Source organism: Prionailurus viverrinus, chromosome D1 (genome assembly GCF_022837055.1).
Source record: "Prionailurus viverrinus isolate Anna chromosome D1, UM_Priviv_1.0, whole genome shotgun sequence".
NCBI lineage: Eukaryota > Metazoa > Chordata > Mammalia > Carnivora > Felidae > Prionailurus > Prionailurus viverrinus.
In genome coordinates this window covers 63,448,764-63,510,817 of record NC_062570.1, presented here as the reverse complement: position 1 = coordinate 63,510,817, position 62,054 = coordinate 63,448,764, and the positions used below count along the sequence as shown (strand labels likewise).

The 62,054-nt window shown below is 48.1% G+C and overlaps 2 protein-coding genes across 6 annotated transcripts; one reads left to right on the top strand and one right to left on the bottom strand.

Moving 5' to 3' along the window:
* The first annotated feature begins 1,893 nt into the window (after positions 1-1,893).
* On the top strand, positions 1,894-24,569 carry APBB1 (amyloid beta precursor protein binding family B member 1). 5 transcript variants are annotated; one of them, XM_047878772.1, is made up of 15 exons: positions 1,897-2,004; positions 9,392-10,126; positions 14,229-14,342; positions 15,871-16,046; positions 16,139-16,195; positions 16,275-16,360; positions 16,475-16,538; positions 16,986-17,135; positions 17,489-17,616; positions 18,024-18,138; positions 18,288-18,372; positions 18,653-18,736; positions 23,473-23,588; positions 23,736-23,912; positions 23,997-24,569. In XM_047878772.1, the coding sequence occupies exons 2-15, from the start codon at positions 9,406-9,408 to the stop codon at positions 24,162-24,164; spliced, it is 2,241 nt and encodes a 746-aa protein (XP_047734728.1). In that variant the 5' UTR covers positions 1,897-2,004; positions 9,392-9,405; the 3' UTR covers positions 24,165-24,569. The 5 variants fall into 5 exon arrangements, 4 of the variants coding, with proteins under 4 accessions (XP_047734728.1, XP_047734724.1, XP_047734726.1 ...); XR_007156417.1 differs by lacking the exons at positions 14,229-14,342; positions 23,997-24,569 and adding an exon at positions 22,126-22,444 and having other exon boundaries at positions 1,894-2,004; positions 23,736-23,753; XM_047878768.1 differs by lacking the exon at positions 14,229-14,342 and having other exon boundaries at positions 1,900-2,004.
* Positions 24,570-24,701: 132 nt separating this feature from the next.
* Positions 24,702-29,355, bottom strand: SMPD1 (sphingomyelin phosphodiesterase 1). Its single transcript, XM_047878773.1, has 6 exons — positions 28,878-29,355; positions 27,190-27,962; positions 26,474-26,645; positions 25,979-26,055; positions 25,629-25,774; positions 24,702-25,486 (listed from the first exon to the last, which is right to left on the bottom strand). The coding sequence occupies exons 1-6, from the start codon at positions 29,157-29,159 to the stop codon at positions 25,077-25,079; spliced, it is 1,860 nt and encodes a 619-aa protein (XP_047734729.1). The 5' UTR covers positions 29,160-29,355; the 3' UTR covers positions 24,702-25,076.
* Positions 29,356-62,054: the final 32,699 nt, after the last annotated feature.

Sequence of the window (62,054 nt, the reverse complement as noted above, 5' to 3'; positions counted from 1 at the left end):
ATAAATCAAATGATCACTATTTTTGTGAATTCTACCTACTGAATTTTTGTTAAACCTATTCAACTTTCTCTATCCCTACTCCCACCACTATAATTATTTGCTACCTAGACTACATCAATTGCCTCCTAACTGGTCCCCACACTGCCAATTTTGCCCTCCTCCTATCTATTCTCCACTTAGCAGCTGAAGTGATCTTCTAAAATACAAGGGGGAACATTCTACTCCCCTGCCTCAAACCCTCTGATGATTATTTATTCCCCTTAAAATAATGTCCAGAATGCTTAGCCTAATATACAAGGCCCTTTTTGATTTGGTACCTATCCACCTTTCTAGCTCATCTAATAAGATGAGAATACTTCTCCATTCTCACATCCATATTGGCCTTTTTGTACTTCTCCTTGGCTTTGGAGTGATTTCCTCTTCTTCTGGATGACCTCCATCTCCTTTACCCCTTCCCCTCTCATAAGTGCCACTGCCTTATAAAAGCCTTCCCAAACCTCCCAGGCCAAATTTAGTCTGCTCCTAGCATCCTGTCCATCTCCTTCAAGATAGTCATGACATTTCTAACCACATGTTAATGTCTCTTTCCCCTGTTATTCAAGCTTTATGAATGTGGGGACAATGCCATGTATTCTTGTTTCTTTACATGTTCCTAGCACCAAGGACAGTGCCTCACAATTATTTGTTGAAAGAAAGAATGAATGAATGAGGAGGACACCCTTCCTCTCTTGGATAATTCTTACTCATCTTTCAAGAACCAAGGTCAGATATTATATCTTCAGATTGGGTTACAGTAAAATCTGACTCATCTTTGGATCCTTAGGTTGTAGGTTGGGACCTGGTACATGGTTCATATATCATAAATGTTTGTCAAATCATAATAAACTCTTGGCCAGGAATTAATAATGATTGAAACTGAATGATGGGTATATGAGGGTTCGTTATACTGTTAAGTCTCCTTTTGTATATATTTGAAATTTTCCATAGTAAACAAATTTAAAACATTCATATTCACCTCAAGTCAAGTGAAAGTGTAGTCAAGGATGATCTTGAGGCTTCTGGCTTGGACAATCAAGTAGATGGTGGTGCCATTCACTGGGAAGGGCGAAGTAGAACTGTATCCAGGCTACTGTGTATGTGTGTGTCTGTGTATGCGTGTGTTGGGGAGAGTTCTTTTTCACCACAGTGAAACTTCTTAGAAGGCCAATAAAAGGATGAGGTAATGAATTTAGATTCGGACATCTTTAGTTTGAAGTACCTTGAGGGCTTCTCCAGTCAGTTGTTCAATGGTTAGCATTTCCAATAAATTGAAACCTCTGCCTTAGAAGAATGAACCAGGCGAAGATTTCTGGATGGTAACATTCCCCCTCATATCCTTGATGGCCTCCTGGCCGCTGAGAACTATCCCACCATCCAAGGAGTAGTCTGTGCAGCATGGAGCCCCTCCGTACCTTCCTTCCCTCTTTTCACCTACATTCTCCCTTTTTCCTTCCCTCTCATGAATTTCTACCAGGGAGTGATTTATTCCAGACATTCTAAAGCCCTTGGGTGTCGCAGCTTTACCTTCAGCAGCAGGGGTAGAGTGTTAAGAGACATCTGGGTTTCAGTCTGATTTCACCACTTACTTGTGACTGCGGGCAAGTCGCTTTACCTTTCTTAATCTCAGCATCTGTCTCTGAAAAATAAGGATAATAGTGGCGACCTCACAGGGCTGGTGTGAGGATGCATGCCTGTAAAAGGTTTAAACACAGAGCCTGGCACAGTGTAAGCGATCAATAAATACGATCTATTATTATTATTATTATTATTGTTACCAACCCTGTGTCCTCATTGCCTCTCCACCAGGACGTCAGGGACTGTTGCCGCAAGAGTGGAGCAGGCTGTCTCCTCGGGGCCCCTCCCCGCGCCGCCGCGGCCCGGCCACCGCCACAGCCGCTCCCGCTCCAGCCTCGTCGGTGCGGCGCGCGCGGGAGTGCGGGCCCTGGGCCCTGCGGGGCGCGCTCGGTGAGTCCGGCGCCTCGCCACAGAGGGCGGTGCCGGGCTAGACAGGGGTCTGTGGAGGCAGGGGCAGAGCTCTGGGACCCGGGGACCCGGGCGCAGGGCTGGCGGCTGACCAGGGCGGCTGGGCCGCGGGGCGCCCTGAGATCCGAGCGTCCCGCAGGGCGCGGCCCTCGGCTAAGCTGCGGCAAGTGTCGCCCGCGACGGGCTCGCGCGCCCGTTCCCGCGCGCGGCCCAAGATGGCGCCCCTCCGTCCAACCACCCCCCTCCCCCCCGCCCCGCGCGCGCCTCCGCCGCTCGGGGCGCGGCCCCGCGGCCCGCGCGCTCCAGGGCGGGGGATGTTGTGATGGAGAAGCCGCCGCGGAGCCGGAGCCCCGCAGCCTGAGCCACCTCCGCCACCTGGGCCTGGGGCCTCCCCGCGCAGGTAGGAGCTGCCCCTGCCCGGTCCCAGCCCCGGAGGCCGGATCCCGACCTCCCCAGCGGCCGGCGGACCCCGCAGCCCCTTCCCCACGCGGCCTGGGTCTCCCCCGGCCAGGCCCCATCCTTGCGGGCGGTCCTCCCGCCGCGCACATTCCGACCATCCCCCTTTCTCCCCCTTGTAGGCTCCACCTTGGTCCTCACAATGCCCCCTCCCCGACCTTTACCTGGTGCCCCTCCGGGCTGGAGAGGGGCGAGTATGGGGGACCCGAAACGAGAGCAGGTGGGGGATGGGGGTTGGGGGAGGGGAGGTCAAGGGCTGGGAATGGGACGTGGGGTGAGGTGGACAGAACCCTGGCGGATTTCTCCAGGGTCCCAGGCCTGGAATCTGTCAAGCCGCATTCTGTTGCCCTCGGCGACTAAGGGGTGTGCCTTGGGGCCGGCCGGCTGTGTCCCCAGCTCGGCGAGGAGGCCTAGCACTCGCTGAAGCTCTCGTCCAGGGCAGCTTTCCCACCGCCAATTCGGAGGTTATTCGGAACGTATTTTGCAACTGCCTGTGCATTTCTTGCATTCCCAGCCCCTCGAGACTAGTCCCAGCTCTCTCTACTCTTTCAAAGCCGAAACCTTGCCTACACTTGCTGTCTTCATTTCCTCACTTCCATTCATTCTTAAAACCTCTTCATTTGGTCTCTGTCGCGGACACCCACTGAAACTGCTGGAGCCAAGGTCACCGGAGACCTCCAGGTGGCCAACTCCGAAGGACACTTTTCTGTTATCCCCCTTTACCTTTCAGTAGTATTCAGTGGTGTGTGGTAACTGTCCTGGAAGCATTTTCCTGGTTTCTCTTGTCCAGCATTGTCTGCTCCTTCGTGGTCTCATTTGTTACCTCCTTCCCCCCCACTTTAGATGTTGGTAAAGCTTTTAGTTCTGTCCTGAGCTATCTTCTCTCATTATGTACTTTCTCCTTGGGTATTTTATTCACTACCAAGCCTTCAAATTTCATATATATATATTCTGATGATTCTCAGATGTTTATATCTGGCCCAGACCTCTTTTCTGAACTCCAGATCCAGCTGCCATCATGACATCCTCATTGAAGTTCAACAGAAATTCCAGACCTACAGATCCGAAGCTGAATTATCTTCCCTGTGTTCCCTCTCTACCCTTCTTCCAAATCTGTTCTCCCTTCAGCTTTCAGAAATGGCTACTTTCCAGTCAGTTATCCAAGCTGGAATACTGGGCAACATTCTAGATTAACCTCTCTCACCTTCTGTATCCCTCACCCTCTGTATCTAATGTCACCAAATTCTGTCACATCCACTACCTAATTTTCAGATATTTTCCATTCATTTCACTCTGTTCTCACTGATACTGAATTTAATCTAGGCCAAAACTCTTTTTTTTTCCCTTCATTGCTCTAATAGCATACCCTCTTGCCTACCTCCCCTTAAATACTCTGAACACAGTGTGATCCTTTAAAATGGCATCTATCTGATCAATTATTCATTCAACAAATATACTTTGAGCACTTTTTATATATCTGGTACTGTGTTAGGCACTGAAGATATAATTATGAGCAAAATAGACTGGGATCTTGTCCCCACAGAGCTGATAATCCAGGAGGGAATCAGAGAAGAGTAAAATCACAAGTGTAATAAATACTGTGAAGGAAAGGTGGATGGTGCCTTGAGAATACATAAAAGCACAAGCTAAACTGGTCTGGGAGATAGAGAGAGGGCCAAGGAAGGCTTCTCTGAGAACATGACATTTGAACTAAGATGTAAAGGATGAGTATCAGTTAGTTAGGCTGAGTGAGGGTTAGCAGAAGGAGGTTCCAGGCAGCAAGGAAAAATCACATGCAAACACCTTGTGAAAGGAGAGAGCATCATGTCTTCGAGGAATCAAAAGAAGGCCAGTGAGGCTGGAGAGCAGAGTGCTGATACTGGAGAGGAAGGCAGAGGCCCCACTAAGCAGGACAATTTAGGCCTTGTTAATAATTATGATCTTAAGGTCTTTGTCCTTGGTACAGATTGTGATGGTAGTGGATGTGGAGAGTAGATGAAATCCAGAAATTTTCCTCAGAGAGAAAATTATCAGTATCTGGGGATGGATGGAATGTGGGGAGTGAGGGAGAAGTTAGTGTCAAGGATGGTACCCCTGCTGCACAACCGGAAGGGTGGTTATATCACTCCATGAGCCAGGATCCTAAAGGAAGACTAGTTAAGGTGTGGGAGAGAGAAGCTTAAGCAGGCATGTTTGTCTGAGAGGCCTTTGAGACATCAGATGGAGATGTTGAGTAGGAAGTTGAATGTACATGTTGTGGAGCTCAGATGAAGGGTCTGAAATGGAGATGTAAATTTGGAAATGAGCAGTGTATAGGTGGCATCTGAAGCTATGGGCATGAATAAATACATTGAATATTTGGTGAGAAAGAGTAAAGGGCATAAGAACAAGCCATGAGAAACCCTAGTGTGTGACAGTTGGTAAAGGAAGATGAGCCAGCATAGGGGGCTAAGGAGCCACAGGACAGGAACTAGAGTGTAGGAAGAAAACCAGGAGATGTAGTGTGGGGAAGCCATGGAGGAGAGCCATGGATGAAAGTTGGATGAGGGGCAGGGTGTTGAGTGGTGTTGAGAGTACAACCAAGAGGCTGTGTGGGTTGAATTAGATGACACAGGGTCCTGTTGACCTTGGCAGGTGTTACCGAGGTGTGCTGGGAATGCAGGCAGGGTTGGAGACGGCTGAGCAGTGAGTGTAAGGTGAGGAAATGGCAACAGTGAGTAAAGACAGCTCTTTCAAGAAGTTTGCTTAAGCTGGGGAGAGAGAGCAGCTAGTGGTGCTGGAGGAGCATCTGTCAAGAAACATTCTGTTTTTAAGTTGGGAGATAGTGGATCCCATTGAGAAGGAGAGGTTGATTATATAGAAGAAAAAATGGATAAACAGTGGTAGAAAATTCCTGGAAAGGCATGAAAGGAAGGAGCCAAGTAACAGATGAAGCAGTTGGTCTTAGGAAGAAGGAGAAAGGGGTAGGTGCTGAAGTCAGCAAATTTGTGTTTCTGGACATTCTCCAACTGCTGGCTTCCATTTCCTTTGTGAAGGAGGAGTGGGAGGTCTTCCGCTGGCAGGGAGGGGTGGTACTGGGGGTGGTCCAAGGAGAGTTGTGTTTTTGTCTCAACTTAAAGGTCCCTTCCTTGGAGCGCCTGGGTGGCTAAGTCAGTTAAGCATTTGACTCTTGATCTCAGCTCAGGTCTTGATTTCAGGGTCGAGTTCAAGCCCTGCATTGGGTTCCATGCTGGGTGTGAAGTTTACTTAAAAAAAAAAAAGTCCCTTCACCAAGTTGGTCTTTGCCGATGTCTAGACTGGAATAAGCCTCAGACTCCTGTAGTGCCCTGTTCCTCCCCCATCACAATACACCATCATTTATTCAACAAATAGGGAGTGCTTATTGGTGCCAGGGACTGTTCTAGACACTGGCACTACACTGCTAGATTGTGTACATCACTGGGGAGAAACCATTTCTTTATAATTCATCACTCTTCCCCATGCCTCCTACAGTGCCTCACAAATAGTAAGCTGGCAGGCTAGAGGACTCTTGACCTTGAATAGGACTCACCCCTACCCCTGTGGTCTGATATCAGCTCCTTCAGGCTTAGTGGCCACTCTTTTAGCTCCTTGCCTTGAGCCAGAATCCATGTGGATCTTTCCATCCTTTGAGAGGGATCAGGGACTCCCAAGGAGAAGGGAGAAGCTGGCATGTGCCCCTTCTTAAAGATACTAGTCATCCTTTGACCTCAAAAAGTTAGGTGATGGTACCACACAGTGTCTTGAACCAGGTGCTCAGGCTTCAGTATTTGTTGGCAACAGAGCTGCCTCATTTCTCCCCCAGTACTTTCTGCCCTGGTGACCGGAGGGACAGGGATGCCCTGGAGTCGAGCTGGCTCTTCACCGTCTCAGCCTCACAGTATATGTGCCCATCCCAGATCACACCTCCAAGTGCTAAGGAGATTGGTCCCATCCTGACCTCTTAGAAACCTGGAACCATATACTGCTGCTTCAGAGAAGGGCTCATCATCTCCATCATCCTCTGAGTTTGCCAGAGTCATGGGGTCTTCTACATCCTGGAACTCATGGAGATCCGACTATTGAACAGACTCAAGCCAGGATGTTGGTTTATGCTAACTCCATCCCTCCCTTTTTCCCTAGATCTCGGTCCTTGTTGCTCTGGGATTCCTGCCTTCATCATTCTCCAGCACCTTACCTAACACTCCTATTGCCCATCCCCAGCCCACAGGACCACACAAGCCTGTCTCAATGTCTGTTGCCACTAGTTCTGGGCCTCCTAATTCCTTTCTTCCCATATCTGTCTCCTCCATCTTTCTCTTCCATCCACACCAAGGGCCCACTCTGTCATAGACGCACAGCACACACTCTTTGGTAATGGGAATGTGAAGTTGAATAAGACTTCACTGGGGCACTGGGTGTCTTGAGACAGAGGAGGGAACAGTCTCCTGAGCATGAGGAGAGAGGACTGAACCAGAAAGGCTCACTGCTTAGGGGCCTTGACTGCTGAGCCAACTTTTGAAACATGAGCAGAGATTCTCACATGGGGACGTAGGATTCCAAGCTGGGGGAGCACTATAAACAAAGAGCCAGGGTTGTGAGGGTACGACCAATTCCGGAATCTGCCATACTTCGTGAGGGTGGAGTGTAAGGTGTGAAATAAGGAGGGAAGGGGGAGGAGGTCTGAGAGGTCATAGGGATTGGCTCAGGTAGGCTCTTGGTGTCCTGCTAATGAGCACAGACTTTATCCTGAAGGCAGCAGTGAGCCATCTAAGTTTTCCAACTGAGGAGTGACACAATCTGGTTTCCATTTTTGGAAGATTACTGTGGTTCTAGGTAGCAGCAGAGCCATTTATTTTTCTCATTTATACCAGTGACCGTGAGTTTGCTTATTGCCCAAGTGGAGCCACACCAAGCAGCCAGCAGTTACATGTGAGGCAGATACACAGACAACATGTTTTCATCTATGTCACAGACGTATACACAGCATTGTCCTAGGGGCGGAGGAGCTGGGCAGGATGGAAGGGTGGACTATGGCTCCTGCCTCAGGACCGCGCACTGCGCCTGAGAGACAGCAGAATGTTGCTCAGGCAGCCAAAAGCACCTCACCAGCAGCCTTGGCTCAGGGCTCAGAGCTGCACTGAGGTGCAGAGAGACCCGGGGCCAGAGGTTCTGGGGGAAAGAACTCCCCAGTGGGGCCAGGGGGAGAGAGAACTCTCAGGTGAGAAATCAGGGAGAAAGAGCCATATGGTAGGAGTCAGAGAGAGAGGTGTGTGTTGAGGGGCAGTAAGTGAGGGAGAGCTGTGCTGGGAGAAGGGTCAAGTAGGAAGAGAGGACTCCAAGAGAGGGTATCAGGGAGGGGGAAGGGTGACACAGTAGGAGCTAAGAGGGCCAGGATGAGAGAGAATTGGGTAGTAGTTGGTCAGGGAGAATGACCTGTGAGGTGGTGGCAGGGAGGCTCCAGGGAGTAAGTGCTTTATAGTGGGGGGGTCAGTGAAGGAGAGCAGCAGAGCAATGGAAGGTCAGGGAGATGCGGAGGGGAGGGTGAGGCCTTGATGGTGGGATTGTTGGGCTATGTGGCTGGAAGGATAGGTAGGCAGAGAAGGTGGTCCACAAAGGGCTTGTAAGGAGATGGGGTCCAAGGGGATAGGAAGTGGGTGCTGTCACTGTGGAACAGGAGATCCCCTCACCTGAAGGGCAGATGGGGTTTAGTTGGGGCACTGTTGAGACACAGTAACATGGCCAAAGTGTGCTTTCTGAAACTGGGAGAGGAGATGATAAAATGGGGCCTTTAGGAGATGGGAGGGTGGAGTTATACATTCATTCAACAAATATTTATTGAATTCTTATTCTGTGCCAAGAGTGTGTTAAGCTCTGAACATATTGCATTGAAAAAAAAAGACAAAATCCTCCACCATGGAACTGAAATTATAGTCATGAGGAGACAATCATAAAACAGATAATAATAATAATGTTGATTAATAGCTTGACAGTCTAGGCACCAGGGAAGGCTTGGGTGTAGCTGAGAGAGGGATTGGTAGCGGGATTCAGTTTTAAAAGGGTATCAGGGAAAGTGCCACTGAGAAGGTGACAGTTGGATCAAGACCTGAAGGGCTGAAGAGTATAGGTTAAAAGCCCCTGCAATGATCCAGGCATGGGGCATTATAGGAGCTGGCAGATGGAGTAATGCCCATGGTGAGACACTTTATAGAAACAGTCATTAAAATGTAGCTTCAACTGGCCAAAGGAGCCATGGATTGGAACTGAAGGTCCTTCCTCTGTGACCTTCCTTCCTAGGTCCATGCCCTTGAGGGATGGCTCTGCAGCTCATTCTCTCCTATTCTTACAGCCCCTAGTAGGGGTGGGCTTCAGGGCTGGTTGAGCCCAGTGATTTAACAACAATGGGAACACAGCCTGGGGAGCTCACAGTAGGGGGCTGTGGATAGCAATGTGGCAGGAGGAAGGGAGCAGTTAGTGTCCAGTGTCCAGAACACATGAGCCAGTCCCACGCCAGCTGGGTCCCTGGCACAGTAAGCACCGGTCGGATAAGCTGGGGGTGGGGATGCACAGAGAGCCATTGTGTGGAGGCTCTGGTGTTAGGAGCGAGGGCAGAGCAGGGTCTGGCTGTACTGTCCCAGAAAGCTCAGGGCTGGGGATTTGGGGCCAGAGTGGACTGTGGGGCCTGGCCCCAGCCTTGGGTGGAGATAGATAGGGTTGAGCAGGTGATGGTGAAGGGGGACAGCAGTTGGGCCTAGTTGTTGTCATGGGAAAATAGCTCACAGGACATGGAGTGTTGGGTGCTGGCCTGCTGTGTGTAAGGGAGATGAGGAGGTGCAGAGCACAGCCCTGGGCAGAAGCAAGGGTGCTGCTATCCAGACCTGGAGGCTGAACATGGTCTCCTCTCCCCACCCCGCAGGATCTGCCAAGGCCATGTCTGTTCCATCGTCACTGAGCCAGTCGGCCATTAATGCCAACAGCCACGGAGGCCCCGCCCTGAGCCTACCCCTGCCCCTGCACGCTGCCCACAACCAGCTGCTCAACTCCAAGTTGCAGGCCACGGCTGTGGGACCCAAGGACCTGCGCAGTGCCATGGGGGAGGGTGGTGGTCCTGAGCCAGGCCCTGCCAATGCCAAGTGGCTAAAAGAGGGCCAGAACCAGCTCCGGCGGGCTGCCACGGCCCATCGTGACCAGAACCGCAACGTGACCTTGACCCTGGCAGAGGAGGCCAGTCAGGAGCCTGAGATGGCACCCTTGGGCCCCAAAGGCCTGATGCACCTGTACTCAGAGCTGGAGCTCTCCGCCCACAATGCAGCCAACAGAGGGCTCCGAGGATCTGGTCTGATCATCAGCACCCAAGAGCAGGGGCCAGATGAAGGAGAGGAGAAGGCAGCAGGGGAGGCCGAGGAGGATGATGAGGAAGAGGATGAGGAGGAGGAGGAGGAGGACTTGTCTTCTCCCCAAGGGCTGCCCGAGCCCCCGGAGAGTGCGGAGATGCCCCCCAGACCCCAGGCCCTTGCCGACGGTCCCCGAGAGCACAGCAAGAGTGCCAGCCTCCTGTTTGGCATGCGGAACAGTGCAGCCAGTGATGAGGACTCAAGCTGGGCTACCTTATCCCAGGGCAGCCCCTCCTATGGCTCCCCGGAGGACACAGGTACCTTAATGGAGCTTAACTTGGGGAATATGGGAGGGCAATAGAGGCCAGGGCCAGCCTGGGCATGAATCACAGAGCACATGTCCTCAGTCCTCAGCAGACCATATCCAGCCAGGTTTTCCTGAATGAAACCATTCCTGCATTCAGAGTGCTTGCACAAGTTGATAGATCCTCCCGTCATGCACACCCTGATGGATGGTAAACTAGGTGTGTTTATGGAGTACTTACCAGGTACTGCCCTGTGCTTAGCATTATCATATTTAATCCTCACAGTAATGTTGTGAGGTAGAGACTGTTATGATGCCTGTACTACAGATGACAAAAAAAGGAGGCCTGGAGAGGTTAAGTAGCTTTCCTAAAGTCACAGACAGTCTGGGATCACTGTAGAACCGAGTCTAGACCTGAGCTCTTGGCCCTGCATACCCTGCCACTGATGCACACAGCACGATGAACCAGGTGCACTTGAAACAGGTTTTAACAGGCCGGGTCTGGAGGCAGCAGCAGCACCTCCCCACAGAGGTCTATTTGGAAAGACTGAGGTCGGGGATTATGTGCAGAGACCCCTCTGGGCATTGCAAGGGTACCATTTTGTAACCTTTGTATCAGGAATGGAATATTGACTAAAAGTTAGGAAGTAAAGGAAGAATAAACATATTCTTCTTTGTAGGGTGGGTGAGGGGAGAAAATAGATATTAGGACTACAAAGATTGATCATTAAATGTGTTCTATTTAAATAAATTGAGTCTCCATATTTGCTCATGTCACATAGAGATGCAGACAGGGCTGAGGAACAAAGGACAGAGATAATGGGCTGTAGCTACTATCCTGGACTTCTGTGGGCTGGGGTGTAAGTAAAGATCAGGAAAGACTCTTGTGTGTGCCTGGCAGCAGGCACTATACCAGGCCCCAAATGGTAGAGCCTTTGCAGGGGGACATGCAGTTCATGGAGGTGAGCAAAGGGCAGTACACCATCCCCTTTCAAAAAACTTGTTACAGACGTTTTCAAACATCTACAGAAGTCAAGAGAATAGAATAATGAGCCCAATTTACCCATGACCCAGTTTCAACAATTATCAACACATGACTAATCTTGGTGCATCTATACCCCCACCTACTCCTGGGCCCTAGCCTAGGTTATTTTGAAGCAAACACTCAAGCCCAAAAGTGTTTACCCATGCATTTCCAAAAAACAAAACTCTTAAAAAGATCTATAACATTATTGTCATGAACAAAAAATTTTAACAATAATTCCTTAATATTATCAAATATCCAGTTAATGTTTATAATTTCCCAGTTGTTTAATAATGACCCCCAACTCAGCTATTTAAAAAAGTTTTGATTGTTTGAATCAATAACCAAAGAGTCCCAGACCTTTCAGCGGTGGATGTGTATCTTAAATTTTCTTTTGGATCTGTATATTGTTGTTTCATTCCTCTGTCTGTCCTCTATTTTTGCTTGCAGGTTGTTGTTGTTGTTGTTGTTGCTGTCATTTTAAATTGGAGACACTGTGTTTTTTGTCCTGGATTTTCCATGGTCTGGATTTGCAGACGCTCTCGCTGTGGCAGTGTTGAACAGGTTTCTCTTCCCCTAGATTTCCTGTAGATTTGGGAGTGAGTTCCAGAGCCTTGATCAGACTCAGATTTGAGAGGTTTTTTGTGTTTTGCTTTTGCAAGAACACTTCATAGGTGGTATTTAGTACTTCTATCAAAGACAAAGTCTGATTGCCTCTCTTTTTGTGATGTTAGTGGCCTTCGATGGTCATTGCTTGGACCCCCTTTAAAGGGAGCAGCTGCTACTCCACTCTAGCTTGTTATTTATAGGGTTGGTGGGGGGAAATGCAGTTGCAGTGGAGCCAGTTCATGCAACTTTTCTAGGTAAATGGAAAACTGGACATTGATGTGAAATATTCCAGTTTCTTTTTTTTTTTTTTAATTTTTATTTTAATGTTTATTTATTTTTGAGAGAGAGAGAGTGTGAGCAGGGAAGAGGCAGAGAGAGAGAGGGAGACACAGAATCTGAAGCAGGCTCCAGGCTCTGAGCTGTCAGCACAGATCCCGACGTGGGGCTCAAACTCCTGAGCTGTGAGATCATGACTTGAGCTGAAGTCAGATACTTAACCGACTGAGCCACCCAGGTGCCCCCCCCCAATTCTTTTTTTTTAAAAGCACCATGCAGACCCCACCAAATCTGAGTCTTGTATTGGTCTATAGGCTGCTGGCTTGTAGCCCCTGCCCTAGCGGTGGGTATGAGTCAGAGGCCTGATTGCTCAGGGGCTGCTAGGATGGTCACTGCAGTAGCTGCCCTTGTGAGTCTTCTGGGAGAAGGAGGATAGAACTGCTGAAGGAGTGGGAAGGGTATGCTGGACACGGGCATCAACCTCAGTGAGAGAGAATGGTCAAGGATCAAACTCTGGTGGAGACTGTGGAAGTTCAAAGTAGTGAGTGGTGTGGGGCCAGCCTAAGGAAGGGGCTGAGTCACTGCTTACTCTTTTGTAATTGTGGTACTATGACCATGAAGGCCACAGAGGAAGTCTGGACTCCTGAAGGAATGGACTGGAATTGAACAAAACTATTTTCTCCTTCCCATCTTAGGATCTCCACAAAGTTGTTGATTGAATGCATAAGTGCATGAATAAATGAATGAATGAATGGTAAACGAATGAGCAAAAGAACTTTATTGTCTGTGTTGGGTTCATATTCGGCACCAGGCCTTGTCCTAGATGCTGAGAATGCATCCTACAAGGGACCTGCCCTTATGGTACTCAGTCTAGTGGGGGAGACAAAGATAAACAGGCAGTTCTGATCAGCATGGTGAGCACTGGGATGGGAGAGATGCAGGAGGGGCACTCAGCCCTGCCTATGTGCATGGTGGGGGGAAAGGGGTGGGTCAGTTTTGAGAAGTGACCTTTACATGGATGCCTGAAGGAGGAGTGGGTCATAGCCAGGTGAAGATTGAGGGAGGGAGGCTGGACTTGGAAAGGATGAGGGGCTTGCCAAGCAGGGAGAGAGAGAGACAAGGAGGGAGTGGGGGTGATCAGAGATAAGGCTGAGGGGCAGAGGCTAGGGGCTCATAACAGCACCCAAACCCTAGGAGTTTAAGCTCTATCCTGAGGGCAAGAGAAAACAATTAGGAATATTAAAGTGGAGAGTAGTTTAGCATTCTGGAACAATCAATTTTGGGTTGTAGTGTGCAGCCCAGATTGGTGGAGATGAGGTTGGAGGAGGGAGCCCACCTGTGAGGCTGTTGCAGTGATCTGGGTAAGAATTCCAGGTAGTAGCTTGGACTACTGTAGTGACATGGGAGTGGAGAAGAGGAGAGAACATTATGCGATTCATTGACTCCTGAGTAAATGGCCACTCCTGGTTTCACCATGAAGGTGTACATGGATGAATGAATGAACGAACACAAACCTTTGAATTCGTGCGTGAGTGCCTGAATGAGTCGATGCAGGAGTGAAGATTCCTGAAAAAAATGTGTGCATGTGGCAGCAAAGGCCTGAGTGGGGCTGTGCTTGGAGAGAGATGTGCCAGGCTCCAGAAGGGCCTCCCAGATGGTCAAAGGGGGGAGAGTGGCCCCTCCAGGACAGATCGGAAGGATGAAGCTCTTTGAAGCAGGAAGGTACAGGCTACCAGGGATGGCAGATGGATTGGTATGTGTGACTCAGTCAGAAGATGGTGAATTGGTCTCCAGATTCAAAAGGTGTATGACCCTTCATGAAGAAGGGTGTGGCTGTGTAAGGTATGGTTGCCCTGGGTGTTGGTGTTCCTGAAAGGTTGATAGGAGAACCCTGAAGATGATGGAGGGCTCCTGGGGAAGAGCAGGCATTCTAATTCCCTGGGGCCTCAGGAGAAGGGAGGGTGGAGGGAGAAGAGGTGGTAATGGCTACCTAGAAGGCTGGACAGGCAAGAAGAGCCCCTCCTCTGTGAACCCACCTCACTTGGAAGCTGAGGGTGGTGAGATATCTTGCTCAAATAAATGACTCTCACATTAGGTGTGCATCCACCTCGGGTATCCATGCCTGCTCCCAGTCTCTCTGTGCCCGGTTGCCCAGCAGCCTGGGTCTGGGGACTGCCTGTATCCTCATTGCTGCCTCTTGGACCAGTCAGGATTCCTGGTTTCCTTGGTAACGGGAAGCACGTCAGCAGTCTGGGCGCTCCCAGCCATCCTGGTGCTGCGGTTGCCGAGGAGACGCTGCAGCCTAGCTGGGCCCTGGCAGGTGAGGGGGGCTGTGATGGGAAGCCCCAAGCCCAACCTCAAGCTTGCTAGGGCCCAGCCCTTAAGGCCCACTTTTGGCCTCAAACTGCCGGGCAGGTTCTGGGCCCGGGAGGGAGCTCTGGGAGCCCTGAAGCCACACCCTTTTTGTTCTGAGAGCTACAGGCTTTGCAGGGCCCCAGGTGGCTGGGGTATTCCCGAGGGGTTGAGCTTCCTGGTGTCCCCAAGACTAGGTTTAACTGTGGTGCTGTGGCGACTGCTGCTGCTGCTGCGGGGTGGGATGGAGATTCAGGATAGGGGGAGGGGAGCCAGGATTAGAAAGAAGAGATGTAAACAGGATGGGCTGGGGTCTTATGAGGACCCTCCATCCCCACCCCAAGGAGGTCCCCTCCCCTGGTGGTCCTGGCCCCTCCTTGGCGATCGCCAGGCGGGGGAGGATCTTGCCTGGCAGGCGCTCTGCCCTGGTGAGAAGGGGGTGGGATGAGCTTTTCTCTGCAGCCCAGCACCAGGCTGTGAGCCCAGCTGGCTGGGCTGGAGGGGCTGTGAGGAGGGAGGGTGGAGGCAGGAGGGGCTGGGAACCAGCGCCATGTTCTCCCAGGACTTTTTCCTGGCCATCATCCTGCAGGACAGTAGTCCAGGTGAGGGGTGGCATGGGTCTGGGCATGATGTGGGGTGGGGCTGGGTGGGAGGAGAGGCAGAGGAGGCATAAGCTGGGCCACAGAGCTGGAGTGGTGTGGCTCTGCTAGGGGACGAAGAGTGTATGTCACAGGTATGTGTGCATGTGCATGAAATATTTGCCTGCGTCTGTGTGTGGTAAAGGGTCTGGGTGTGAATGTCTGTGGTATCTGCACACATGTGGCAGAGGTTGAGTGTGCACTCACTATTTGTGTGGTACCCACACATGTTGGGGGTTGTTGTGGGTGTGGTCTCTGCGCACATGTGGTGGGAGCTGATATATATAACTGTGTGTGTGCACACCTCTGTGTATGGTGTCGGCATTAGTGTATGGCTGGAGTTGGTGTGTGTATGTATGTTTTTGCCCTTGCACCTGTGGGTGCCCCTGACTTTGATACCTGCCGTCTATATTGGCATTTTCTATGTGTGCACACCCTTGTGTTTCTGTGTTTCTGTGGCTGCACAGGTGTGTAGTAGGGCTTGTATGTGTTGTGTGCCTGAGTGCACATGTGTGTGCAGGAGCTGATATGTGTATGCACCTGAGATATGGATATGTATGATAGGAGGTCAGTTGGGGTCACCCAACCTCCCTCCTTCTCTCTGCCTTCCTCCTTCCCTCTATGTAGCCACATTAGCTAGGCGCAGGGTCCAGGGGGAGACCTGAGTCATGTCCCCTGCGGGTGGTCCCCCATGTTGTGATTCCAGACTGCAGGCTCTAGGAGGAAGCAGGAACCTTGTGCTGGAGCCCTCCCCCCATCCCTCCCTCTGTACAGTGGAGTGTCAGTGAGGGGACTGGGCATAAGTACCCACTGCTTGTTGGGTGGGCACACCCTCATCAGCACCCCCCCACCCGGCAGATTCCTTCTGGAACCCCAACGCCTTCGAGACGGATTCCGACCTGCCGGCTGGATGGATGAGGGTCCAGGATACCTCAGGGACCTACTACTGGCACATCCCAACAGGGACCACCCAGTGGGAGCCCCCGGGCCGGGCCTCTCCTTCACAGGGGAACAGCCCCCAAGAGGAGTCTCAGGTGAGCTCACAGGTTTTTTGTCCAGGGATGGAGTGGTGGTGCTGCTGGGGCAAGATGAGCCACCCATTCATTGCTCCCATCCCTCTTCCTAGCTCACTTGGACAGGCTTTGCCCATGGAGAAGGCTTTGAGGATGGAGAATTTTGGAAGGTGAGGGGACCTGCTTTATAATGGGGGAACTGGAGAGGGGGCATCATTTTGGTCCTGACTCCTCTCACCCCTTCCCAAGGATGAACCCAGTGAGGAGGCCCCTATGGATTTGGGGCTGAAGGACCCTGAGGAAGGGACATTGTCCTTCCCAGCTCAGAACCTCAGGTGAGTGGGAAGGCATAACACAGTGGGCTAGCCGGGGGATGGATCTCTCTGGGAGAGGCCTTGGGACAGTTCCCTGTTTGGTGATCCATACTAAGTGTTACCATCTTCCTCCAGCCCAGAGCCATTACCCCAAGAGGAGGAGAAGCTGCCTCCACGGAATGCCAACCCAGGGATCAAGGTTCGTTCAAGACCAATGCCCATTCCTCAGGCTGGAGCTCCTGTGTGTGTGGGAGACCCCCTCATGTCATGTTCTGGGAGTATCTCTGGTCTCAGTAAGCTCTCCACGTCCTGAGTTAGGAGCTCCTCTAGTCTTAGCACAGACCCCTGTGTCTGGACCAGAGGCATGTCAGTGTTTAACTCAACCAGCCCAGTGGCTTGGCGGGGGTGGGGTGGGGGGTCCATCCAGGCTTGGCTCAGATGCTTCCTTGTACTAGCAGCGGTCTCCTCTGAGACCAGCACCCCTCCCACCAACCATATCCTGTTTGGGGAGCTCAACATACCCTCCCAGATGCCATGTTCTGAGTCAGGAACTCCTCTGCTCTCAGCAGGAGAGTGTCCCATGTTGGGGGTCCTCCAGTTCTAGCTCAGACACTCTACCTCCCACCCCCTCTTCTGTGTCTGGCAGTGTTTCGCCGTGCGCTCCCTAGGCTGGGTGGAGATGACCGAGGAGGAGCTGGCCCCTGGACGCAGCAGTGTGGCAGTCAACAACTGCATCCGTCAGCTTTCCTACCACAAAAACAATCTGCACGACCCCATGTCTGGGGGCTGGGGGGAGGTGAGGGCTGAACTGGCAGGTGTGGTACAGTGGAGAAGGGAAGGGAGCTGTGAGGGAGAGGAGAGCTGGGCTGCCTGAGCAACGGCGGGGTGATGGAGGTGTCAGCCCCCCCAAGTGACAGCCCTGTGACATGGGTGTGTGATCCCAGGTTGGGGCCTTGGGAGATGGTTTCTAACAGTGACTGGATGTTAAAAGGAGTCACATAAGAGATGACAGATGTGACCTCTACTAGAGTGAGGCTTGCACGGTGGGTGGTCCAACGCCAAGGTTGGGGGTGCCCTGAGCTGGAGGTGGCAGAGATCAGCACCTCCCCAGCTGGGGCCCCACTGAGTGCTTGCTCTCTGGGCCCACAGGGAAAGGACCTACTGCTACAGCTGGAGGACGAGACACTAAAGCTGGTGGAGCCACAGACTCAGGCCCTGCTGCATGCCCAGCCCATTGTCAGCATTCGCGTGTGGGGCGTCGGGCGGGACAGTGGAAGGTGGGAGCTGGGCCTGGGATCCTAGGGCGGGGACTCATCCATCAGTCAGAGTGGGGGCTCTCCTCCCTAACTTTATTCTTTGCCTCTCTTGTGCTGCCGGACCCAGAGAGAGGTACTTATGCCTAATTTACCTTCCCGTTCCTCCTCCCACACCTGGACCAGACGCCTCAAAGCACCTGAGGTCCCCTATTCTGCCCTGCCCCTTCCTGCCCGCTGTGCTCGCCCATTTTCCCCTCCTCAGCATGCTTGCCTGTCTACCCATCAGCCAGAAGGCAGCACCCACAGGACACCATCCTGAGGCTGGAAGCCCTGAGGAGCTGCGATGGACAGGGAGGGTGTGGGTTTGTAGGGATGATGCCTCGCACTGGATGGCACTGGGAGACACTGAGGTGCCCCTCCCCCAACAGGGACTTTGCCTACGTAGCTCGTGATAAACTGACCCAGATGCTCAAGTGCCACGTGTTTCGCTGTGAGGCACCTGCCAAGAACATCGCCACCAGCCTGCATGAGATCTGCTCTAAGGCACGGCCCCCTCCACTCCTTGGACTAGCTGCCACCTTTGCTCTACAAGGATGTGGGTGGGGTCACTGAGTTGGGGTGGGGGGGCTCCAGGGCAATGAAGCCCTAATGGATTCTCCCTCGCTCCTCCCCTCCGCTTCTCCCTTCCTCAGATCATGGCCGAACGGCGTAATGCCCGCTGCTTGGTAAATGGACTCTCCCTGGACCACTCTAAACTTGTGGACGTCCCTTTCCAAGGTCAGTGACACAACTCTTCCAGATCCAGCTCAACTGTGTTAGCAAAGGTGTGGTGACTCAAGAAAAGGCATGTGCTACTACATGGACATGATAATAAATGGGCACATGGAGACTGAATTCTTTGGAGCAAATAAGTGAAGGGACTCTGGTTAAAGGCAGATGGGGAAGGGGTGGAGGTGAGGACTTGGCTGGGTGCATGTCCAGCTTATGCCCTCATGATGGGGACTGGGGGGTGAGCAAGACCTGCCACCACAGTTGATCCTCCTTTTCTTTTCCACAGTGGAATTCCCAGCACCCAAGAATGAGTTGGTACAAAAGTTCCAAGTCTATTACCTGGGGAACGTGCCTGTTGCTAAACCTGTTGGTATGTGTGTTCTTTAGCTAGGGACCACCAACACTGATCCCAAAGCAATGCTCCCACCTTCTGCCTCCCAATACCTCTTTTATCAGACCTTCCTCATGCTTGATGTCACCTTGCCCTTTAAAGGTACACCTCCTGTACCTCTGTCCCATCTGCACTCTGTGTCCTGCCTATAGCAGCAATTGGCATGCCTTTATGGAGTGTGAACCAATGAACTAGGCAAGGGACACCAACTCTTGCATCCCGTGGAAAAACTTTGATTGGGTTGGGAGGTAGGTCTTAGATGACTGCAAACACCAAGTAGCAGCTGGGAGCTGGGTTTGGTATTACAGCACTATGAGCTGTGAGCACCTAGAGAGGAAGCAGTGAACATAATTGTGAGATGCTTTATTGTTTGTGAAGTACTTCTATATATGTCATTTAAATTTTATTTTTATTTTTTTAATGTTTATTTTTTTGAGAGAGAGACACACAGAGTGCGAGTGGGGGAGAAGCAGAGAGCAAGGGAGACACAGAATCTGCAGTAAGCTCCGGCTCTGAGCTGTCAGCACAGAGCCCGCTGCGGGGCTTGAACTCGTGAACTATGAGATCATGACCTGAGCCTAAGTCGGATGCTTAACCGACTGAGCCACCCAGGTGCCCCTTTGTCATTTAAATTTTGATGATCCTATGAAGTTGGGATTTTGGTAATACCTATTTTGTAGATAAGGGGACTGAGAGTAGAAATCTGGTTCTCACTTATATTTCCAGTGCTTTCACATTACCTGTTATTTATTTGTTCATTTGGCTAACAAATACATATAAAGCCTACCATGTGCTAGGTCCTGGGAGAACAATGGCCACAGCTTTCATAGCAGAAAAAAAAAAAAGGAATTAATCAAATAATCATATTAATAATAAATGTGTAATTACAAATGAACATTCATTGAAAGAAAGTAGCAAGGTGCTATAAAACTTGTAACAGAGGAACTTCATTTTGTTTAGAATGTCAAAAAAGACTTTCTTGAGAAAGTGACATTTGAACTAAGACCAAAAAATGAATAGGAGCTAATGTGGCAAAATGGGATAGAGATGAGAATGAAGCAGGGGAAGATCATTCCAGGCAGAATGAACAGTGTAGGGGAGGACCCATAGTGGAAGGCATTTTGGTACTTCAAAGGCATTGAGAGAAGATGATTGGTGCCAGATGACGCTGGGAGCGGGGTAGCAGTCAGACACTGTGGGACCCCATAGGCCATGTTAATGATTTGTCTTCATCCTAAGAACAGCAAGGAGCTATAGAAGAGTTTTGAGGAGGCACTTGGCATAATCAGATTAGAATGTTGTAAAAGCTTGCTTTGGCTATGCCATGGAGAAAGATGTTTAGCAGGTGGAAGTGGGCGTGAAGAACTCAGTTGGGAGGGTCTTGGGAGTAGTCATGGCTGGTAAGAAGAGTATTGTGGACTGTGGTGGAGCTGAAGAAGAGTGTGCAGATTCAAGAGATGTTTAGACAATTAAAATCAAATATCTTGGTGATTGACTAAAGGTGGGACGAGGGACAGAGGCATTCAGGCTGACTCCTGACTTCCTGGCTTTGGGAACTAACTGGATGGTGATGTCATTCTCTAAAGGTAGCAGACTTTGGAAGAGGCCAGTTTTGGTATAGAGATTGGAGTTCAGTTTTGGACATGCCAATTTTGATGTGCCTTGGGGAAGCTGAGTGGCAAACTCAGGTTGGCAGCTGAATTCACAGAGGAGAGGTCTGGGTTGCAGATTCAAATGTGGCATTATTGGGTTATGGAGGTAATCAAAGCCATGAGTGTAGAGAAGACTGACCCCCGAAAGTAGGCAACCCACCGTGAAAAGAGAAATGAGGCTAGGCTTAGCTTTTAGGTCCTCCAGCATTTAATGGACAGTGCAGGAGGATGAAGTTGACAAGGATAGTGAGAGCAGCAGGAGAGAGGCCAGAGGAAAAAAAGAGACTGCTTCAAGATGTGGTCAGGTGTCACATCAAAAGATACTTAGGAAGAACTCAAAAGTGTTTGGTGAATGGATAAACAAATCAAAGAATGAATGAGATTTGCCTCAAATGACATGGCCAGGAGATGGTAGACCTAGGATTCAAACCTGGTCATCTTCAGTTCTCTGCTCTTCCCCTCAAACAATGCTGATTTTAATGACCAGCATCTTATATCCAATGAACAAACCCTTCTTGGAAAGGATGGGGATTGAGGTGGGGTTTGAAAGGAGGCCTGGATTTGCAGCGGGGAATTGGTATTCCAGTTAGGTTGAATGGTACTGCCACAGACATGGAGCTGGAAGTAAGAAAATCATGTTCACGGAGCAGGAAGGAAGCTTGGCTGACCTCTTCACCTTTGCTTTCGTTTCTTTTTGCCTTTCACCCTCAACTTTCAAACCCTCATTGCCTCTTCTGGTTACTACCCCTACTCTCTTGTCTTTCTGCCACCTTACATAGGTTCTCATAATGATGAAGCAAGCATCTGCAATCCTTGACGCTCCTCTGCTGCCTGTCACCTTGATGGGTCTGCTCTGTTGAGTCCCTAACCTCACTTCTTGCTTTGTCTTATGCTCCCTTTGTAACCTCTAGGAGTTTAGCATTGGCCCCTCCTAAAGCTGCAATATTCACTCAATCATTCATTTATTCAATGAATAAGTATTGAATGCCTGATTTGTGCCAGACACTATTCTAGGTTCTTGGTATACATGAATGAACAAAACTGACAGACTACTGCCTTCAGGTAGCTGACATTCTAGCCAGGAGAGAAAGGCAATAACAAAATTACATACTATGTTGGAAGGCAACAATTGATCTGGAAAAAAAAATGCACAGTAGGATAAGGGGTATTGGGAATGCAGGGCTGGGGTTCAGGGTGTAGGTTTCACTCCTGAGTTGTTACCAAATATGGCAGACTTTCTAGGCCACTTGCTCCACTACTTTCCCCCCCTCCACGCTGATCCTCCCCCTCCTCTGAGGCCAGGCCCCATCCCCACAGCCCCATGAGCTTGTTAAGCTGTTTGACTTCGATATCTTGTCCACACTCCTGGTCTTCAGGAGTTTCCATTGAGTGGTATAAATGTCGAAAACACCACAGCCCTTGGCAGTCGGATCTGACCCACTCAGGACTGCCTGTGTTGTCACCGTTCTGTGGGCTTCTAGGTTCCTCGGTTATGCCAGTTTGGATGCATTTGCCCATGTTGCCTTCAGGGTGACTTGCTCGTACATCTGGAATTTCTTCAGTATATAAGCCCTGTGCTAGGGTTGGGGACATGGGGATGAATTAAACTTGGCTTCTGTTCTTGAGATGGTCACAGCCCAGTGTGGAGAAAGGTTTTCTAGCAGTTACCAGATGTGCTAAGAGTTGTTCCTGCAACATCCTCTCTCTTCCTTGCAGCAGGGAAGGCTTCCGGGCGGGACTTGGATGAACCCCAAAGGATGAGTATCGGGAGTTTCTCAGTCAAGAGGGAAAGGGTACTCCAAACCGAAGCTTTTCCACAGTTGCAGCCTGTGTCCCTCGAGGGCATCCTCTTCTCTTACTCTGCATTCCCCATCTGCCTAGTAGGGCATTTGCCAGGACTAGATGTTAATAAATGCTACATAAATCATTTGAAGCTCCGGGAGCAGTAAAATATGAGGCTTGACAGCTCAGATGAGGCCAGTTTTTGGAGGACCTGCATGCTTGGGAGAGGAGTTTGGCCTTGATCCAGAGAGAGGTAAGATGAGCAAGGCCAAGATGAGGGAGGACTTTCGAGGAAGGCATTTGTCCTCTTCCTTGTCCTCTGCCCAAAGAGGGTCCATGTAGTCTGCTCCTTTGGGAGCCCGGAGGCACTGAGAGGGGCAAGAGGGCCCAGGAGTGGCCCACAGGGCTGCATGCCTCCACGTAGGCACTGCTTATTCTAACCTTTTAGCTGTGAAGGTAAAGACCAGTAGATCATACTGCCTGTTCATGAGTAGTGCAGGGACCAGCACCCATGCAGCACCATGCTATGCGCTTCTCCTGCCATGGTTTTCTGCTGAGTGCAGGCAAAAGTGGGATGCAGGAGTGAAGTGTTGAATAACAGTTTGAGATGGAGGAAACCACTGTGTTACAGAGGAAGTTGATTGATCTAAAAAACCAGGAATCTTGCATTACTTCCTTTGAGCACATTATAGAAATTACTGAATCCAACTAAGATTTGACATTCCTTCTAGTTCTGAAAACTAGGAATATAAAGAAGGGAACTTTAAGCATCAGTTTCCTTATCTGTAAAATGGTAATAAAAGAACCAATTGGGAGATTGTCATAGGTGTAAATGCAATTGTGCACTATAATGATGTAGCATGGTGGGACACAAAAGTCAACTTACCTCAAGTGGATACAAAACAAACCAAAGTTTGGGTCTTGGGAGAGGAGTGGCCTTTAGGGGCTGGTTTGAGAGTTGTAGTGTGACGTAATTGAATGTCTGAATGTGGGTGAACACTGAGAGCCAAGATGTGGGGAGGTCAGAGCTTTGGGGGATCAGCTCATTTAGGAGGCTGAAGGAAGAGTCAGAATCAGGTGAAGAAAACCAAGCCTAGGATTCAATATTGAAGAAACCAGAAAAGTGCTAAATTACTGAAGCCAAGGAAGAGGGTACCAAGGAAAGGATACCTGTGCAGCATTGTACAGGGCTGTAAACTGGTGAAATGGGGATGGAGCAAAGGCCCTGGGGTAAACTCTCCCCACCCCTAGTGGTATCATGTTTGTGTCCATATCTTCCAGGGGTAGATGTGATAAATGGGGCCCTGGAGTCAGTCCTGTCCTCTAGTAGCCGTGAGCAGTGGACCCCAAGTCACGTCAGCGTGGCCCCTGCTACCCTTACCATCTTGCATCAGCAGGTAAAGACTGGGATGGGAGAAGGCATGGCTGTGCCTCGCCATGGAGGGGAGCCTGGGGTGGTGGGGGAAGAGCTGCCAGTAAGGTGGATGTGTTCAGTGGAAGAGAGGGTTGGGCTGTTCCTTTCTAACTGGGCTCCCTCCCTCCAGACGGAAGCAGTGCTGGGGGAATGTCGGGTGCGTTTTCTCTCCTTCCTGGCTGTGGGCAGAGATGTCCACACATTTGCATTCATCATGGCTGCCGGCCCAGCCTCCTTCTGTTGCCACATGTTCTGGTGCGAGCCTAATGCTGCCAGCCTCTCAGAGGCTGTGCAGGCTGCCTGCATGGTAAGTGGGTAGGGTGATGGAGTGGTGATGCCCACCCCACATGGGGCAGGCTGGAGAGTGACTGCTGCACCTGCCTCTTTGCAGCTCCGCTACCAGAAGTGTCTGGATGCACGCTCCCAGGCCTCCACCTCCTGCCTCCCGGCACCCCCTGCAGAGTCCGTTGCCCGCCGTGTAGGGTGGACTGTCCGCAGGGGCGTTCAGTCGCTGTGGGGTTCCCTCAAGCCCAAACGCCTGGGGGCCCATACCCCCTGAAGTCCTCAGTCCTCCCTCCACCTGCTTGCATTGGGCCCCAGGGAACTCAAGGGTATGGGGCAGGGAGGGGCCCTAGAGGCTATTGTTAGGCCTCAGGCCCCCTCAAAGCTGCCCCTCCCTAGTAGCTGGGATTCCCTGCCTAGGGGCTGGGGAGAGAGAGACCTAATCCCTTCGGGGAAATGACAATATCGGATCGATAAGAGGAGCAAGAAGCAAGGCCAGCCCCAGGCTCTCCACCCCCATGTTTCAGGTGGAGCAGGAGGAACTGGTCTAGGCCAGGCCCTATCTTGGTAGGGTCTGGCAGGGGCAGAAGGGGGACTGGTCCAGGCATGGGTCCCCTCCCCACTGTTCCATGGGCACCTCTGCTGTACTGATATCACTAATAAAGTCTGTCTGCCCTGCTAAGCTGTGTGCCTTCCTGTGCCTGCACCATACCATCACCCCCAGTACCCTGATCCCTCAGTTAGGATTATATTCCCAAAGCCCCCTTCCCCTGCCTCCTTGAAAAAAAGAAAGTGGGACACTTGCAGAGGGGTCTGGAGTCCAAGTCTCTTATCTTTATTTTAACGGCCTGACAACCAGGCAGCAGCAGTCCAGGGTTCCTGGCTGGCCAGCACAGGCCTGGGGTGAGAGCTCCTGTGTGGTCTGCTGCGACAGGACCAACTTAGACCTTTGCTCCATAGTTATGAAAGGCAGCAGTCCCAGGGCAGCTGAGATGCTGGGCACAGAGCAGCCACCCTCTCCCCTGTATCTTGCCAAACCAGCTCCATGAAAGAAGGTCCTGTTTCCCCGGTGTGCTTGGGGCTCAGGGATAGGGTTTTCCACCAGATGCTCTTCTTACCACAGCTGTCCTCTGGAGTTTTTGCAGCTTTCCTCACATTTGCACTTTCACAAATCTGGGCCATGGGGGTACTAGCAGAAAGATGGCCTTGGCTGCAGGCTCTGGACATCAGGGAGGCTTCCATCTGGCACCAGATGGCGACATAGAGCAGGGCTATCCGAGCGAGCTGAGAGCTGGGCGCAAAGTGTAGTCAGGCGGCAGGGCATGCCACAGGGCTCTGAGGGGGGGTGGCCCTTATGGTAGAGAAACCAGAAGGTCTGGAAAAGTTGTGTGTCACCCCGCATGCGGTACACCAGATCATGCCAGGCGGCAGGCAGTGCATTGGGCAACCCGTAGGTTTCTCGAGCTCTATAGAGACGCTGCCAGTGTGGTATGGCTCCTGGCTCATTAGCCTGTGTCAGGTTCAGGATGTAGGTCTCATGATCTAGGACCACATGAGAGCTCCCCGGATAGTTGCCATCTATTTGGTAGACCCGGTAACCTGCAAGGAGGAAGGGTTGACTGGAAAGGGAAGGAACCAAGGCAACTCCAGGGAGAGGTCAGATGTCCCGCCTGCCCCTTGCCAGCCATGGCCCCAACTCTGTTTCTGCTTCCTCTATCTCAACAACTCCCACATCACTCACCAGGATTAAGGCCGATGTAGGTGGTGGCACTGGGTGCCAGGAAGGCTACAGACAGTGGCCGGCTCAGGGTCTCCTCATCATAGAATACCTCAAACTCATCCACGTGGGTGTGGCCAAAGAACTGACCAGCCAAGGTGTTCTCATACCTGGCCAGAAGACACTAATTAGATTCAGAAGGTTTTAGGGACAGGGAAGAAATCTGGGGAGATGGGATGCTTTCTTTCTCCACACATTGAAGTAAGTAGCCTCTCTACCCCAAAGGGGCACCAGGAATGATAAAATACCCAAAGGAGTTTTCAAATGAACTTCAGACTCTTCATCTACCCCTCTTCTCCCCACTTCCCTCCTACCTGGCTACAATTCGATAATAATTCCAGCTCCAGCTTTTCAAGCAGTGCCCTGGGGGGATGTGGCCAATTATATGTACCTGCAGGGAGAGTTAAGGGAGGTTATCAGGGAGAATGCCCCTCTATTTGCTAGATGGAATGCTACTTGATTCATTGATTGTTCAATAAGGCCAATTAGAACTTGACATTTGGGGGGGGGGAGGGGAAGGAAGGTTATGAGGACAAGGAGGGGTCCAGGCAGCCCTGGCCAGGAGAGTTGGTACTCATCACTCTTACAACAGCTGTTACAGCTGGCCAGACACAGGGAGTGAATGAGAGCTCCTAAGGGGGACCAGGAGCTGAACTCCTAGGGAATCCTATTGTTGGAACTCCAGAAAACCAGGCTTCTCTGCTCACAGATGCCCTGGCTCCAGATAGGAGTATGGTCATAAAGGGCCTGCTTCTCCCCACCACCCCCATGGAGCACCTATCCACCATGTTCTCACCACTTTCCCTCACCTTGTCTCCTCGATCCTCAGCTGCCTGAAGCTCTCCTACTAGCCACTGGAGCTGTCCAGCAGGATCTGTGGAGTTGATCAAGAGCCAGAAGTTCTCACGGGAACAAAAATTCATATTGAGAGAGATGAGGCGGAGGCCAGGGCGTGGGGAAAGGGCATAGAACCCCCCAATTCTGAAACAAAGTGAACACAAACAGTCAGCACTCATTCATAATCCTGGTCCTGTGCTCACAGTCCTATACTAAGCATTTGGGTGGAGGGCAGAGGCATACGGGACATCATCCCTACCAAGGGGCTCACATTCCAGCAGAAAACCAAACAGCACCGATTATAGGGTCCATATGACTGGGCAAATGGCTCAGAAAGCTAAGGGCTCTAGGCCTCAGAGATAAAAGAGAACTATAATGGGAAGCAAGGGCCATTTAGAAGGAGTATGATCTGGACCTGGAAAGTTGGGATGTTAAAGTTGCAGGGGGAGGGGAGGTGTTTTAGAGGGCCAACATGAACAGACACAGACTAGCATGGAGAAAGTATGCTGTCAATCCTGAGGGAGAGTGGCTGGACAGACATAAGGGCAGAGGTGGAGTATGGGGTCAGAGCCAGTGAAGAGAGCTGAGGACTCATGCTAGAAGAGTCACAGGTATGCCCAGGTCCCCTGCTCCCTTCACTATTATCCACTTTCTTTTCCCTTCCTGGGTTTCCATGGACCTCAACTACCTGAGGGTGTGAAGGGCTTCAGGAGGGAGCCAGGACTCCCATGCCTTGGCCATTGCCTCATAGAGCCAGCTGGAAGAGTGATTGCCCTCTATGAAGGGGGGAGGGAAGCCATTGACAGGTGTGCTCTCATGGTTGCCCACAGCAGGGTACACAGGCACTGGCCCCAAGAACTTCTTCACAAGGGCTGTGACAGTGGTCAGGGCCCGAAGCTGGTCCTGACGTGATTGGTGCCAGATATTGTGGGCGGGGATGTCTCCTGTCCAGTACACCATATCAAAAGGGCCGGCAGGGCCCAGCCCGCTCAACAGGCTCTCCAGGGTCCGCAGGGGCAGGTCACACTTGCTGTACTCGCCCCAGTATCCAGCACCTGGGCGGGAGGAAGGTGGCAGGCCAGAATCCTGGCGGCAACACAGTGGGTTCTCACAGTCAGGATCTGTGCCCTCCAGGTAGTCATGATCCCAGTGCAGGTCAGTGAGAAAGAGGATGCGGCTAACAGGGGCGCCTGGGGCCGGGGGCTTGGGTGGTTGTGGGGCCGGCTTTGGTACAGCTGGCAAAGAGATGTTCCAAGATGAGAAGACGTCCCAGTGCCCACAAGTGGAGCCCAGGAGCAGACCACAGGCCTCAGATGGGCTCAGCACTGAGCGTGTCCACACCTCCACCACATCATCTTCAAAGAGCTGGACAGTTGACTGGCACACAGCGGGCGGTGCTATCTTCAGCAGTTTGCAGAGCTTGGTGGCTATGGAGCCCACCCACTCCACACCGGACTCCTTCTGTGGTGGGAAGAACCAGTGATGAGAGGTCAGAGACAGCACAGGGACCAGGCCAACCCCTGGCTACCACCATCTGTGCCTTCATATCCAAACTGGGGCCAAGCCAGACTCAATGCCACTGTGGTGAAGAGACCTCAGAGCACCCCCTGACTCCCACAGATATTGCCCTGTGACTCAGGCAGCACTAGGCCAGTACTTCCTCTTCAGCTCAGTAGGCAGTGGCATTTCAGGCCTTTTGCTTGCCTGGCTGGCTTCCTCAGTCACTGTCTGCAGAGTGCCTTGAAATTCGGGCTGGGCAATATAGCTGTCCAGAGTTTGGGGACACACACAAAGGCAGGTTCCCTGGGGAGACCTGCAAAACTCACCTACCAACCAGCATTCATCATCCCATCAGGGTCAGGGCAGCCCCATCTACTCCCACACCCTTGGATCTTTCTGAATTCAAGTCCCTTCTGAGCAGCTAGTACAGGCATGGTGCTCCGGATTAGCGATGCCAACTTTAAGGCACAGGGGGATTCAGAGTCAGATATACCAGGAAAGGAGTCCCAGCCTTGTCGCCAGCTATGTGCCCTCGGTGAAGTTACTTCACCTCTCCCAGATGCTCTTCATTTGGCAAATGGAGATACTGTAATGAAAACACCTCACAGACTTGACCTGTATAAAATGGCTAGCACAGTGCCCGGCATATAATTTGAGCTCTTTCCTTACTTCACAAGGTCACAATGGAGGTAGTGGTGGCGTGTAGGCATGGGTGTCCCTAAAGGAGAGCAAATCCGGTAAAGGCTAGTATCCTCCAGCCTCTTCATCAGGGATGCTCTTCATGACCCCAGCCCCAGCCCATCCACTCCCCGCCCCCGCCCCCGCCCCCGCCAGCGCTCCCTTGGCTGCTCCACTGCAGGCCCTTTAAGCGCTCACCTTCAGCCCAAAGTCGATAGCGGTGAACAAGCTTTTGCAAACTGGGCAGGTGAGGTTCCACCACCCAAAGGCGTCACGGAGCTGGGGCACTAAGCGACCGACGTGTTGGCTTTGGACGGGAAGAGGGTGGGCCCCGGCCGGGGCCCAGAGAACCAACGCCAGAATCAGAGGCAGGCCCATCCACAGAAGCCTCAGTCTGGGGGACCCTCGGGTCCGGTCCGATTCCTGCTCCGGGCCGGACCTGCGGTGGCCCTGGCCGGGAGATACTCCATGGCGGGGCATTGCCCGGCTTCCTAGACAGGGCTGGTTCACCCCTCCGGGTCCCCCGGGTCTCGGCCCTGGCTAGCTCTCAAAGCGCGGGGCAAGACCAGGGACGGCCGACGAGCCCCCGGGGCAGTCGGCTGACTGCTCCGCGTCCAGCCGCAAGGCAGCTCCGCCCCTTCCTCTTCCTGGGTTCCCCAGCAGGAGATCTCCCCAGCAGCCGGGATCCGGGTCGGCGAGGGAGGCTGAGGGGGCGGAGCGTACCAGGACCCCGCCCATACCCCGCCCCGGCTCTGACCGGACTGCGCGCGCAGCTGAGCGGAGGGAAGCTGTGTGCGCCCTAACCGCGGGAGGTCGCTGTCGTAGCCCTTGTACATGCTGTGGAGGCAATCAAATGTGGCTGGTGAAAGGCTCGCGGAGGCTCCTAGACGCCTGCTCTCTTCAAACCTGGACTAAATTCCTGGAATAGTTAATTGCCAGGCCCACCTGGCACACTACTGGCCCACCACAGGGAAGGAAATCTGGGGAACAGCACGCCCTAATAGGGCAGGGATTCTCACACTGAGTGTGTTGTTGCCTCTGCCCTGAGAGCGCCTCCCCTCCATCTCCCCTGTTCTGCCACAGGCACCAGGACCCTTGAGTCACCCTGACTGAGAATCTTTGAGTCACATTTGATGCAGAGTTCCTGATGGAAAGGGCTCTGAACTCGTGGGGACACCCATACATTTACCTTACAGATGAGGAAACTGTGGCTCAGAGATGGTGAAGTGACTAAAAAGGAGTACAGATCATACAGCGAGGAGGACCAGGAACATGAACTAGAACTTGGGTGTCCCTTGCATCTATGATGGTGAAAGTAACATTTACTGAGCTCTATGCATGTTCCGGCACGGATCCAGACACTTTATAGTTACTATCTTCAATTGGAACAACGCTAAGAAGTAAGTATAATACTATTATTCCATTTTGCAGATGGGGAAAATGAAGCATGGGGAAGTTAAGTGGCAGGACAGCAGTTAAAACCTGAGCTGTTTACCTCCTCGAGTGCTTCTCCAAGATCCACAGAGCTACCAAAGTCCTGTCAGTTCTTTCCTTTGAGAATTTCAAGTGACTCTTTTCCTGAGTTCATCAGGGCATCTTCTCAGAGTAATTGTAGTATAATAAGTATATTTGGTCTTTGTCTCGAATTCCTGTTCAGGGCACTGAGCTCCTAAAACCCTTTGAATTTCCTGGGTGATTGAGTGCTTTTGTTATTTATACTACCCCTTTTCAATCACACCTAAATTTACGCTAATGAGCCTGAAGATGGGGCTGGTGACTTAAAGACAAAGTGATTAGAGGGTGAGAAATTTCAGCTTCACCCTCAACCTACAGGGAAGGGAGGAGTGGAGATTGAGCTCTTTATCTCTTTGATAGTTTCCCGTTGGTGAATTTAAGGAGTTGCTAGTAGGGAGAGCACATGGCAGCTTCATGACATCCCCCCCCCCCCCCCCCCCGGGCCTTATCCTGTGGATTTCTTCCATTTGGCTATTTCTGACTATACCCTTTATAATAAACTGGTAAATGTAAATAAGGTGTTTTCTGAGTTTTGTAAGCTGTTCCAGCAAAATATCAAACCTGAGGAGAGTGTCCTGGAACCCCAGAAGCTGGGCAATTCTGTGGGACTGAGTTCTTTAATTTGTGGGATCTGATGCTGCCTCTAGGTAGTGTCAGAATTGAATTGAATTGCTGTATAGCCAGTTGGTTTTGGAGAATTTTAGAGTTGTTAGGTATCACCAGAAGTGGTGTCAGAAGTAGGATATGCTGGGGTGCCTCGATGGCTCAGTCAGTTAAGCATCAGACTTCGGCTCAGGTCATGATCTCACGGTTCATGGGTTTGAGCCCTGTGCTGACAGCTCCAAGCCTGGGTCTACTTCAGATTCTGTGTCTCCCTTTCTCTCTTTGCCCCTTCCCTGCTTGTGCGCTCTCTCTCTCTCTCTCTCTCTCAAAAATACATAAATAAACACTTAAAAAAGGATTTGCTAAAATAATAATAATAATAAATAAAATAAAATAAATAAAGAAGTAGGATTTACTGGCCTGGCCCTAGCTTATGAAAACATGTGTTTTGGGAAAAGAGAGAATGAAAGGGTGGAGGAGAAGAGGAGGAACCTTTGATTCCTGGGTGGCAATGTTCACATAGTCACCCATAGTATCAAACAGCAATTGTGCTATAATCAATTACTAAAGGTAAAATTTACCAATGGAGTTTAGAGATGGATCTAACTCCTGGGAAATTGATTCACTGGATGCTTAAGGAAATGGAAACTAATAAAAAAGCAAACTATATAATCTCTCTTTCTCTCTTTATTTTTGAGAGAGAGAGAGAGAGAGAGAGAGAGAGAGAGAGAGAGAACACTCACAAGCGGAGTAGGGGCAGAGAGAGAGGGGAACAGAGGAACCAAAGTGAGCTTGGCACTGACAGCAGAGGGCCCAATGTAAGGCTTGAACTCACCAACTGCGAGATCATGACCTGAGCCGAAGTTTGATGCTTAACTGACTGAGCCATGCAGGTGCCCCCAAACTATATAATCTCTTGGTTGTTGTTATCTGTAATCGCTAAAATGAAAGAAAGGTAGAGGGCTGGGTGAGACCTTGATGCTGGACCAAGCTCAGATTTTGGTTAGTCTGGGTTTTGGCTTATGTCGGGACTATTGAGAGTACCTCTAAAACTCTGTCATAAGAAGATGGGCCACAAGGGAGAGGACAAAACCAAGAAACTACTGAAACCAGGAGGTATCATGTGAGGGAGTTGTTTTATTTTGTAGATTAGTATCATCAACTTCCTGAAGAACCTTTATTGAAATGGATTGTGAGTGTGACTAATTTAGGGGCAGTATCTTTGTTTTTACATGCTTCAGCATGGAAGAGCATGTTTGGGTTGTTACTGGACCCATAGCTCACTATGGAAAAATCGCAGATGGCCATACAGAGACACAGAGGGTTATTCCTGAGGAAATGACCAGCCTGCTAGATTGGATAAAACCACTCCCATCCCCCACCCCCCACCCCCTACAAGTAACTTTCCTGCTGCAAAATCAGTCCAAGAAGCCTTATCAAATTTGGTGTCTAAGCTTCCCTTCATGGGTGTTACTGATGTTAATAAAAACATTAGATTAACAAGAGAATGGGGAAACAAAAAGGGGAGAGTCAAAGTTCATCTTGATGGACATCAGGATGGACATATCTAGATGGTTATTAAGAAGAAGGTTTCGGGGCGCCTGGGTGGCGCAGTCGGTTAAGCATCCGACTTCAGCCAGGTCACGATCTTGCGGTCCGTGAGTTCGAGCCCCGCGTCGGGCTCTGGGCTGATGGCTCAGAGCCTGGAGCCTGTTTCCGATTCTGTGTCTCCCTCTCTCTCTGCCCCTCCCCCGTTCATGCTCTGTCTCTCTCTGTCCCAAAAATAAATAAAAACGTTAAAAAAAAATTAAAAAAAAAAAAAAAAAAAAAAAGAAGAAGGTTTCAAGTAGCCCCATTTGTCCCATTTGTCCCATTTGTTAACTATTGTTGCTCTCAGTCTCTGTCCTTGCTATGTAAGGGGACATTGATGACCTCAGAGCCCAAATTCTACCTGTTTTCCAAGATCTTATCCCATGAAGTCCTTTCCTTTGCTCACATCCTATTTCCTTAACAGTATCTTTCTTGCTCACTCCCTTCTTGCTCATTTGCCCAATTCTCTTTCTTACAGTGTTCTCTTTCTTACAGTTCATATAGTTGGTTTTGGTGGAACCATTATCGATGCATATCACACACCCTTATCCTTCTGAGTAGGTGATCAAAAGCCCCTCTTCCCCTGACATGGATGACATTATTCTTCAGGAATTGAATTAGATTCTGAGACAAAGATGAACATGCAAGAGATTTCTTCAGGGACGCCTGGGTGGCTCAGTCAGTTAAGTGTCTGATTTTGGCTCAGGTCATGATCTCATGGATTGTGAGTTCGAGCCCCACGTTGGGGTCTGTGCTGACAGCTCAGAGCCTGGAGCCTGCTTTGGATTCTGTGTCTCCCTCTTTCTATGCCCCTCCTCAACTCATGTGTGCGTATGCGTGTGCTCTCCTTGCTCTCTTTTTCTCTCTCAAAAATAAATAAACATTAAACAAAGTTTTAAAAAAAGATTTTTTCAGAAGTGCTTTTGGAATCTATAGCTGTGGAAGGATGGGAAAGATAGTGGGATTGGGCAGAGGGACATGTTGAGCTTTGATGCTACCTCAGTAGAGACCTCAGCAGACCCAGTGGGAGTTCTGAAGCTGGGATGACCCTTCAAAGTTGTCCTGAAATGGCATGAGGGGGCTTGCTTCATTTGGGGAAGTTCCTGTGGGTGCTGATAGCTGAGGGCTTTCTGTTGAGAGCAGGCCTAACAGATGGGAGAATAAGTCCTTCGTTCCTGGAGGGAGACCAGGTGGCAATGACAGTGTCTACCACAGTCCATCCACCTCGTGTGCCACTTGGATCCATTTCTTCACATAAGTTCTGGGAGCAGTTCCCCCAGCATTGTGGTGAGCCTCTCTCTTCATGGTGGAAACTTAGAAAAGGAAAGCTAGTAGGAAGAATTATGGTTACTGTAACTGATATCAGGATAGCAAGGGATACCCATCATTTTTCTTTTCTACCGCACATTCTAGATTTCCTTCCTCCTTAGCTAGCACCTCTGGTGATTTCAGTGGCTTTACCTGATGGTGTGATCCAGACTTTTACTCCTGAGGTGTGTGAGCATCTGGTATCCATGCCCTCCTCAAGCCATTGCTTCTGCATTTTTTTATTTTACCATCAAAAGAGAGGAGGAGAGTGTCAAGAGGCTCCCGAGTGGACAAGCTGATGCCAAACTATTTCTCCTCCATCTCTTTTGTGTAGCAGCTGCCCTGCCTCCTCTATTCTTGTAATCAGGATCTACTCTGTGGCCAAGATGGTGATGCTTCTTCTTGCCCTTCACACAAGGAGCCAAAAGTTGCTGGGCAGCAGCCATACTCTCTCCCCTGTTGGACACATTTTCCCTTTGGGAATCAGGACCTCTAAACCTGTGGGGCCTAGCATTGTAGGGACAGGAAGCACAAATTCTCCAGGCAGATCATAGGAGTAATGGTAAGAAGCCAATTCCTGCTTCCTCCCTTGTTTTTGGACTCATGCGTTCTACCTGTTGGGCACACTGCATAATATGAAGGTTGCTATTTTAAAGTGGACACTGCATGCTGGAAGACAGCACACTGTCTTCTCTAGGTATCATTTTCAAGTTTATGCTTTAGCTGTGCCTTCACCAGCCCATTCCATCACTGTATCAGGCTGGCAGTTTCTGGGTTGTGTGGTATGTAATGTGACCAGTGGGTTGCCTAATCACTTTATACCTCCTTTGGGCTCCTTGGGCTTTATACCCCTCCTGGGCTCACTTTATACCTCCTTTGCCAAAGACTGGGTCCTTGGTCTGATGTGATGGGATTCCATGCCTGTTGTTCAAACACTGTAAGCTCTTAGATGATGGTGATGGTTGACTCAGGAAAGGTAAAACCATGCCTGAAATATGTTATTTATTCCTGACAAAACAAACTGCTTCACCCTTTAGAGTAGAAGGAATCCAGTGTAGTCAACTTGCCACCAAGGGGCTAGTTGGTCTCTTCAAGGTATGGTGCCATCTTGGAGACTTGGCTTCTGTTTTTACTGCTAGCAAGTTTGCTGCTAGCAGGTTAGACACTTGACATTTGGCAAAAACCTTTATCAGGTTTGGTAAGTGGGAGCCCACCCTATTGGGCGTATGGGAATGGGTTTCTAATGATTAATGCTGACGCCTAGCCTCTATTTTGGGAGGAGACTCCTATCATTTCTATTGCTGTCAGTGAGTCCACCAACCCAGCAGTAGTGTTTTCTGCCATCAGCCTTGGCCTATATAGTAGAGGCATTATGGAATGTCTTGGTGATGCTGGTAGCCCTCCTACCAAACATTCCTTATTACTTTGGCAAATTATGTATCTTGTGGAATATAGTTATTTCATGAGTTTTCCAACCTTATAAAGTTTATCCTTCTTGACACCCACTTTCTGAGCCTTTTTATCCTTCCTGTCAGTTACGGCATTTCTGCCTCACTTGGTGCAGGCTATCACTTTCTCCGTGCTTTTAGTTGCAGATTAATTATTTTACACTTTTCATTACTCTTTTCTAGAGCATCCATGAGCTTAGCTATAATCACTCAACTTCCTTATTCTTTTTTTTTTTAATTTTTAAAATGTTTATTTATTTTTGAGAGAGACATAGACAGAGTCGACCAGGGGAGGGGCAGAGAGACGGAGACACAGAATGGGAAGCAAGCTCCAGGCTCCAGGCTGTCATCCCAGAGCCCGATGTGGGGCTCAAACTCATGAACTGTGAGATCGTCACCTGAGCCAAAGTCAGACGCTTAACTGACTAAGCCATCCTCAATTCCCTTATTCTTATAGTTACAGTTTCCCTCATGTTTCTCAAAAATCTGATTCACTGAACCAGCCAGTGCATTTCTTTGCACCAGGATACCATCCCAATTCACCAGGGACTCTCCAACTCCACCTAACCGATGCTGGGTCCCTGTCAGCTGGGTGGCGAGTGATCCTGCTGTAAAATCCCATGTTAGCATCTGCTTTCTTAGAGCATCCTGGCACCAGCTGCTGCAGGTTGGGTTATCCATAGCAGACCCTAAGATGGAGGTGAACTTGCTGGAGGTTTCTTAGGGAGTACTCTCAGGATCACCTCCTGTGAAGGAAAGGAAGCAAGTAGGATTGGGCAGGGGGAGAGGATGAATGTTGAGTCAGTCTCTGCAGAGGCCTCAGCCAACCCTACAGTGGGTTCTGAAGCTGAGAAGACTTTTCAGATTGTTCCAAGCTGAATCAGGGGGACCGAGCCTTTGCTCCCTTCTAAATTAATTGGTCATAGGATGCTTCAGAAAGGGGGTATGACCTTGGGCAAGGTGGCTTTCCTAGGTGAGGGCTCCTGTATGGGCTCATCATTGAGGGCCATATTCCAGCAGCACCCCCAACATCTGGGGGGGCCAAGTCCTTCATTCCTGAAGGGGAACCTGGGTGACCCATTGCAGTGTCCACCACACTCCTATTCCCAGGGTCCATCTTAAGAAAGGACATAAATACAACTTGGATATGCTATGGCCTAAGAATCATTATGAGCAGAGTTCTGTGGGGCTAAGAGTGAGAGTGGTAAGGGCCACTTTATTCTTTATTTTCTCTGGATTTTAGAAACTCTGAAACCTATTTTGGAGGCTCCTAGGCTACTGGACAATGGGTAAAACTCAGGGAAGGGGAGAGGAGCCTGGTGTTAAAGATCTAAGGCTCACACAGCCCCTGCTTCCATAGCAAATTGGGTGCCAGGCTTGGAGAGTGATTGGCATGGGAATAATATGCCTGGTTGGGACAGATAACTTCCTAGTTAATTTGGACTAATTGGATCAGGTACCACTAGGATACCTGTGCTCTTTTGTGTCAGGAAACCTGTTCAAATTCTGTACAGGTAACCAGCCAACTCTCCAGCTGCCTTTAGAACTGCAGATTAAGTCCATAATCGCCCCTCCTCCCTGGCAGCAGCCTAGAACTGATGGGAAGAGGTCCCCCTCTTGTGGATATTTTAGGGAGTACTAGAGAACTAGGAATTTATGGATTCGAGGGCATGGACCCTGAAGAAATGGAATCTTCTGACAGGCAATTGCAACAGTGTGTCCCAAACCCTCCATGGTAGGGACTGTGGCTGTGGGGATGGGTGTTAGATTCAGTCTCCTGGGTTAGAATCCTGGCTCTGCTGCTCACTCATTGTGTGACCTGGAAAAAACACATCACTTTCTGAGCTTTGATTTCTTCCTAGATGACATGGGGATAATAATGGTGCGTGGTGGTTGTGAGATTCAGTGAGATCCCACGGACTTAGAACAGTATGTAGTGTCGAGGAGGTGTTTAGTGTCTGATGCCATCCTGTTAAGCTACATCTTCCATCTGTACTATCATTGCTTTAATGAGGTCCAGCTCAGGGCTCCCAGCTACCCATGCCCCATTCATAGTATCCATTGCAGGGGAGAGGAACTTACTGTGGTGAGGTGAAGGCCAAAGGAAAGAATGTGGGAAGAGGCATCTAGGTGGCTCAGTAGGTTAAGCATCCGACTTCAGCTCAGGTCATGATCTTGTGGTTTGGGAGTTCGAGCCCCGTGTCAGGCTCTGTGCTGTCAACTTGGAGCCTGGAGTCTGCTTCAGATTCTGTGTGTCTCTCTCTACCCCTTCCCTGCTTGTTCTCTCTCTCTCTCTCTCTGTCTCTGTCTCTGTCTCTGTCTCTCAAAAATAAGTAAACATTAAAAAAATGTTTTAAAGGAAAGAATGTGGGAAACTTGGAAAAATCCTTTCCCTCACTGCCCTCACTTCCACCTAATTACCCATGGAAGATGTAGGGAGCATTTACCTAACAGATGGTGACTTGGCTCCTTTTATTGCCAGGCAGTCATACATTTATTAGCTCAACACACACACACACCCCACACACACACTCATACTCTGTTTGTCTAAACAAAAACCTCACAGAATCCAGCCTCCCTAGAAAAGCCCTTTAGTCATCTACTGTTATTCATGCAACCTCTCTCTCCCCACCCGAATTCCTTATGAAAGGATTCTTTCAGTAACAACAATTCCCTTCAGAGAGGGGAGAAAGAAATTTTGCATCTAAGAGAAATATAATTTAGAAATTTCCCTATATTGTTATACTAGTAACTGAGCAATTCTAACCAGTCCAATAGGAGTTTCCATGGGGGACATGTGGGGAGTTGTGGGAGCAGAGAGGAGGCATGTCACCTGGATCTGAGGGCCTTAGTGCAGGTTCCCTAGGAAGTGAGTTACATCTATGCTAGGGCCAAAGAATGGAATGAGACTAATGTCCCTGCAGAGGGAACTGCAAGTGCAGTCCTGTGGCAAGGAAGGGCTGGCAGGTTTGGGAACTGAGGCAGAAGACAGTATGACCACAGGAGCCCTGGGAGGGAGTTGGAAGGTGTATGAGGCTGAGGCTGGAGACTGGCACTGGCCAGAGTAGGAGAATTACATTAGAGGTTAGTCTTAATCCCCAAAGGAATGAATGCATTTATTATTAATTAATTAATTAATTAATTATCCAGCCAGCCAGCCAGCCATTCAGGTGACACATACGCAGAAGTTTATTCTGCGCCAAGTGTTGGGCCAGGGACCCTGAAACAGAGATGACTGTGCCCCAGCACCTCCCACAGACAGCTCATGGTGGTGGGAAGACACAGACATGAAGCACAGACCTACGAGAAAGGGCTTCTGGAGGCAGCTTTCTTGGTACTGAAGAAGTCGAAGAAGTGGTTGATTCCCGCTAACTGCAGAGAAAAGGTTCATGGAGATGAGGACATTTTTTCCAGGAGGCCAGTCTTGAAATATGAGTTAGTATTTGCCTGGAGGACGAGATTGGGAAGAGGTTTCTCCTTCCTTTTCAATGCTTGAGACGTACTAACCATCTTTCAGAGCCTAAACAACAGGCTCCCAGATTTCTCAGGGCCTTTGCACCTATACTGTTCCTTCTACCTAAAAAGATCTTCCCTCTCCTTTCACTTAATTAACTGCAACTCATTCTTTTAAAAAATGTTTATTTATTTTGAGAGAGAGATAGAGAGCAAGCAGGGGAGAGGCAGAGAGAGAGGGAGACAGAGAATTTCATGCAGGCTCCACACTGCCAGCACGGACCCGGATGTGAGGCTTGAACTCATGAATCATGAGATCATGAACTGAGCTGAAATCAAGAGTCAGACGCTTAATGGCTGAGCCACCCAGGCACCCCTGCTACTCATTCCTTAGTTCAACTGTGACTTCCTTGAGGATGCTTTCCCTGATCTATTTTTTTCTTTTTCTTCCTCTTTCCCCTTTCCCTCTTTTCTCCTCCTCCTTCTCCCTTCCCCCTCCTCCTTGTCCTCTTTCTATCCTACCCCTCCTTCTCTTCCTCCTCCTCCTCCTTCTTAATCCCCCACCATAGTTCTCATTGCAGTTATAACATTGCATTTGTTTATGTGCTTATTTAATTACTGCCTGCCTTCTCCAGTACATTGTAAGCTTCATGAGAGTCGGGACCATGTCTAGTCTTGCTCCCATCGTATCCCTAGTATTCACCACAATGTCTGCCCGTGCCTCCATAAGATTGGTTGCTTGAATAAATTGGAAGTGAGAGGATAAGCAAAGGGCCAAAAGCATGAAACACTATGCAAAAGAGGAAATTTCCAAAAGTTTAAATGAAGGCTAGTTGTGCAAGGAGATGCAGGGAGATAGGCACAGCCCATGTGTTGAAGAGTTTGGTTGCAAATTTGGACAACTGAGTATTAAAGGATTTTATTGGACTTTGTCCCGAAGGCTATGGAGCTTCAGTGAGGAGAGCCAGAGAGATCAGCTGGTAAAGAGGGTGATAGGTGAGGTTAGAGATGATGAATTCTGAAGTGGGATTTAAGAGGGGTGTTTGGCAGGGAAATAGATAGAAGAGATACCTGGAAAGCAGCATCCACAGAACCTCCTGGATGCTGTGGGAACAGGGCTTTTGATGCCTTCCAAGTGGCCACCTCAGATCTGTACGTAAACAAATGAACACAGGGAGCACTTGAATTAAAGACACCAAGGTTTTTGTTATAGCTGATAGGCAGATGGACCACACATGTAAGAGTTGGGCTGGCACAAGAAAAGGGATGCAGCTTCCTCTGAGGTTAAAGGTAGGTGTAGGAGGAGGACAGAAAACAGAAGGATTGCAAAGTCCAGGTGATCTTTTAGGAATTGAGGTCACGTAAGCCATAATAACCTGCTTCCTCCCCCATCTGCCTAGTTCCTTGTCCATCAAGTTTTACCTTAGTCACTCTAGCACACACAGGGCACCCTCCCTATGCTTCACCCGCATCACACTCATCTAGCACCCAGCACTACACAATTACTCAGTGGTTTCCCCAGGAGATCACAAGTGATGGGGGGTAGGGAGGCAACACCTTCAGTGTCTCCCATTTTATCCCCGCTCCCTGGCATGGTGCCTCGGGTATAGTAAAGGCTTACTGTTTATTTGTTCAAAGAGAAAGGAGAGGTTTTCTAGTATCTAATCTAATAATTTTATATACATACTCCCCTTTCCCTCTGTAAAACCTCATTCCCCCCAAAGAAATTTTTTCAACTGGGTTTCTTGGAAGTTTAGCTTCCTTGAGGGGAAGTTTGAAATAAAACTGTAACCTTTGCTTGAAATCAACTTGTGTAAGTTGCTTTAACAAAGCCCTTGCTTTGCTTTATGTGAGTAATAACACCCACACTTTTTTGTTACATCAGTGTGAGGACCACACCCTATGTGTTTCATTTTGAAAACCAGTTTTCTTAAAACCAGAAATGCAATATATTCACATGTTAAAAATTTTTTTTTCAGGTACTTTAACGGTTTACTTTAACTAGGGAATGCTTCTTCCTACCCCAACTCACTGAGCCTTTCTTTTGGAGAGAAACATGGTTCCTTTTGTGTGTTTTTTTAGAATGTTTCTAGAATGTTTCTACTAGAGAGAGAGAGAGAGAGAAAGAGAGAGAGAGAGAGAGTGTGTGTGTGTGTGTGTGTAATAGAATGTTGAATGGGACTTCTGATGCCTCAATTAAAAAAAAATTTTTTTTAATCTTTATTTTTGAGAGAGAGAGAGAGAGACAGAGTGCGAGTGGGGGAGGAACAGAGAGAGGGAGATGCAGAATCCCAAGCAGGCTTCAGGCTCCGAGCTGTCAGCACAGAGCCCGATGTGGGGGTTGAACTCACAAACTGTGAGATCATGACCTGAGCTGAAGTTGAATGCTTAACCGACTGAGCCATCCAGGCGCACCAGTGATGCCTCAATATTTTGACCAAAGCTCTAAGGTTAGACAATATACATACCCAAAGGATTACTTAAAAGTTGGCTGAACAGATCCTTTCACCCTCATCCTAACATCCACCTTTGGTCTACATAAAAGAAGTCTAAAAATTCTATGGCAGTTAAGCACAGGGGCAAGTGCTGTGATTCTTCTTAAGTATGTGTATGTTTGTGTACATGTGTGGATGGCAGGAGGAGGCTGCTAAGGAAACCACTAAGAGTGATTGGTAATCTAGTATCTTTCTTGGGGAGAAAGGCTTGGGGAGTTGCAGAGGCTTATACCCAACGCAATCCCAATACAGCTACCACAGCCAAGTATGGTGAGAGAGTTCTTGGAAGAGCTTCATATGTGACATAGACTCTCCTGCCTCCTCTCCCACCTGTATGTTTCAGGCGGGGAGGCTGGCTGGAGTAGCCCTCAGCGTTAGGGTGAGGAGAGAAGGCAGTGATGGGGTAGTGTGCGTGCTAACAGTATGTGTCTAAGTCACATGAACACCAAAGAAAAGAGCTGAATGGGAAGGAACCTTGTGCAAGGGGGCACTTGGTACTGCAAGAGGAGACTACGGAGTATGCTTCACTAGAGAGGAACTGAGGACATGGGGACTCAGGACATTCACTGGAGGGTGCATACCCCTTCCTGCTCACTTCTTCCCCATCCCCCAGGTCAGAGAACTGGACACTGTCCATAACCCTAACAGGGCCTCTGAAATCCATACATGTCCCCAAGAGAGAGCCATATTCAGACACCTCTATACAGAGGGTTATGCAGAGCTCAGTTACAGCAGGCCAGTGCCACAGTATAAGCTCACACCCACACACCCCATGTGGACTCTGGAGGAGCCAGTTGCAGAAGGTGAAGGAGGTGGATGGAAAATGAAAGCACTGTCCACACCTCTTTTATTATTACCAGTTCCCAAACCACAAGACTGGCCTGAGATGGAAGTGCAAGGCTGGTGGGGGAAATTTTGAGTTGGAATCATTTCAATACACAGAAGTAAACTTAGTGTTAATTATCAACTTGAAACTATTTTTCTATCTGAAAGTGACTGTAAATCTATGGGATTAGTTTGAGACATCATGGGAGGGGGCTTGTGAAAAGGGCATTCAGTGGGGCGTGTGTGAAGGCTGTGTTCAGAAGGAAAGCTGAGGCATGTTTGTGCTCCACTGAATTCAGTTCATTCAGTAAATCCATTGCGTCTGTGTTTATAGGCTTGTAATGCAAAATACACAAAGGAGACAACAGTACATTGTTTCTTCTGCTTAGCAAAGTATCTTTTCATATCAACTGGCAGAGAGCTAACTTCTGGATAGTTCCAGGGAACCAGTGAATCACATGGGCTTTTCACTGGATTCTGAACAGAGGGCAAATGCCCAGGGGCAGACGAGGATTGAGGTACACTATCTGCTTTAACCTGGTACTGTACTGGAGAGGGATGCTTGGGCCTGAGGCCACAGTGAGACTTTCTATGAATCTTCTGTCCTGGCCACCCTTCAGCTAGGTTTAGACATTGGGATATGTCCAAAAGATGGGCTTGGCCCATGGCCCATCTACTGGGAGAGGAGAGCAACACATCTTTAGGACCATCTCTAAAATAATAATACCCTGGGGCTTCTGGGTGGCTTAGTCAGTTAAGGTCTGACTCTTGATTTCAGCTCAGGTCATGATCCCAGGGTTGTGGGATCGAGCCCCATGTTGGGCTCCGTGTTGAGCATGGAGCCTGCTTAAGATTCATAACAAAATAAAAAATAAATTAAAAAAATAAAAATAAATAAAAATCAGCATCTGTCACACACACACACAAAGATTCTCTTGCTCTCCCTTTGCCCCCCTCCCCCTCTTCCTCACTCAGGCTCTCTCTCTCTCCCAAAAATAAAAATAAAGATAAAAGAAAATGAAGTGAAATACCCAAACTTTTTATTTGCAAATCCCTATGAATAAATGATTTTTGAGCACTCATCCTCAAATGTTGCTTCATTTACAAATTATATACAAATTTATAGTCATATTGTTTTTCTTTAATGACTTAATAGAATATAAATTTGAGAATGAAATAAAAGTAAAAATAAATACCGGTTCTAATAATCTAGTGTATTATTCTTTCACCTCCATGGATTGGCCTACATGCTGTACCACCTGGGATGCACATACTCAGCTGCTCCAGAAGGAGAATCTAGGCCTGACTCGAGAACAGAAGTGGAGGAAGAGATGCTCCATGTGGGCCTGCAGGTCCCATGAGAGAGCAAGAGCCAGGAACCTGGGCTGTGGTTTGGCAAACACGGCTTCATCTCACCAACTGAGTTACAAGTTCGATGAGAGGAAAAAGAGACCAGAAGTACTCTTCCAATAGAGTTTTCTCTTGGAGAATGGAACAGAATCCTTCCCCTCCTTGAAAACTTCAAGATGATAAGAGTGATAAACAACTCCTCCTACTTTAAAATTTAAAATCAGTGTAGTATTCCACTATCATGAGATATCTTGGAATATTTTTCTTTGTGTGTGTGTGTGTTTCCTTTCTGCATGTTCCAGCTCTAGACTGGGGTGGGAAAATTGCCATTCATGGGCCAAGTCTGGCCTGTTGCCATTTTTGGGGGGGGGGGCAGTCTGTAAGCTAAGAATGGTTTTTACATTTTTAAATGGTTAAAGAAAACCAACAGAAAAATGGTATATTAGGACATACAAAAATTATAGGAAATTCAAGTGTCAATATCCATAAATAAAGTTTTATTGGAACACAGCCACCTTCACTCATTTATGTGTGAAGAATGGTAGAGCGGAGTCATTGCAACAGAAACCCAATGACCCTCAGACCCAAAGTGTTTGCCGTCTGGCCTTTTACAGGAAACGTTTGTTGAGCCTTCCTCTAGAGAATCAGAAATAGCCATATTATTTCAAGGAAAAATAAGATTGTTGTAATAGTAGGAATGCAAGTAGAAGCAAAGGGCTAATGTTAAGAGTGGTGCGTTTGTATCTGGGGTGTATGTTTATTTTTAAATAAGTTTTTGAGAATAAAAAAGAAAAGGGGAGAGGTGCCTGGGTGGTTCAGTCAGTTAAGGGCCCCCAACTCTTGATTTCGGCTTAGGTCATGATCCCAGGGTTGTGAGATCAAACCCTGCATCAGGGGCTCTGCACTGAGCATGGAGCCTACTTAGGATTCTCTCTCTCTCTCTCTCTCTCTCTCTCTCTCTCTCTCTCTCTCCCTTTCTTCTTCTTCTTCTTCTTCTTCTTCTTCTTCTTCTTCTTTTCTCTCTCTCTTTCTCCCTCCCTCTGCCACTCCTCTGCTCATGTGAACGCTCTCTCAAACAAAACAAAACAAAAAAAAATGGAAAGGGGAATCAAGGCATAGACTTCATGTCATTACAGTGATAGGGAACAGAACAAGGCAGGTAATTTAATTCCCCTTCTCCTTGCCCTGGAGAAACATGAAAAAGAGCTTTGGGACCTCAGATTGCAAGGAGTTGGTGGTAAGAGGTAGGCTGGGGGTCTGGAGGAGAAGATCAGACTGGGAGGAACTGTTATGCCAGGGTCAGCATCAGATGGATGAACAGCCTGCCCCACCGCCGTCAGGAGGCCGTTTATCCAGCTAAAATTCATAGATTCAACTACCATGGAATTTGGGAGAAAGGCTATTGGAGGACATTAATAGTCTCAGCCATACTCCCCCTCTCTGGCATCTTCAACCTCTCCTGCTCAATTTGAAAATTCAACTGACACTCCCTCTTTACAAATGAAGTAAGCAGGGGCGCCTGCGTGGCTCAGTTGGTTGAGCATCCAACTCTTGGTTTCCACTCAGGTCATGATCTCCTCATGATCTGAAGCCCCACATAGGGCTCTGTGGGTTTGGAGCCTGCTTGGGAGTCTCTGTCTCCCTCTCTCTGCCCCTCCCTTGCTTGTACATGCTCTCAATCTCTCTCTGAAAATAAAGAAATGAAAAAAAACCTTAAAAAAATATAAATAAATAAAAGTAAGCAAACAAAAGTAGGACAAAACAAATGCAATCCCCTCTCTGGACCTAACCTGATCTCCAACTATCCCCGTTTCTCTGCTCTCCTAAACAGGAAGCATCTCAAAAGAGCTCTCCACATATGCTGTCTCCACTTCCTCACCTATTTGTCCTTCAAAACACTCCCATCTTGTCTTGACCCCACCAATCTACCAGAACAGCTAAGGCACCTATGACCTAGGTGGACAGATCTAATGGACACTCTTTGGTCTTTCTCTTCTGGATCTGGACATATTTGATTGTCTTCAAGCACTCTCTGCTCTCTGCTTCTCTGACATCTCAGTTTTGGCTTTTCTCCATTTCCCTGCAGCCTGTTCCTTCTCAGTCTTTCACAACATTGACTTCTTGTGTCTTCCCTGAAGAAAACCCTGTGAACAGGAGTTACTGCAAACACAAGGTGAGTGCACTGTTAACACATTATCTGATTTCACTGATGGATGAAAGAACCTTGTTGTTGTTTTAAATGTTTATTTATTTGTTTTGAGAGGGAAGTGGGAGGAGCAGAGAGAGAGAGAGAGAGAGAGAGAGAGAGAGAGAATCCCAAGCAGTCTCAGGGCTGTCAGTACAGAGCCCAAGTCAGGGCTTGATCTCAGGAACTGTGAGATCATGACCTGAGTTGAAATCAAGAGTTGGATGCTTAACCCACTGAGCCACCCAGGCACCCTGAAAGAACCTTGGTTTTATAAGCTACCTGCTAACCCAGCCTAGCATCAGTGGAGAGTTCAAGATGCAAAGGAAAGAATCTGGGCTGATATGTGAAATCATGGTTCTTCTCTTAGCTTCAAATAGCATCAAAAACTCTAGATCCTGTTTATGACACTCAGTTCCCAGTATTGCCCTTTGTTAGGGCTTTATGCTCTTTCTCCTTAGAATGCTTAATCTCACATAGGCAACCTGTAATATACTTGTATTTTGCCCTTGTTGGGATGGGAGAGGGAGCTTCCTCTTCACCAAGGCAGCTAATCTCAGCCTCTATTACCTAAGAGTATATGAAGTCATTGTCTGACATAAGGACAGATCCCATAATTGGGCCTCCTGCCTGCCTGGCTCAGAACCTTATTCCCCTTATCTTTCTTGTCTTGCTTAAATCTAAGCCAAGAGTCAAGACAAGTGTCTTATTTTCTGCAACAGTTTTCTTCTTTTTTAGTGGTTTTTCTTCTAAAAATATCTCTTATCTATACCTCCCTTGTGACCCTGTATGCAGTGTTACTAGTAGCCAATGATGGACTTTCTTTTGCTTTTTATCTACTGAAGAGCTCCAGCCAAAATCAGGCTTCCTGTTTTAACTTCCCTGAGCTGATGTAGACATTTCAACCACTCAAAGATGCTTGGAAATCACTGGGGCTGAGGTGTGTAGGTCTCACCTCACTGCAGAGTTGGCTGCTTTCCAAGTCCTATGATGCTGTGCAGCATGGGTAGGACAGGTGGCCTTCTAGAACTTGCCAGGCCTGTTGTATCCTTTATGTTGAAATCTTATTTGTCCCTCTTGCCATTTCTTTGGATTGGAAATGTTCAAATTCTTATTTTCATTTATTGTAGTCAGAATTTAATCCACATAGTCTGGAGGTAGTGGGGAATAAAATCAGATTCTGGGCTCTAGTGTCTTAGCAGCTAAGAATGGAAGGAGGAAGCCTGGAAGCTGAGAATTTAATCAAATTATCATAACATGACCCTGAGACAGGTACTGTTATCATCCCTAGTTTATAGGAAACGGAGGCTTGGAGAGATTAATTGACTGACTGGTAGAGTCAAGACTTGGGACTTGCTTTCAGGTTGTCCAAACCCTGGCCATGCTCTCAAAATTCCAGTGTCCACATCCCATTGTGAAAGTCTTGCCAGATAGAAACAGGCCTATAAAATGTCAAGCTTTCTTCCAATTTAGGAAATAGTTGTAGATATCAGGATGCCATGTAAACCTCTCAGAGAGTGTGCCTCAGGGACTGGACATCATTGAAAAGGGGGGAAATTCATGTGAAACTCCAGTGTCTACCAAGAACGTAATGAATAACTTTAACATAACAAAAAAGGTCTTTTCTCTACCCTTGGTTCAGTAAGAAGATATCTGGAGTTGTAATAAATGACTAAGGAGGTGGTCTGATTCTTTATTTAAAAATAGAGTTTTGGTTTTCTATCCTTGGACAGACAGATCCCTATCACTGTAGTATGAAGATATAAATGAAGAGTGTGGATGGGAATTTGCTGATTTGAGGAAAGTTAGAAAGTTGTGGATAGCACAAAAGCCAGTTGATTAGGGAAACATAGTTAATATTGTGGGACAATTTTGGCTTTATAGGACTATTACTCTAGTTCCATACTTGTGTATTAGTCATGATAAGTAACATTAGCTGCTTTAAGAAACAATCCAAAATGTAAGTGTCTTAACACAATATGGGTTTACTTTTAGCTCTTGTCACTGTCCACTGTGGTGAAAGAAAAGTAAGGAGGACACAGGTAGATGGAGGTTCTATCACCTTCAACTCATGACTTCTGGAATTGCCTGGATATTGAAATCCAGACATCAGGTGGGGATGGGAGTGAGGGTGGGGAGAGAGAGAGAAAGAGAGGATTATGCAGATGATCTAGGCTTGGAAGTAGTTTTCATGAAGCACCAGACTTGGAATAGTGCCTGCTGCTACTGCCCAAATTCCCTTGGCAGGAAGTAGGGCAAGGAGGAGGCCTGGGGAGGTCTGTGGGCCAAAGTGGAGAGAACAGGGATATTGCAGAGCATTGCAGCCTCTGTTGCAAGAGCTAATTGAACTTGACATTCCCTCCTTGCATTCTTTCACCTTCTCAGTGTCTCCACCCACAGGAGCTCAAAAACTATGTGGAATTGTTGAATGACTTAGTGCTCAAGCTTCGATAAAAATTCAGGCTTTCTAATTTTTAACTCAGTGTTCTTTTACCCCCTGTATTTACCTGATTCAGACTGTATAAGAAGATGACTGCGGGTGGAGAGGTCAGTGTGGGCTAAGGTGAATGAGAAAGGCTCCAGGGGAAAGCAGAACTTGAAGTGGATCCTACAGTTTGTGTAGGATTTGGATGGGCCAATCAGAGGCACAGCACATTCCAACCCAGTTTGCAGACATAGAATTGGGCTCAGCCAATGAGTTTATTTATTTATTTATTTATTTATTTCAATTTCTATTCTTTTATTGATTACAATAATTTTAAATAAAAAATTTTTAAAAATAACATATTTGCATGGTTCAAAATTCAAAAGGCACCAAAGGACATAGAAATGAAAACAAATCTGTCTCCCATCCCTATCCCCCACCCCCATTAGCTTCCCTTCCCAGAGGCAAACATTGGTGTCTTTCTAGAGACCTGTGCATTTAAAATTAATATTTGGATTGCCTGTCTCCTAATAATTTCACCATAGCAAAGCATTATATTTGCTAGTAGGATCAGATAAAAAATTGTATTTCAGAGTTGTTTTAGTTTGTACTTTAAAGAAATTTTTTTTAAATCTTTATTTATTTTTGAGAGAGAGCGAGACAGAGTGGGAGTGGGGGAGGAACAGAGAGAGAGGGAGACACAGAATCTGAAGCGGGCTCCAAGCTTTGAGCTGTCAGCATAGAGCCCAATGCAGGGCTCGAACTTGAGAACTGAGACATCATGACCCAAGCCAAAGTCGGATGCTTAACCGACTGAGCCACCCAGGTGCCCCTAGTTTGTACTTTTTCTAAGTAAAGTTGCTCATTTCATATTTAGAGCTGTCTGTATATTGTTTTATCTGAACCCTTTCCTTTGCCAATTTTTCTGTTGGATTATTATTCTGCTGGTATTAATATGATTAATTTCTAGGAGTTTTTTTTCCATATTAGAGAAATTAGGACTTTGTCACTAACATGAGTTTCAGTTTTTTCCAGTTTGTCTTTTCTTTTATGGTAGTTTTTTCAATGCAGAATCTCAATTTTGTGTTGTTAAAATTTTGATCTTTTCTTTTATGGGTTATGAGTTTTGGGGGATACCTAGAACGATCTTCCATCCTCCAAGATCCCTTTTACAAAAATCCTGTTTCTTCCTCTGAAGGGAGGAAATAGGGACCATGGCCACATGGATCCAGACACAGACCCACCGACAGCACTGCTGGTCTCAGCTAGTCCCAGGCACCAGAGGACACAGAAAATTTTGATCCCTTGAGTCATGGGGTTGGAGCAGGGGCCTTGCTTATAGGAATCCAAAGGCCTTACTGGTTCACTTCTGACCAAGGGGGGAAAAATAAGAAAAGGGGACTCTAGCTGTCTACAAAGTGATAAAGAAGATCTGCTGCCTATTCTGGGAACTTTTTGGGGGGTCAGTTTGGCCCAGAATCAGCATTCCTGTGTCTCCTGAGAGCCAGATGATCTCATCCATACCCACAGCCTCACATTTTATGTGTTGATGAATTCCAGATTTATATCTCCAGTCCCGGTCCCTGAGTGCAGATATCTCTAACTTAACTATTTCTAAAATGGAATTTGAGATCTTTCCTCCTGAATTTGGCACTGCTCCAGTCTTCCAAACCAGGGATTAGGTGCCTCAACCTACGTAATGATTTGTACCAGGGACTTGGAGTCATCTTTGGCATTCATCTCTCTTTAGCTCTAAATTTTATCCATCACCAAGTCATATTTATTTCCCTTCCAAAATCTGTCCTGAATCCTGCTACTGCTAACCTCTGCAGCCACTGTCTTAGCCAAAGCTGTGTCATGTCTTGGGTAGATTGCTTTAAGTTATCTTAACTGATTTCCTGCATCCATCATTGCCTCCAACCCATTAGTCTACTTCTCATAGCTGACTCTTCAGGTCTGTCTTCTCCCTCCCTCCCTGCCTGCTTTTCATGTTGTGCCCTGCCGGATGGATATGGAGTTCTCTGAACAGCCTGGCCCACTGTGTACTATATACATCAGTTCCTTCTTCAAATACCTTCCTATCCTTTGACCCCCTGGCAGACTCCTACTCACCCTTCACATCTGAGCCCTTTTCTGCGCTGCTGTCCCCTGCATGCAAACCCTCAAGCCCTCATTTAGGTGATTCCAAACACATGTAGAGGTTCATTTAATGTTTGTTTGAATGAATAGATGAATTTGAGTGGAATGAAGACCAAGGAGGGAAGGCCCTGACTCATGCTGGGGTATGGAAGAAAGGGACAAGGGAAGAGTCAGCAGTAGGGCCTGGAGGAGGTATCAGGCATGGTGAGATGCTGGGTCTGAGGCCTTTGCATGGCAGGACCGTGGTGATGTGATGGAGGCCTTGTCTGTGATGGGTCTGAGGCGGTGTGGGGCTGACACATACATGTGTGGTCTGGTGTTGGGGGGCCAGCAGAAGTGAGCCCCAGGTGGTAATGGGTAGGCCGCCCTGCTATGGAATCTAGTCTTCTCAGGCCAGAGTTCCTGGGATGGGATTAATTGCCTTAGCAGAGCCCAATTTCCTCATGAGACCAGGGCACAGCTATGGCCATATCTGAAGCAGGGACCAGGAGTAAAGGCCAAAAAAAAGATGGAAATCCCTGGTGACCAGAAGCCTCTGTTTTGGACACCAGGGGGAGGGAGCCAGGAGCTCCCCAAAATGCCACTCCTTATGCCCACTGGGCTCTGAGTAAAGGTCTCTAGTTGCCGAGGTACAGAGGGTTCTGAATGAGGGGCTCCACGCGACCTGAGGGGCCCTGGTCTCTGGGAGCCATAAGCTACAGGTCCTGGTCACTGAATGGCCTGTGTGTAAGGCCAGGTCACTGAGGGGGCCTGAGTGAGAGACCCTGGTTAGTGTGTAGCCTGAGTGAGGGGTTCTGGTCATTGAAGCCCAAGTAAAGGTTTCTGGTTATTATGGGGCCTGAGTGAAAGGCCCTGGCTACTGGGAGCTGGAATTAGGGGCTGAGTGAGGGGGCTTGATCCCTGGGACCTAGGGGCCATGGCCACTAAGGGACATGAACAGGGTCCTCTGATCACTGCAATCTTAGTGAACTTGAACCTTAGTGCCAAGAAATTTGGCAGCTGGGTTCTTAAGGGGAAGGCCACTCCATTAATCCTGAGCTGAGGTACTTGGGGAAGGCTTCCCAGTGCCCCCAGTCTGCCCAGCACGCTCTGCACGTTCTAGGCCTGACCAGCATGGCTCACAACAGACAGCAGGTGGCACTGTGGCCCCATGCAGCCTGGACTCACAGAGGGGCAGCTGGCAAGCAGTCCTTGGGGTAAAGTTCAGCTGAGACAGGCTCAGGGGCAGACTCCACCAGCTTTGGGAGCTGCAAGACCTGGAGGGTGGGGACGGGGGGCATTAGGTGGACTCTAACCAAACTCCCTGGGGTGATGGTCCATGGCAGATCCCCTGGAGGCAGAGGATTCTGTGCTGTGGGTTAGGAGTCCTGTGTCTGTTCCATATCCCAGGAGCCAAGGCAAGCTTGAGCAGTAGTTCTGGAGCACAGAACAAACTTTACTCGAAATCTGGCCTAACACACCCAAATGCACTTTCACCTCTGGATCGGTTCAGCTATCTCAGTCCACAGATCCAAGACAAACCAGGATCCACGCTAAACATTAGAGCTGTTGTTTTGCATAACATTCAGTGCCTTGTGAAACTCAGATAGAATTAGAGTCTGTTCCTTGCCATAGCCAGAACTTGTCACAGCCCAGAACTCGTCAGTACCTCACATCCCAGGGCCTGGTCACATTCCAGGACCATGTCACATGACAGGGCTTTGTTGTACCTCAGATACAGTCACAGAGCAGGGCTCTGTTATTTTTTGAATAAAAGCACATCGTAAGACCTTGTCAACAGCCTAGATAGAGCTTGTCCTGTCAGTACTTCCCAGGGTCCTGTCACAGCCCATACTTGACCTTGAGCTGTTACAGTATTGGGTATGTGACTGAGCCCTGAAATGTGCCTGAATTTGAGGGATACAGGGCCCAGGGCTGTAACTGTATCCACAATGTACAGTAACTGGTCCACAGACTTGCACCTGTGAGTTTGGCCGTCATCAGCAAGTATTCAGGATCAGCCTCCATAATGATCATGGTGACAAGTGCTGTGGGGGCATACAGATAAAGCAGTTCTTCTCCAACTATCTGTGGGGACCATTTTTGTTTTTTTAAATTTCCATTTTGGATCCATTACAGACTGACACTTTTGTAAAATGCAGTTAAATTGCTCAGAAAATGAAATTTAAAAAACACACAAAATATAAGCCCATAACTTTTAAAAATACAAGTTTCATTTTAAAATAATTTTAGATTTACAGAAAAGTTGCTAAGAGTATAGAGATACTGTATAGCCTGCACCCAGCTTCCCCTAATGTTACCGTCTTAGATAACCAAGGTACATTTGTCAAAATTAACAAATTAACATCAGCACAGTATTATTTCCTAAACTATGATTCTCTTCAGATTTTAGTAGCTTTCCTGCTAATGTCCTTTTTCTATTTCAGGATATAAGCCTGTATACCACACTGCATTTAGTGCACTTTTTTTTTAATGTTTATTTATTTTTGAGAGACAGAGTACAAGCGGGGGAGGGGCAGAGAGAAAGGGAAACACAGAATCTGAAGCAGGATCCAGGCTTTGAGCACAGAGCCTGCCGCAGGGCACGAACCCATGAGCCATGAGATCATGACCTGAGCTGTAGTTGGATGCTTAACCGACTGAGCCACCCAGGCACGTCTAGTGCACTTTTTATTATTGGATTCCAATGACATAATTATTCTGTCAAATTGCTATATAAGTTTCTAAGCACTTAGTCTTAATTTTGGAACTTATGTCATCATGGACTGGTACAAACAATTTGTGGCCTGGTACTGGCCCACAGGCCACACCTTAAGTAGCACTGGCATGAAGAATAGTTATTATATTTTTAGTGGTATAGCAGGGGAGTGAGAAAGGTAGGAGGCAGCTGACATGAAGTTAGAGCACAGGGTACAAAGGAAGATGGTAGCCATGTGGGTGGGCCTTGGGATGGTCTGCTTAGAACAAGATGGTGGTAATGGAGGCATTTGGGAAAGAAGTCCCAAACGATACCCAGTAAGGCTGTGAGTCTGCATTTGTTTGCATTGCACTGCTGCTAAACACTGAGGCTACAGCATAAATATCTGCAACAACCAGCAGGTCCTGATGACTATGGGAACTCACTGAGCTATAAAGGTGTTTGGGTGGAGGGGTGCCTGGGTGGCTCAGTCGGTTGGGTTGAGTGTCTGACTCTTGATTTCAGCTTAGGTCATGATCCCAGGGTGGTGGGATTGAGTCTGAGTTGGGCTCTGCGCTGAGTGTGGAGCTTGCTTACAATTCTGTCTGTCTCTCCCTCTGCTCCTCTCCCCTGCTTACACACACTCACTCTCTACAAATAAAGTTAAAAAAAATTATATAAAGGTGTCTGGGTGGAGAATATAAGACTTGAAAAGATAATGATGTATATGGGGCCAGAGATTCCAAGGTCTGACCCAGGCCCCTGCTAGTCCATGGACTCTGGTGAGTCTGCACAGTCTTAGGAAGACTCAGGTCTAGGATCATATGACAGGAGACCAGGAAGCATAGAGTTTCAGGGATGGGAGCGATCCCCTCACCCCTTCTGAGGAAGGAGGAGACCAGGACAAGGGGGCTGTGCTCATGCTTTAGGGCCTCTCTTCATCCTGAATATGTTGTGATCTGGGCCTCCAGCAAGTGGGTAATGTAAACACTTTGAGTGTGTGTCTCCCCATGTAGGCAGGGGGGTAGATAATGCAATCTCAGGGAAGGTTCTGAGAATGAAATGAAAATCACGTGGAAATGCTGTCATGACACCTGCGTGGAGAAGGAGCTCCTTTGTCCTGCTCCAGACAGCCAGCTAGAGTCATTAGTTTCCTGTCTTCACCTCTTTCTTTTCCTCCAGGAGCTGGAATCAAGTAGGGGTGACCTGGCCCAGGTCCCATTACATCCCAGATTCTGCCAGCCCCCTCTTCTTTGCATTAGTGCCACTCAATCCTCCGGTGTCCATCACCTGTAAGATACAAAGGTTGCTGCTAAACACTTTCCACACTTTATCATCACTGCTTATTTTTTTTAAATGTTTATTTCTGAGAGAGAGAGAGAGTGTGTGAGCGGGGTAGGATGAGGGAGGGGGGGATAGAGGACCAAAGCAGGCTCCATGCTGACAGCAGTGAGATAGATGTGGAGCTTGAACTCATGAACCATGGGATCATGACCTGAGCTGAAGTCAGACACTCAACCGACTGAGCCACCCAGCTGCCCCTCTTCATTGCTTATTTGATTGTGAGAATAGCCATGGCAGAAACTGCCTGGCTTATTCTCCAGTCTGTTTCCAGCACCCAGCAAGTGCCTGGCCCACAGTCGATATTTAACCAGTATTTGTTGAATGAATAATTGGGAGGAAAATATGTGATTTCTTTCTTTAGACACTTTTGAATGTAGTTAACAAAGAGTAATACAGAATGTACAGTCAAGTGTCAAAATAATTGTTGTCTGGAACAGAAAGGTTGCCTGGAAAGAAGATGGCCCTGATACACATGAGTTCAATAAATAAAGGTGGAATCAGGAATCACTGGTAAAGGAGCATATTTATTCTATACATGGTCTGGGAAAATGGGCTATCATCAAAGAAAAAATAATTGACTCTTGCTTATGTTATATGCCCAGAGCTTTCCAGATGAGCTGAAGAGCTTTAAAAACCTCAGAAGTACTAAACTGTTTATCAAGTCTCTAGAAGGAAGTAAATTTCCATCTTAGAAGCAACAGAAGCCGACACCAAGGGGAAGGTTAACTGACTTGACTAGAAGTATTTCAGGGGCAGTTGGGTGGCTCAGTTTGCTGGGTGCCCAACTTCAGCTCAGGTTGTGACTTCACAGTTCTATGGGTTCGAGCCCCATGTCGGGCTCTGCGCTGACAGCTCAGAGCCTGGAGCCTGCTTCAGATTCTGTGTGTGTGTCTCTCTTTGCCCCTCTCCCACTTGCAGTGTCTCTCAAAAATAAATAAATGTAAAAAAAATTTTTTTTTAAGTATTTTAAACTTTTGCATGTTAGAAAAATAAAGGCAACCCAAATAAAAAGGCAAAAAAACTAGGGAAATATTTGTAGTCAGCTGCTGTAAGAACTTCTATAAATTAATTTTAGAAGAATAGACTGAGGCCCCAATGAATAAAGAGGCAGAGTATATCAGATAGTTTCCAAAAGAGGAAAGACAGAATGACACTTAATCTTAATAATTAAAGATAACCAGGGGTACGTGGGTGGCTTAGTCGGTTAAGCGTCCGACTTCAGCTCAGGTTATGATCTCGTGGTTTGAGCCCCACATTGGGCTCTGTGCTGACAGCTTAGAGCCTGGAGCCTGCTTTGGATTCTGTGTCTCCCTTTCTCTCTACCCCTCCCTCACTTACTCTCTCTCTCTCAAAAAAAATAAACATTAAAAAAAAAAAAATTCAAGATAACCAACCCCAGGAGGGAAAGGTCCATGGTGGCCAAAAGAGTCAAGGACAATTCCATAGGTGAGTTGGAGTGTGGGCTTGTTCTCACAGATGTGGCCTGATGGAGGTGGAGGGAAGGGATGCCATACATTTGGGTGGCACGTCCTGCTCACTAGCCTACCCCAGCTTCCCTCTGAATTTGCAGGGCTTTTGAGGCCTAGAGCTGGATATTCTCCCTACTGTCTCCCTGGCCACCATTATCCATCTGTAATGGAAGCAACTTCCTTCGTGGGGAAAAGCCACTGTAGAACCTCTGGAGGTCTAGCAGAGGGGTATTCTGGAAGAAGAATTCTGGCGGTGGGGGTAGGGAGCTGGCCAAGGACCCTGACTTGCCCTGTCCCACCTTCCCCACAACCTTGGAGTTTTCTGACCTAAAAAGCGCTTGCCCACCTCTGCCTCCAACTACTAACTGGGGTTGAACTCATTTTTTTACAACTCTTCTGGAAATGTGGGTAAACTTTTCTTTATTTTATTATTATTTTTTTTAATAAAGAACATTGATTTTTTTTAAGTTTATTCATCCTTTGAGAGAGAGAGAGAGACAGACAGAGACAGAGAGACAGAGAGCATGAGTGGGGGAGGGGCAGAGAGAGGAGGACAGAAGATCCAAAGTAGGCTCTGGTGTTGACAGCAGAGAGCCTGATGCGGGGCTTGAACTCCCAAGCCATGGGATCATGACCTGAGCCAAAGTCAGATGCTTAACTGACTGAGGCACCCAGGCACCCCCAAAACTTTCTTTAATTCTTCTGAGTATAACTCAAACTATCATTATCATTTTAGAGTCTTTTCTTTATATGACTTAAAATATTTATTTATTTTGAGAGAAAGTAGGAGTGGGGGAGGGGCAGAGAGGGAGGGAGAGAGAATCCCAAGCAGGCTCTGTGCTGTCAGCATGGAACTTGAACTCACGAACCACGAGATCATGACCTGAGCTGAAATCAGAGGTGGACACTTAACCGACTGAGCCACTCAGGGGCCCCATCTTTCTATAACTTTTAATAAATATCTCTTAAAAAATTATGCAGGCCATACATATTCATCAGAGAAAGTACAAATATAGCTGGCACTTCTGAGTTTTTCTGAAGAATCAAAAGGAAGAGAAAATAGAAAGTTCACCACCAATCAGATTTCCAAGGACAGCACGCAGACCCCACAATAAGGAGACCCTGCTCTGCTAGGAGGCTGTTCAGGCACCTAGGCTGGCTTCCTCTCTTCCCAGTTCCAGACCCACCTATAGCTGGGCACCTCCACTCCTTCCACATCGGAGAGGTCTCCTGATGTCATTGTTGCCTCCAGAACACAAAACCCTGATTCATACTTGCAGCTCCTTCCTGCTGGCCTCCCACTTAGCTCTCTTCCTGGCCAAAGGAGCTAAACTCATTCGCAGCCATGTGCATAAGCCATTCTCAATCTTTTTTCCACCCACTACGTGTGATGGATGACATCCATATTCATACACACTCTCAAAGGTTAAACCCAATTTTATCTAAACCTGGACAGGATTTTTGCAGGAAATGAAAGTCGGTGGTAAAAATAACTATTACATCTCAATGCAGTACGATGATTTGAAATTGGCCTGTTAGCAATCTGCCCACTCCTGGCTATTGCACATGTGGCACAGGCTTTGGAGAAGCAATACCTGAGTACTGGCATGATGCCACTCCTTCTTCTCCCAAATTAGTGAAGGTGTCATTATTATAGGGGTAATCTTAGTAGTTACCTAAGACTCCAATGCCTGACATTGATCAGTGCACACTGATTGAACACATGAGTGAATGAACCCATTTTGGTGTGAAGCCTGCATGCCTCTTACCCTGACTCTTAGAAACCTTGCCTTCCCTTTATTCCTCTCTCCCTACCCAGCTGGTTCTACCAGCAGCTCTCTGGGGGTACATTTTTCTAAACTTAGTTTGCTTTCTTGTTTGGCCTTTTGGTGCTAGTCTGGCATCCCAGCCCTGACTGGTTGGCCCTGTTTTCTGGACTTCTTTACCCACGTTTTGTCTTTCCAGTCACCAGGATATTCTCAAGGACTTTATTTAGAGTGCAAGATTTCTCCAACCTTCTCCTCCCTTAGCAAGAGCTATACGTTGGCTGTCCACCTAGATTTTGACTCTTTGACAGTATCCTTATGCCTTATCCACTTTTTTTTTTTTCCAACGTTTATTTATTTTTGGGACAGAGAGAGACAGAGCATGAACGGGGGAGGGGCAGAGAGAGAGGGAGACACAGAATCGGAAGCAGGCTCCAGGCTCTGAGCCATCAGCCCAGAGCCTGACGCGGGGCTCGAACTCACGGACTGCGAGATCGTGACCTGGCTGAAGTCGGACGCTTAACCGACTGCGCCACCCAGGCGCCCCTCCACTTCTTTTTTTTAATGTTTATTTATTTTTGAGAAAGAGAGAGAGAGCACGCGCGCACACACATGTGCATGAGAGGGGGAGGGGCAGAGAGAGGGAGACAGAGGATCTGAGGCAGGCTCTGTGCTGACAGCAGTGAGCCCAATGCGGGGCTCAAACTCACGAATTGAATTGTGAGATCATGAACTGAGCCGAAGTTGGACACTCAATGGATTGAGCCACCCAGGTGTCCTATGCCTTATCTACTTCTTTTATAATCCCCCAGAGCATGCAGCATAGCCCTAGATACATGTTAGGCCCATCTTCTTCGCAGCATGTAACATACTGTTTATTAAATAAGTAACAGTGTAGTTCGTCTAACATCTGTGTCTCTCATTTGGAGGTACATTCCACAAGAACAGGGATTCTGACAATTTTATTCACTGTTGTATCCCTGGCATCTAGCATAGGGCCCAGTACATAGTAGAGTTCAATAAAGATGTATGATCAGAATGACTGACTGAATGAATGAATGAATGAACTGAATGATTAACCCACAATGACTTTGATAGGCAGGGGATGGTTTTGTTTCTTTGAAAGGAAGCCTTAATGCTGAAGGATCTGTTTGTGAAAGATGAAACAGGCCTTGGGGCAGTTGGCAACCAAGAGCAATGGTTGATGCTTAAAGGGCCTCCATGGGCAGTCTGGTCAAGTGCAGGGGAGCCTACTGGGCCCAAAATAGAGGGAACAAAAGGTTCTGAGAGGGCTGGGAATGGGAGTGGGATGGTGAGTCACAATTTCCTATATCCATTGCACTGGTTTCTTCCATAATCATATTTACTTTGGACACTGTACTATGTTCCCAGGGGATCTGGGCAAAAGTAGAAGTTGGTTTGTTTATCTGTTATACTGTTCATGTGGATTACTGTTTGGCAATAGCATTTCAAAGAGGGTTATTGCTAATCACTTCTGATTCACATGGAGTGGGGCAGAGGTGGCCAGAACTGGTCATTTGGGAGATTATCTCTGGGAGTTACCAATTAGCCCAGCAGGCTCACACTTCCTCATGGGACATGGGCCCAGCTGTGGTCCCTGTCTGGACAAGGGGCCCAGGGACAAAGCAGGAGGCAGAAGTCCTGGAGGCAAGGGGCTTTGGCAGTTTCTTAGGGGACCAGAGGTGAGCAGAAAGTAGATGGGCAATCTGCAGGGACTCCCTAGCTCTTGTTACACTTACTAGACCTTAATTAAGTCTGCTTGATCTCTGAGCCCCGAATGATGGGCACCAGGTCCCTGAGGGAATGGGGCTGAATCAAGACTGTTAAAGGTCTAAACATGTTCAAGATTATTGTCGGTCTCCATATGTCATTCAAAGTAAAACAGTTAAACCATAAAATAGGTGCAAGGAAGGTCAATACAGTTAAGGTTTATCCTGTGATGGTCATATTGATGTTTTTCTGCAAATATCAAATTCTTATTAAAAACTTTTTTTCAGTTCTGTTTTGGTGGCTCTACTTCAATAATTCTGTAAGGTCTTTTCCTTCAGCCTGTTGAGGAATCCATCCCTGTGGAGGGGTCTGAGGTAGAGGCCCTGTCACTGAGACCTGATTGAGAACTGGCTCACTGAGAGGCCAAGTGAGGGGCTAAGGGGATGGAGGGAAGAGCTTGGATAACTGAGTGAGGGGTCTATGTGAGGGTCCTGGTCACTGAGGGGGTTGGCCTAGGATGTTGTCATGGAGGTCTGAGTGAGGATCTCTAGTTGCTGACAGTGCTGAGGGTGGGCTCTGGTCAGTGAGGGGCCTAACAAGGTGCTCTGGTCACTGAAGACCTGAGGAAAGTTTCCTGATCACTGAGGCATGCATCTGTCAATGGCCTTGCTTACTGAATCTTTTGATGGAGGCATCTGGTTACTAAAGACTAAAGGAGAGGTTTCTGCCAGAAATTCTTGAGTGTGGTCAACAGGCCCTAAGTAAGAGGCTTTACTCCCTGAGAGGACCAAGGAGGATGTTTGGGTCACAGAATTAGGGTTGCTACCTTCTGAGGGGACTGTGGGTTGAGGGTCCTGGCTTTGAGAGGTTTGAAGAAAGAGCTCTGACCACTGAGATATGGCTGAGGGTCTTGGTCAGTGGGAAATATAAATAAAGTCTCCATCAAGTCTGGACTCATATAGGTGGAGAAAACTGCCCAGTGTGGAGTCCAATAACAGATTCAATGGCCAGATTAAACCTCCCCTTCCTCCTTCATTCTGATCTGCAGGCCTCCTAGTCACCAGTAGATGGCACTGCAGCTTCACACGAGGACAAGGCTGCTGGCTTGCGTCCTAAGGTGGGGTCCAGGTGCAAGCTGGTAAGACCAGAGAGAATTAGTTGGTCCTCTGACCAGATTCCCTGGAGACAGGGAGGAACCAGGCTATGATGGACGAAGCAGATCTCCTAAACAGAGGCCACCTAGAGGCCAAGTCCTCTTAATCTCCAGGCCAACTAATTCTAAATGCAGTGTGACTTTTTATATTTGATTCATTTCTACATTCATTTGTTCAGCAAGTCCAGTACCTAGTAGAATTTGTGCTAGGCACTGAGATACAGGGGTGGTTAAAGAACGTTGCCGTTGTTGAGAAATCTATAATCTTGGAGGTGAAACATTAATGTAAACAAAATAATTACAATACATATGATAAGGACTATAATACAAGATGTACACAATGCTGTAGAAGTCCAGGGAAGGAAGGAATACAGCATTTGGGGAGTTTGTGAACATAAGGGAAGAAAGAAGTGACCTTGACCCAGGGTCTCAAAGTATGATCAGGGATTTTGTTTATGAGACACCAGTGAGGGAAGGTGTGAATAAAGATGTGGAGTCTGGAAGAGTCCACATGTCCAAATGTCTCCATTTGTCTACAGTAGACTCCAAATGTCTACAGTAGAAGGAACAAGATGGGGATGGGCTGGAAGGGTGATAAGGAGTAGGGATGACAGATACGTAGGTGGGTAGATCATTAAGAACCTTATAAGCCACGTTTAGGGATGCAGTCATGGCTGTTTAATGCATGAAGATTCAGGAGGGTTTTCAAGTAGGTAGATGGAAGTCACCTGTCTATTTAATTCACCAGTAGCCAAGGTGTGGGAGGCTTAGGGAGGAACAGATTGCATGCAGGAACCAAGGTAGGCAATCAAGTTAGAATTTATTGGAGTTAAGTAAAGAAGGGAGATAGGGAGAAGAAAACAGATTTGGGGGTATTTAGAAGGGAGGATGAATAATAGGATGTTGTGCCAAAGTAGATGTGAAAAGTTAAGAGGAATGAAGAATTTAGGAAAATAATAAATGTGAATATTTACTGAGCATTTAATATCTGTAACACTTTATCTCAGTCATTCTGACAGCACTCCATAATATAGGAATTATTATCCCCATTTTCAGATGGAGAAACTGGAGTTCAGCAAGGCTATGTGACTTGCCAAAGGCCACACAGCTAGTTCTAGCCCCAAACTGGTTTTCCTGTCTTCAGCCTTATCCTTCTCTAGATCACCCTCCACACTGCCATGAGATAGAGCTTCAGAAAATCCTTCCTGAAAATGCTTCAGTGGCCCTCTACTGTGTATAGGGCAAAATAAAGCCAAAGCACTTCACAGTTGCACGTAATGTCCTTGGCTATCCAGTTCCTGCTACCCTCAACCTTCCCCCACCCCATTCTAAGGATCAGGCAGACAGAGCTGCTGGCAACTAACTCCCTAAAGGGTCCCCTCTTGTGCCTGTATGCACTCGCATATGTGGCATGCTGGTGATGCATATCCCACCCAGAAACCCTCACATATACTGACCCTTTTCCTTATCTCTACCTATATCCGCCCTGTTGCCTGACCAGCTGCTCCCACTTGCCTTCAAGTCTCAGCTTAAATGTCACTTTCTTAGTGATTTCCTTAAATGTGACTTCCTTAGCCTTTTGTGACTCACCCTCAACCTCACGAGGTTAGGTCTTTGCATAGTGTCCTGTCCTGGCATTGAGCACTTTTCTTTTATAACATTTACCACAATTACAACTCAGTATTTATTTTCATAACTATTGACTTAGTATTAGTCTCTTCCACTAGACTATCAGGCTCTTTGGTAGGAGGGCTCTATCTGAGGATATTCATTACAACTTTTTTGTAACAACAAAAATGCCTGATTTGCAGAAAGCTCTGTAAAGGACACAGATGTCCTTTGGAAGAATTGGAGCATCCTTACTCATAATTATATTTTAATAACCATTCTCAAAATGTT

What these genes read in the sequence shown, in the direction of transcription:
- APBB1 (XM_047878772.1), top strand. Translation starts at nt 9,406, where the DNA reads ATGTCTGTTCCATCGTCACTGAGCCAGTCGGCCATTAATGCCAACAGC. An exon ending in TGGCTCCCCGGAGGACACAG is followed by an intron (nt 10,127 to 14,228) that starts GTACCTTAATGG and finishes CTCTTGGACCAG; the next exon opens with TCAGGATTCCTGGTTTCCTT. An exon ending in GCCTGTTGCTAAACCTGTTG is followed by an intron (nt 18,737 to 23,472) that starts GTATGTGTGTTC and finishes CATATCTTCCAG; the next exon opens with GGGTAGATGTGATAAATGGG.
- SMPD1 (XM_047878773.1), bottom strand. Translation starts at nt 29,159, where the DNA reads ATGCCCCGCCATGGAGTATCTCCCGGCCAGGGCCACCGCAGGTCCGGC. An exon ending in CTATCGACTTTGGGCTGAAG is followed by an intron (nt 27,963 to 28,877) that starts GTGAGCGCTTAA and finishes TTCCCACCACAG; the next exon opens with AAGGAGTCCGGTGTGGAGTG. An exon ending in CTGAGGATCGAGGAGACAAG is followed by an intron (nt 26,056 to 26,473) that starts GTGAGGGAAAGT and finishes CTCTCCCTGCAG; the next exon opens with GTACATATAATTGGCCACAT.